Here is a 71,023-nt window from a genome sequence, read left to right on the forward strand (position 1 = left end):
ACTTTAGAAAACCCTTAAAAACTCAATCAATAGGCTACACAATTTGGGTAGGCGGTGATTGACAACAGCACGTTGTGATGAGATACTGTAAAGCTATAAATATTGTTTTCAGGCGGCGCGGCTTACAGCCGCAGTCAGTCCAGCTCAACGGACAATGGGGGTGTTGGTGTGCGTGTGTAGAATGCAGTGCAGTGCATCATCGGCCCCGGCCGTTGCCAAAAGGTCTTCGGGGATCCAAAAAAAAAAAGCACTTTCCATCCCACCCCCCAGTTTTGCTCCCTCGAGCATTCATTCACTATGATGCTTTGCGCCTAGTGGAGAGGAGGTTATCCGATGCCCGGGTCCCATCGCGTGCGCAAAACTTTCTAATGAAATCCCCAATTACTTTTTGACCAACTTAGACTTCGTTCCTGCAGGGGTAAAGCGGGCTTCAAGATTTTAATCGACGTTTTCATTGCAAAGAAAACCTCAGGTATGTTCGTTTTTGCATAATTGTAGTACTTTAATAGCTACTCAAAATAGAGTTTGGAATAGCCTATAGAGTTAATGGAGAGTAGCCTAGTTCACCCCCAAAATGACTTATGAATTACTCACCCCATGGATACTTGAATAATGGATAGTTTTTCTTTTCCTTTTCCCTGAGCCAATTATTTGATGATGATAATAATAATAAAGACCCTAATGTATCCAGTATAGGAGACACAAGAGGAGACGCTTTGTGTCTCCATAGGGAACCACTGGGGGTCATAAAATTATTGGCTTAGGAATGCGACAAAAACTAAAAATATAGACCTTAAGTCCTCCATGCATGGGGCGAGTTAATCGATAGAAGAAAAAAAAGTCATTTCGGGGGTGAACTACTCCTTTAACAACCCAAATCTCTTGCATTTGTTGTGAAATTACTTTAAAGTTTGACTGGAAAAGACACAATGCTAGGTATGTGTAGCTTAACAATTGTGCAGATGCCACCATGTGCCGCTTTAATTCGAAGGGAACGGTAGATGTGATTGGTTTAACAAGTACCTTTCCCTCTGTGAAGATTCATGGAGTCCAATGCCACGGAGGGAGGGGCAGAAGAGGCCCTTAAACCTCATCCCACACACAGAGTAAGTCCACCTCTAAAGAAGGAAACTGAAATCACATACAGTTTATGTCGATAATTGTAGAAACATTATTTGTCATAGTTTTTATTGCCTCCTAGTAATTAAAATAAGTACATTATGAATGGCTATAGTTTAACACATAACATTATGGATTCTATGACACTTTATAGGCCTACATAGTTTTCAAAGGCACAAAAACATATCTTTATCTGAATACTTTAAACGCAAAGACATCCCGAAGACACAACTTCACACAGGAACTGAAGTTGCGGTGACATTATGAAGCACCCCATGGTTCCTTGGGGATGTGTCCTGGCCTGTGAACGCAGAGTCAGTGCATGTGTAACATCTGGCTGTCAAAGTGACCCCCCAACTCTGCTGTCTGCAGCTGCTTCTCTGAGCAGGAGGGTCCAATCAGAGAGGATCATCTCTCCCAAAGAGGGCCAGAAAGGTCCCCAGCGGGGTTATAATTTGTTGAAACAGAGGACGGGACCATCAGTGCAATATTCATGAACATGCAGTGCGAATCGAGGAAAACTCTTGGTGTTGTAGTTTAGAAAAGAAAATAGATAGAATTCTTTGCAATATTTGTACCAAATCTTTTACCAAATTGGCTGTCAATATACCAAAGAAATTAGGTTGACCAAAAAAAAAAAAAAAAGAAAACGATCAAGAATGTGCGGCAGGAACTTTTTTTCAGAGTTTTTCCCATTTCTTGTGTCTCCCTCTCAGCGGCATCCCAAATCTCACGGCAGACATGGCATGGAAGAGGAGCAGGAGACACTGGCTGAACATCAGCCCCTGGAGCAGGAGGACCTGAACTTTGAAAAATGGAAGCGCAAGCCTATACCCCAGAGGACACTGTACCAGCAAATAGGTGCCGTCAAGACGTACCTGTGGAATGCAGAGACCAACGAATTCATGGGTCGCTCTGGAAAGAGCTGGGGTAAGTTGATCTGTGTGTGTGTGTGTGTGTGTGTGTGTGTGTGTGTGTGTGTGTGTGTGTGTGTGTGTGTGTGTGTGTGTGTGTGTGTGTGTGTGTGTGCGTGCGTGCGTGCGTGCGTGCGTGCGTGCGTGCGTGCGTGCGTGCGTGCGCGCGCGTGTGTGTCTGTGTCTGTTGGTTTGGGGGGTGGGAGGGGGGATTCTTTATACATAAAGAAATCTGAAAGTCAGAAACAAATATATTATATTATACTTTCAGAAATCTGCTACACTGATACTTCGTACATGTTTCTGTCATATACAGTTGAGTGTATTTCAGTTGTAATCAGCAGTTGGCAGTCTCAACTGATCGAGAACAAACATGGTGTCTTGATGGCTTATTGTTCTTAGAAGATGCACTCGGGGATGTTTGAGGGGGATTGAAATGGCTCCCCGGTCCACAGACTCGCCTCACTGTGCTGTGTGTGTGTGTGTCCTCAAGCTCAATGTTTACATAGGTGCGTGGACAAGTCAGAGCTGTCCCGACAAAAACAGACTGCCTGGGGACGCAGCCCCAGTGGGAGAGCACTGTTCTGGGCCTTGCACTGGCCAGGAACCACATTCCTCATACATCTTAGCCTGCTCTCCACTGCCTCTTTCCCAAAGCCTCAGCGACCCCATAGCTGACCTTAGCATGCTCGCAGCCCCACAGTTGCAGTCAAACACGTAGAGATGCTCCAGTGTTTTTTCTCAGAGCTCCACGGCGTGTTAAGAAACTTTCTTGGCAGAGGTGGATGCCTAGAGGGATTTGTTGAGTCACTGATGATGGAGCAGCCTTTTGGTATTCTAGGCTAGTGGCTGTGTGACGCTGTGTGACACTGTACAACACGGCGAACAATCAAAACCAACAGCACGTTGAGCATAGAGAAAACACCCCAGGCATCACTTGTTCTAATGGCATAAGCTGGGATACGTAACAAGGAAGAGTCAGGCCTAGAAGCTCATTTCAGAAGCATAACCGCTGTGCGTGCACACTCGTGAAGACGTGGGGCCCATGTGTCCGAGGAAGAAAAGGCCTGAGTTGAAGTCTGTGATGTGTATCCTGTGAGAGGAGTGTGTAAGAGGGGACACAATACCAGAGTGGGGTGATTGGGGCTCCTTGGAGCTGGCTGGGCCTCTATGACTGCAAAAGACCTTCACTACGATGGCAACCGGAGGTTCACTGTGTTCCTGAGTGAAAGGACAGCTGGGAGAATTCTCACTGAGCTTAAACAGAAAGGCCTTTGTCGCTCCGGGGACGCAAGGCTGGCTGCAACCAGTCCCCTGTGAAATTGCCCGCACAGCAAAAGCCATTTAATTTAGGGCACGTTTGGTTTGATTGGTTGCTAATGGACTGTTAATTTAAACAATGCTAGTTCTTAGGGTTTCCTCTGTATGCAGGTTTCCTCATGTGAGATGATCGCAGTGGGTTTTGATTTTAAAACACATCATTATATTTCCAGACACGGAGAGAAAGCACTTTTGTATGACTAAACAAATTAGTGGAAGGACAGTGGCTGGAGTCCAGATAGGACACACAGAACTGGACACACTTTAATTTCATATAAATCTTTTGAACACATGCTAGATATTTTTAAATCCATAACATATACTGTATTTACCAGTTAGACTCCCCCGCCCGCCCGCCCACACCCACACCCACACCCACGCACTACACACACACACACACACACACACACCCACACACACACACACACACACACACACACACACACACACCCTCTAACATCATTCTCTGTTTCTCTCTCCTTCCTCTTAGGTCTCATCCTCCTCTTCTACTCTACACTTTATATATTTCTGGCGGCCATGTTTTGTGGCTGTATGTTTTGCCTCATGTGGTCCATTAGTCCCTACCATCCAACCTATAACGACAGAGTGATGCCCCCAGGTAAATACAACCTCCACTGCCACCACACCCCTACCCACTACCTCTCACCTTCCTCTTCCTGCCTTCTACCTCCCCTGCGTGTGTCAATTCCAGTCCAGTGTTGGCACAGTTGACTGTCTGTGGGTCTCCGTTGGCAGGTATGACGATGGCCCCACACCTCGAAGGCCACGAGATCGCCTTCAACGCCTCTGAACGCAGGACCTGGAAGAAATATGCAAGGGCATTGGACGAATACCTGAAGCGTGAGTCGGACACTATATAATACAGTTGGTATAGAGGTGATAGAATTTAGTGACGGAAGAAGAAGCTACAAGGTTGTTGGGTGTGTGTTGAAATCTAGTGGCTACACAGTGAGTTAATCCTCTTGCCCCCACCTCCCCTACCTTTGTCCCTTATTCCAACTGCTTCTTGCAGGGCATTCTGGGAAGGGAAGCCTCTTTGTGGTGTTAGAGCACAGCCATTGAATGCTGCTTTTTATTTTTTCTTCCTCCACACACCCTGCTTTTGTCAGGCTGCCTTAATCAGAGGCCTGGCCCTGGCAGGGCATTGCTGCTGCTTATTTATGCCCTCTCTCTCTTTCTCCTACCCAATACCCCCCATGCCCCCCACCCCCCCCCCCCCCCCCCCACCCCACACGCGCGCACACACACACACACACACACACACACACACACACACACACACACACACGCACTGTTTCACACTTTCAGCATATAATGACGGTGCTCAGGAGCGCAAGAATATCCCCTGTGGACAGGAGAGGTACTCCATGCAGGAGGACTTGGAGGAGAGTGCAGAGCGAAAAGCATGTCAGTTCAAGAGGTCCTGGCTGGGGGACTGTTCGGGTCTCCAGGACCACAACTATGGCTATTCTCAGGGAAAGCCATGCATCCTCCTACGAATGAACAGAGTAAGACAAGTGCAATTAAATGTTATTAGTAGGCTATGTCTCGTGCTGTCATGCTGTTACAGAATATCAGAGTACATTAATACACATAACGCAAGCATCATGGAGCTATTTGTCGGCCAGTACACAGCAAAATGCTGGGTTTTCCCCATTTTTGCACTTTCAGAGTAGAGTTAACACTCAGGATTTTACTGTGTAAGACCTTCCAATTTTCACAATGTCAGTGACCTCTTGTGGACATTTTGGAGAGAGACTAAACTCCTGATGGCATAAACATATTCAGCTTCAATTCTGTCTAGTTAGCATTCTTTTAAACATCACAATAATTAATTGTATGAATGAACCTTTGAGTGGTATTTGAAATACTTAAAAATGTGTATACAGGAATTGTCTCTGCTTGATGTAAAGATTCTATATGCATAAACAAAAACATAAAACAATACCAACACATCATTAAAAGTACACATCTTGAGATGACAATTATGTGTGATTTTGTATTCTTGCAGATTCTTGGGTACCTACCTGGTCAAGGCAAGCCAATAAATGTGACTTGTGGAGTTAAGGTACAGCATTTTTGCCACTTTGACTCAACCATAAACTGGGAATAACACTATCTTTGAACTAATGATACTTTGCTACTGTAAAGCCTAATTCATCCTTCATCGTACGACTGTGACCCACGCTGAAATTGACAGATTGTCTGCAAGCGCCACAGTCATTACAGTTAAAATATGATTTAGGCTTGAGTCAAGAGAATGTGACTTTTCATTCTTTCAGAAAGGGCCACCGGAAGCCCTGGGAGAACTCCAGTTCTTTCCTAAAAGCATTTTTGACCTGAAGTACTATCCATATTATGGGAAGCTAAGGCATGTAAGTAAGGGTTTCATCCCTTCTGCATAAACTGCTTTGCGAATTCATGTCATTGTTCATCATATTTGTTTTGTTGAGATAATGCTTGTCAAGTCTTGACCTAAACCTCCCATGTCTCACCTGTCCCAGGTAAACTACTCCTCACCAGTTGTGGCTGTGCGCTTTTCCGGAGTGCAGTACGACACTCACATCCAAATACAGTGCAAACTCAATGGCAAGGGCATCATCAATGATTCTGCCACTGACCGCTACCTGGGCAGTGTTACCTTCTCATTGGATGTAGGAGCATAGGCAAAATGAGCCCATTGAGTGGGATGCTCCCATGACAACATTAGAAGAGAAAAATCTATGACAACTCTCAAGTTGAACCATTATTTGACATATATTACATAGGGTTCCCTCTTGCTCCTTTTCATTCATATGTCAATGTGCCTTCAGCTAGAAAAGCAAATTCCTCAAGAATGTCACGGGAACAAGGAGGCCATCGTCCCACCCTGTTGTACATGTAGCTTCCTTTACAACCTGAGAATGTTGCTGGAGTATGCGTTCATTGGCACGCACACACACGCACACCCACACCCGCACACGTACACGCGCGCGCGCGCACACACACACACACACACACACACACACACACACACACACACACACACACACACACACACACACACACACACACACACACACACATAAACAGTGCTGCTGAGCACCATACATGTAGAGAGAATGAATTACCATTGAATACCTGACATTTTGTAATGATTAGCACGATTAATATAACTAAATTCACAATATAGAAGGCACTGCCCAATAGTTAGTTATTCTAGATACGCAACGTAACTTAAAAAATATTAATAGACAATTACAAAAACTGTTTAAATAAGGATAGGGGGTATGGTTTTGTGACACACTTGGTGTGACATCAAAGTGTGTACTAATTTCTTTTGCATACTTTTCAAACATGTATATTTTATGGTTTCCAAGACTATCATGAAAACACTGAATGCAGGACTTATACTGTACTTACACAGTAAAACAATAATAAATGTCTGCAAATACAGTATTACCTTTTTGTTGAGTAGGTCAGTATTATTATATTACATTTATGAAATAAGCACTAGGAGTCATGTCTTGCCTTCTATTTTGTAAAAACACCTGGCTGCTTTTGAAAATGAACTTACAACAGGAGACTGTGATCAATAAAAGGAAGAGATACTGTGAACTAGTTTGTCTTGTTGTGAAACTTTTGTTTTGTGTAAGTAACACATTTGTCATATAATTCATCCTATCCACACGTTTATACCAACCTTGTTCCTGCATGCTGTATTTATTCTTATTATAGTTATTTAATAAACAGTGTACTGATCAGTGTTCCTTCCCATGGGACTGGTGTGTATTGGATAATAGTGTGTAACCAATAATAGGCCAATTTATAGTTTGACAGTGTTATGTAGGTGCTTATTAAGGATCCCCTTCACACACACACACACACACACACAATCTTTCACAGAGGTTATCAAGATCTATATGAAATATATGAAGAACGTATAAGGCATTTATAGGCTATAAAAGTCATTTGACTGACCATAGGGCCTAAATGAATCACTGCGATTCTAGGCAGTTCATAGGCAAGGATAACTGTATACAAGTCTATTGTGTCAGTGTTATAGCTGAACCATTACGGAATAGTGACTCTAGTTAAGGACACCAGTTGTACATCAAGCACAAGTCATGCCACGGTGTCATAAATGGTAATAAAAATCACGTTACTGTTCAAAGTCACAAAGACATCACATAATAATTAAAATATAGTGTACTTGTATGATGGCTTAGTCAGAGTGTAGCTGTCACAAGACACATGACGTTGTGTTTTTCTCCACAATAAAACACAAAGCTGTAGAAAAAGAAAGACAAAAGGGAGATACAAAACAAGAAAGCTTTATTTAATTCATTCCCCACATAATATGTTCAACAAGCTTATACCAGATTCTTCATCAGATGGAGATGAACGTCATGATGAGCAATTGAAAAGTGCAACAAAAAAGGCACACATCTATCTAGGGGGGGGGGGGGGGAGTGAATGTGTAATCACATGTACTGATGTGGAACCAGGGTTCAAGAAGCAAAACTAAAGCCATGACTAATAAACGGCTAGATATTAGATTTGACTTTCATATAACTGCATAACGACTCATGTTATTATTAATGGAACTGAACTAAAGCACGGAGCATGTGGACTATTTGTGTATGTTGGGCCTTTAGATACTACAGTATATCAGTCAATGGCTCCAGAGCCATGATCTGACTGCAAAAACCTAATTTGCTGCCCTCTGGCAGGTTAAAACAGGGGAGGACACAACCACAGTAAAATCACAAAATTAACGCAACCATAACTAAGAAAACACCCCATATTCCTTTCCCTGAGGGGATTTTTCGACAGTGAAAGAAATATAAACACCGAAATTACCTTTCAACTAAAAATCTTGTAATGCTGGTTAAGTGTCGTGAAAGGTTAGTGTCCTTCCACTGAGCTACCTTTATGTGAGTATGTAGCAAAAGATGCATCACTCCGATATGAACACTGGATGAGTGTGAATTAATTAAAAGGAATGGTGCATCAAGAAAACAATGGCCAACAACAATGGGTTATTGGGTTTGCAAAAAGAATGTTATGGTAAGGTTTCTATTTGCTTGCTCATACATTCATGGCGTTATATGAAATAACAAGTAATCAAAAAATCAACATCATTCATCCTATACAAGAGTAATTTACATAGATATATTGTACATCACGTTAACCAAGTGAGAATAAACAGCCTCTTGGAAGCCTTTCTGGGGAGGACGTGGATGGCTACAGGGGCCATCAATAACATGCAAACGGTGCAATATCAATCATCAATCTGTTTTGGTAATTGAGTCAGTCATTGGTGTCAAAACAGCGATGTTCGTGACAGAAATCACTGTTGGGTAGCTGCTGAGGCTAATTACAAAAAAGGGGCAAGAGCAGATATTACAGAAAATCACTGTGAGAAAGTGAAAAGGAGAAATGTGGGATGCCAGGGAAGCAACAGGAAAAGGGTGGAAGGCTGCCTCTATAGGAAGAGTTTTCTTTCAGTGTGTGTTTAAGCGGTGTGAGTTGCGAGGGTGAGAGGCAGAAGCAGCGCGAGTTGGATTATACAGACTGGTAGCCAGTGCGACTCTTCCTCCGACCAATCAGGTAAGAGATAAGTACAAGGATGATTAGGAAGCTGAGTGCCACGCCCACAGCTATGGGCACCAGAAAGCTCAAATCAGAGTCCAGGAAGCATTCCTCAGCTGACAGAGAAAAGGGGACACAGAAATATCGGGGTTAGCGTTTTAGTTGGTTGAAAATGTAGGTGAAAGACAGGGATGAAGAGATTTAATGACAGCGGGGAAGCATGAAAATGTCACTTCAGAACCTGCACATTTACAATGTCCACAGTATCAATGGGAGAGTAGTTTTTGGTTGAACAAACCCAAACTCAAAAAATCAGCAACATCCTCAATTCATTGAGGAGAAAACGAGTCATTCGATATTCCCCAAGATAAAAGTAGGTTAGTCACTCAAATTAATACTGCTGTAAGAAAAATAGTCCTGTATCAGAGTAGAATTAGTTGTGTAGACAGCCAAGATATCGTTAAAAAAACGACTACATGGAAATGTCAATACACACAGGCAGACTGATCAGACAGATATTCACAATTATCCGCAGGCAGTGAATAAAAATCGTATTGATCAATGTACTGACTCCCCTCAGTATCATGAACATCTCAGTAAGGGAGAATAAATTAGAACAGTTCTTTTTAAACTTTTTGGGCCAAGGCACACCAATGGTCAAGGTAGTATCTCAAGGCAAACCTGTATTCATTTCCCCCATGTTTGAACAGTTGTGAAATGTATAAATTTGCCTGCAACGAAATGCCAAGAATAGGGACACCAGGTTGAAATGGGATTACAGTATATAAAAATAGCACAAAAACACTTTGACAGATAGACCTCCAGGCCATAAAGGGGCCGTTCCACTAATCATATCCAAGGAACAGGCCTCAATTTTCCCATATATCAGCTGGCCAGAGTCCCTCTGTTCTTGTGGATGTTTTGCCCAGAGAGGGGAGAGGGAACTGCCCAGATCAGACTCTAACAAACCTCTGTTAGAGGGGATACTACTATGGGTTGACACAGCCTCCCAGTACCACCTGATACCATGTGCTATGTTTATATTTAACCATATACATAAATGTCGAATATGCCTTCGTATTGGTAAATGGGTGTGCATAAAGTACTGATACAAGTCAAATTAAAAAAATAATTAATAACGTTTTGTATTTTGAGTCATTATGTGAGTTTTATAAATTATAATAATAATGCGTGGTTGTCACAAAATCCCAAGGCACACCTGGACTTGTATCACTGCACACCAGCGTGCCTCTTCGGCACACTGTATTAGAAAGACTCATAGCCGGTGGCCATGTTTCTCTTTCTTCCAATGAAATAGGCCGCCAGAACTATTACAATAAGAACAAGAAGGGCCACTCCAACTGCTATTGGAACAATGAAGCTCTCCCCATCAGCCTGGCAATCCACAGCTAGACAAGAATGAAGAGAACATAAGTGAATTAATGTGTCAACGACTGGACTGGAAAAAAAAAGAAAGAAAAAAAAAGACGTCAACAAAAAAAGACGACAAAAATACATAAGATGGACAGTAATAGGATACCTGCTTAAAGTGAAATGCATCAAAGAAGGATATAATTAAACAACAATCAAATAAACATTTACTCCAGTAAAGGACCAACAAACTTTTATTTCGAATTTCTATTATTTCTATTCTGACATTTTGTCAACCCCATTTATTATAGCTAAAAAGCTGAAGAAAATGCTAATTAAATCAGCACTCTTTCATAGCAACTGAAGTGATTTTTTAGAGGATGGACTTGCAGCACAAATTCCCTTTACCAAATGTAAATACAAATATTTAAAATGATGAGACATCTTTAACTGTACAGTATTATTGAGATTACAATGAGCAAAGCATCGCTAGGTAAGGCACAAAGCCATCAGAATATTAATGATCAGTTTCTTTGAGAGCATGATCTTCCATCTACATTGGTGCTGCAGAGCCATCTTATAAAGAATCAAGGCAAAACGAATGCATATAAAAGCTGAAACTTACATAAAACCACAAGCAAATCTGATCACAAGCAAAATGTCATATTCAACATATATCTATAATCCATACACATATTACAACAATTGATAGAATAATCTGATCACACGCATCTTGAAACGGAAAGATCAGTCTCATGTCCGATGTTGAAAGCTCCTAGCCTCACTCCAGTGCAGCCTCTGCTTTAAATACCTGATTGCTTGTTAGCTTAAGCCTAAAAACTACAGATTTGGAGCTAGGCTACCAAGGCTAGCACAACCTTCTAGAATGAAAAGCAAAAATACACAGCAACTACCATATCACATTGGCGCGCGCGCACACACACACACACACACACACACACACACACACACACACACACACACACACACACACACACACACACACACACACACACACACACACACACACACACACACACACACACACACACACACACACACACACACACACACAGGTACAACTTGCACAGGTTGAATTCACTTCCGCTGTTCTACCTGCAAACCTTCATTACCTATGTGACTGAAGGATAGGTTATCCACAGGTGTGTCACTGCAGCATAGATTCAAAATATGCCAAACTTAAAGAGCTCCTTAGTGCATTTATAAATGAAACTCTTCTTCCATTGTGCAGAAAGTTAATTACTACATTAAACACCTATCCCTTTTCTAAACCTAATGCCAACGTGGATTCACAAAGGGTAACAGACTTGTGTTTTCTGGGCCATGAACACAGAACACCCTCTAATTAGTCTTTTCAAAATGTGGGACTCATGATACCACAAAATGAGTCAGACCTTTAGGCTAATTCTAATTGCACATTTTGAAAATGATTGCAGCCATTTCAGCTATTATGTCATCAAGACAGTGTCATTCCAAGGTTTTCACCTGCTCTACAGGGAAAAAACATACGTCAAAGTATTTCCTTTGGAAAACATTTACAAAATTCAACATGAGCGAAAAAAACGATGTGTGAAAGGAGACTGCAAAGCTGTAGTTCTTGAACCTTGAGTTTTGGGAACCAATATACGATTACTAATTGACCAACTTTTGATTTGGGGGGGAAATGCCATTATGCCAATGTATGGCACACTTATAGTAATTCAGGGAATGAATCAAAACCAAAAAAGAAGGGTTGGAACTAAAATGTGCACATATTAAATAAGGAAACTAAAAAAAGGAATGTCTTTGGGAAGAAGCAAGCACACCATCTGTAGCACAGAGCAGTTTTTACTGGGCGCTGAAGTGCCTCTTGCCTCTGCATACATTCTAGGACTATCTAACCAGGAATAGTCCAAATATCCTGAGATAATGATTACTGCGGATGATCTGTCTGATTCATTGAAGGAAGTTTGTTTCATCTTGAACTGTGCTATTGTATCAAAATTAGGGCTGGGGGCAGATAGTGTGCTTGCTCATAAAAACAAAACAAAAAACAGGGAAATTAAAATATACAGAAAACAATGAAAAAATTAACACACATCAGAGGTAGACAAGCTTGGTCCTTGAGAAGAGTTATCAAATTCAGTTCTGTCTTTGTAATTTTGTTTTAGCTTCTATGTTAATTTTGTAGAAAGCTCATTTCATTAAAATAAATTGAGTATAGAGTTTGTCTCACCTTTCAGTGGTTTATCACTGCATTTAACCATATCACCTATGGTTAAATGAACTATATGGCTAAGATCCAATAATTCCTGATAGAATTGTCTTAGCTCACCAACTCCTATATCAGAGTAGTTATAAGTTGGTTACAAAATAAACAATTGCACTGCCACCCCAAGGACCAGGTTTGGAAAACCCCTTACACAGAATGGGTCAAGGTGTGATCTGGATTTAAAGGGTCTGATATCCAACATAGGTCTTTCTTCGACCAATCACGTAAGCAATCACAACAATGAGAATCAAGCCAGCCAGGGCAGCGCCAACAATGATTGGGATTAAGATGCTGGTGTCATCCATTGAACATTCATGGGCTGTAGACAGAGAGAGAATAGATCAACAAGGGGGAGAAGAATGGTACGTGATCAGTTAACACACTCAGAGAAATCACAACACAACTGCAAATTCTGGGCACTGGGTACAAGGATTCACTGCGGGCCCCCCCATGAATGTTCTTCATAGGGGGAAGGCGTTTAACCCATTTAGACTGGGAACACATTATTACACGTTATTTTGTGCTTTCACTATTGAAAAATAGCAAGCTCACACGGCGAGCTTGTAGGTCTGCTATTTTTGAAAAATCGTGAAAAGTCTTTGAATATTTCAAATCCTTTTAAGGTTATTTGAAAAACCTATGTTTCTATGTCAGTGGTGCTCAAACTTTTTCATGTGAAGGACCCTAAAAAAATGATGTATTTGGCCATCTCAAAATATTTAGTTCCAGGGACCCCCGAGAAGCAATATGTTCGCTTAAAAAATAGATATATTCAAAGATGTGCACACATTTTCACGACTTTTCAAAAATATCAGATCTACAAGCTCGGTGCCGTGCTTGTATGTCTGCTATTTTTCCATTTATCCATTGTATACCGTAGCTGGAGTGACTTTTTCTGTTTACCATAGACCCTGTGAGACACTAATTTATGTTACTTAATTTCTAAAAAGCAGGAGTAAAATGGAGTTCATTACAATTTTTATGTTTTTATGAACAATGATACGTATTTGTCCCACGGTTGAAATATTGGTAACGTTATGCAAAATGATCACCCATGCATCTAATTTCATCCCACCTGTCATCATGATAATTGGTTTTTCGAGACAAAACTCTCATCGCATTGTTGTTGTATAGTTACCATACCGTACCTTGTTTTTATGGAACTAGCACCACCGATTATAAATAGACTCCTCATTGACTTACATTGTATGATGAAACAGCAACTCTTTTAGCACATAAAGAACGCAAACAAAGTCGATTTTGACAATACTGTATGTAACATGACAAAACCTAATATGGCATTTTTGATCATCATTATTCTTCTTTAAAGACATTCATTCTGTTGATTTTAATCTCTGAAGATTCGGATCTGCAGATCCAGTCTGGGTTTTCCTCCTAATAAAAAATAACTAAATCAACATGATTGACTTTTTTATTTTTTAAACGCCACACTGGGTTTTGTGATGTTCTATATAGGCAGAATCGTCGTTTTTGCCTTCATATATGTGCTTAAACTTAAATAGTATACGATTGAAGTCAATGAGGGGACTATTTTCTGATAATTCATTTCTAATCAACAGCGGAACAGAGCAACATATTTCACCACGACAAGGTAACTGCAAGAACCGGAACCTCTAATAACCTAAACCTCTCAATGTGTCCTTGTGACTTAGGGATTTTGGTCATAAATCAGTTTTCCCATTTTATTACAATATTGACACATTTGCTGTACTAAGAATAGAAATTCAGAAACTTGAAACCATTTTCCCACCCATGCCATCTTGTTAAAACCATTAAAGCCCTGGCCTTTACGCTCAATTGTACGACAAATAGGTTGTTGGCACCGACATGCCCACAGGAGACGACAGGGTTAATGTGGTTTTAAAAACTGTCAGTATAGGGGTTTTCTGAGCCCCTTCTGGGAGGATCACATTCCACTACAATAGTGCCCACTCAGTAGATAGTGACAGATCCAAATAGGGCAAGGGTTTTGCATGATGTATCAAAAAGTAACCTACCTGTGCTGAAAACACCATTGTTGACCTCAAAGGGTTGGACTCGCAGATCAAATGTGTAAAGGGTGAGCGAGTCGGTGATGTTGAAACTCTGCTCCTTGTTGCACATGTAGGAACTGCCGACAGCTGCCTCCCACAGACTCAGGTTGCTGTTTGCTCCAGAAATCACTCCTGGAAAGAACACACAGTATATCAACTGAAGGAACCAGCTAGTCAGGGCTGTGCCTTATTGACAGGGTCGAGCGTGAGGTTACTACTTACCACTGACATTCAGAGCATGTAGGTGGAACTTTTTGTTTGTCTCCTGTTAGGAATAGGAACAAATTACATGTTAATAACACAGGTTTTACATCCATGCCTGCAATTCTACCAATACTAATGCCACTGAAGACTCACCTCTTCAGACTCCACCTAAACCCATAGCACTTAATGTAACACTCCCCTTCCCTCGATGACCATACATGAAGCTACATAGCATTTTTTGGTTTTAGAAACTTTTTTTTTTTTCTTCTTTTTTTTTTTTACTGATTAGGTGCGTGGTCTAACTATGTTATTGATTTTCTAGATTGATATTCCCATGCATTTGTTGTATTGTTGTTAATTTACTGACATATTATCTTGCTTATTATATTGATGTATTACCTGTTTATTGTAAGTCGCTTTGGATTAAAAGCGTCTGCTAAATGCCTAAATTGTAACTTGCCAGAGCTTGACCTACAGCACAGTTTTAAAATATTGCTCAAGTGTACAAAGGGTTATTCTGCCAGAGTTGCTTAAAATGTTTTAATTATTTGGCATGTTCAAGGTTGAACAGATAAAAATTGATGCACTGGAGATGGCCTTGTGCTACAGTGTAATTGTAACTCAAGACAGACCACATTAGCGGAAGACAAGGTACAATCAGAATCTTGTGATGGCCACATGTGCCACTTTGAATAAGCAAGTAAGCAAGAGTAAACAAGAGACTTATACATTCTCAAAACATTATTTGCCCAAGACAAGGGAGTTTAATACAACGGCTTTCAGGCTTAGTTTAGTAAAACACGCACTGCTTCAAAAAGCAGTATGTGTGGAAAAAAATGTTTTTTTTTGTCAGACATTGGATACCAGTGCATAACTTCAAGCTCATACACAAAAAGATACAAAGCATCACACAACCTTACTGTCACAAAGCCTGAATTTAAGTCTACTTTGGGAAACGTGTTTCTTGGGGCTCAGCTCAAGGGACTTACATTGGTGAAAGTGAACATGATGGTGAGGGTGTCTGAGGTCAGCACCAGGTCACTGGTGTTTGGTCCACAGGTTCCACTTGCAACGGTCCCGTTGGGGTCCAGGTTCATCTCCTGAGGTTTCTGATTCAGTAGGAAAAAATGGAAGAACTCAACAAGGACTACGTGTCATATCACTGAACGCTACAGCTTCTGTAGGACAGGCTTTAAACACTAGATACTTTGTTGACCCGTGTCCCCTCTTTTTTCCCCCTCCACACAAAACCTCTTCAACAGTGTGTCATGAGCTTGTAGATCAGCTATGTTTACCAAATGTTTGCGTATTATGACGTGCCCAGAATAGGAACACCAGGATTTATGTGTTAAAGTATGTACTGTTTGTACACATACCTCTCCCTTGAAACTGAGTCGCAAGCCAAAGTTGGCCAACAGACAGACTGTGCCGTTCTCAGGTTTGATGACGTATTTCCCAATGACAGGTGGGGGCAGGGTAGGAGCTGGGGTGGTGGTAGGTACAGTGGTAGGGGTGGTGGTGGCAGGTGCTGCTGTGGTGACATTGCCCGCAGAGGTGGTTGGAGCGACAGTGGTGGCCGCAGTGGTGGTGGGGGCAACAGTGGTGGCCGCAGTGGTGGTGGGAGCAGTAGTGGTGGGAGCAGTGGTGGTCGTCGTAGAGTTGGTGGGAGCAGCGGTGGTGGGAGCAGCAGTGGTTGGAGCAGCGGTGGTGGGAGCAGCGGTGATAGGAGCAGTGGGTATATCGGCAACACATGCGGTAACTGTACAGAGAATAGATGGATCAGTGGTGTGTACTGTAGAGATAAAATCCCATGGAGCATGGATGGATCAGGTATGAAGCTGTGCCAAGTACTTACCAATTTCACTCTTACTCCCGTTACTCACGAACGCCTGTATAAGCACATTCCACAGTGTCTGTTTGACAGCGTCGGCTGGGAGCACAATTTGACTTTTGCAAGAGTAGCAGGTGTCCATCCCCACATTAGAAATGCCCACATTGTTTACTTTGACAGACAGCGTTTCTGGAAGATGAATAACAAAAACGGATCAGCGTCATTATACAGACTAAAACACCCCTCCCATATAAACCATTTTGTTTAACATCACTATCACAAAGTTTTCAAAGTCACCATTTGATTTGGAATTAGGAAAGCGGTCCGAGTCACTGAGGTTATATGCAAAGGTGATGGCATCTGCCTGGTATGTTGTGTCATTCTTGGAGAATGTCGCAGTCCAGGAGTGTCCTGCTCCAAAATTCAGTTTCAGAGTTGAGCTTGTGTTGTCACAAACACTGCCTTCTGTCGTCACTTTGTCAGGAAGTTCAAAGAGGATTGTTTCATTCTGAAAATAAACAAGAGAATTACTATATCTTATAGAATTATTATATCTGTAATAGGTTAGCAAAACATTGGCAAATTGTCTTATACTAACAAATAGCATTTAAGGCAAATAAAAAAACACTTTTGGATACAATGTTTAACAGTTCAAACACCTAAACACCCTGCCGTTAAGGGTCATTCTTCATCTAATTATTTTATATGGCTAAAAATGTAAATCAAAGCTAGCCGAATTCACTTTAACACAATAATAATCACTGTATTAGTTTACATTCAAGTATTTAAGTAACTGAATGCATTTTACTAGCCATAAGCGTGTCAACTCTATAAGGATGAATTAACTCAACACTGCGTGCCAACTCTATTAGGATTTGCTTGTACCAGTATGAGTGACCAAAACAAGTAAAGTGACTTCAAATGTCTTTTAGAGTAGCACCATTTGGGCAAGTCAAACATGGGAAGAGAATAGTATGACATTTTTAAGGACTAACATGTATAAAGTACAAATTTGGTGAGCTGACCACTGCAATGTGACCTGCCACTGGATAATCAGACATGGTAAGACAATCACAGGATATGACAGGAACAAATCAATAACTACAAAATGCTTAGTTGTGAGAACCTGTTTACTTTGCAGCTACTCGTGAATTTTCTCCTTCCCATGATCATATTATCTTCCACATAAGTCTCATATTCAAGGCACATAGTAGTGTAAAAAAGAATGTGTGCATATATAATCAGCAGATACTGACCTTATCTCCAACTACTTCATATGTGACTGAGAAGTTCATCATCAGATCAGCATACAGGCATAACTTGTCATCAGGGCCATTGACAGACACCACAGTAGCATGAGATAACTGGATTTCTGCAAGCAAAACAGGAAGTTTGAAATCTATTTACAGATAAGAGCATTTCAGATTAAGGCCTTAAAAGGTATTTACACTTTTAAGTACAGACTCTATGCAACAATTGTATTGCAAACGCAACTGATTTATTACAAATAATAAATAGAGATGGTGCTTGGAGAATGGTGTCAGATGGTTGGTCTCTACTTTGATATAGTTAACTTTTTCTCCTTTTGTGCCTGAGACTATTTTGGGATGTGGCAATTTCCTTTGTAGTTGTGTCTTTGAAATTTCAACATTCAATATTGTCAAAAAGCAGAATCATTTAAAGTTTTTCCATTTTATTTAGTGTTGTCCTGAATGCTTTTAATGTTAATTTGAATGAACAAAGGAGCACATGCAGACCATTTTCCACATGTAATAACGCTAACCAATCAATGCAGTCTCAGCTCTTCAGCTGCATTAAGCAGAACTGCACAGGACCTATGTCACAGATTAGAACATAGCAGGATGTTATATGGGGCAATAGCTGTTTCATGACAAACTGATTCCAGCGGACCCTGGATCACCTCAGTAGCCTGATATATATATGGCAATTGGCCTCAATGAAGACATTTATTTGAATTGGTACATATATGTCCATCTCTAGTAATCGTGGTAGCCATCGAAATATCGATACACGCCCGTGGAAGCCTACAGTGCCACCAAGAGAAGTTGAATTAGGGCTTTGACATTTCAAACGGTGTTGTGCAAGTTAATTTAGTTAGGTCTTGTGTGCTGGGCAATATAACTCCACTTAAGACTGTAAATCTCCAAGTTCAATGGTTAATAGACCTGATAACAAACAAGGTAAACACAGACAAGTAGAATAAAAAAAAAAAAAAAAAAAAAACAATTACAGTATATCTTGTCATAAGTCCAATTCCTAGGGCTAATGATTTGTAAATTAAATTTCTCAAGACTAGATAACGATTCTTACCCACTGAAAAGGACAGGTTATATTTTACACTAGAAGGGTAAAGGCCACTTCAGACGGGATTAGTTATTTTGTGACCAACCGCCTTGTGCTTTGTCATCAAGGCAAAGGCTAGTACTGGGTAGAACAGACAATCATCCCCCTGGCCCTGCCTACACAACACCACCACCAGACAGGTGATCACAGGCTTTAATGAGCTCACGACAAACCAACGCAGTCACCATTTGAAACGAGCTGTGACCTGCAAAACCATAGATCCTCCTACTTTTTAATTTTATAACTATGCATTGATCAGTGGTCTATAACCCTTTTCATATCAAGGTCCATTATTTATTTGGTATTTGAGCCAGACCACCATTTGATGAGGTTTAGCCTCTCAGACCCTAAACGTAGAATATTTTGTCTGCGTTGGATAAGCTTTTGTCCACAATTTCAAGCTGTATTGATATGGTACCATCTGAGAGATAACAGGCAAAGGTTGACCAAAATAATAATAATACAATTAATCTACATTCTCTAATTGTGTAGACTTATATTGTAAACAAAAACACAGATGTTTAACTGGTCCATTTGGTTTCATTTTACACTCTCAAAATGTAAAGATCTATAAGGGTCCATTTGGTTACCAACTGTCCATCATTTATCCGGGGACCTCTGGAACCCCCTCAAGGACCAAGGTCATAGATCATATTTTGTGTTGCTATTCAACGTAATTCTAGGTCAGTCATATCTATGTAGTAGCAGCTCTATCAACCAGCAGCACCACTCACCATTGCCACCACTCCACTGTGCTGTTAGAACAGGAAGTTGCTCTGTCGTTCGCGCAGAAAATAGCGGATCTACAAGTTCATGCGGCGTTGCTCATACGAAGCTTTGTGAGCTTGCAGATCGTCTATTTTCGGCTCAACACCACCAGGCTTTAGCAGCTACATAGCGAAAACTTAGCACAACAGCACCGACTACTGCCTGGATCACAAGCGTTATATGACTGTCTGCTGCGCAGCTCACCAAATGCATGCATGTGATGCAGTGAAGTGAGTGCAAGTCATAAACTGTTATATGAACAAGTTAAACAACATATAATAACACCATACATCAGTGGTTTTCAACCGGTGTGCCGTGGACCACCAGTGGTCCCTGAGAGGGTTCCAACCTCCAAGTGGTCCCCAGCTAAATGATGGACAGTTAACCAAATGGACCCTTATAGGCATAGCTCTTTAACTCTTGAGTGTAAAATTATTGTTAAAAATCTGCATTACTTTAATTTACAAGAAGCCTACACACAGTACACAGAGAATGTAGAAATTGTATTTTTATCAACGTTTTCCTGAGTGTAGTCTCTCCTATCCCACAAAAACACATGCACTCGCAGCATGGAGTTGTGGACAAGATCTTACCCAACCAACAATATATTCTATTGTTTTGGCGGGTCTGAGAGGCTAAATCTCATCAAATGGTGGTCCGTTGACACGAAAAGGGTTCAAAAACATGTAGGCTACTGCCAGTGCCATGCCACATTGATTGACTCGCTGTTGTTTACGCAATTTCAATTTCAGAGCATAGACGGAGCCCTAGGAACCGCGGGCCTGTAGTGTCAACTGTCAATACAGTACAGCAGTGTTTCTCAAAGTTTCAAATTTCAATGTCTCCCCTTAACTCTGACAGTGTACAAATGGAACCAAATGGACCCCATTGTTACAATACAGACATGTATCATGTATGGGTCAATTTAGACCCCCATAAAAGGAACCTAGAGAGTCTCTAAAATCCACTTTGTATCCGCACAAGTTTCATCACGTCACAATTCTTATCTCCGTTAAAAATGACTCATTAATTTAGACGTCTAGATCGCGACCAAAACTCAGTGGTGGGAAAGGTACTTTTTTACTTATGTAAAAGTATAAATACTACAATATAGAAGTCCAGAAATTCAAAATGTACTTGACTAAAAGTAAAAAAGTGTTGGCATCAATGTACTCCAAGTACCAAAAGTAAAAATACTCATTATGCAGAATGTCCCATTTCAGGTGTTCTACAAAATCTACAAAGTAAATATTAATTAAGTGTTCAAATAAATGTAGTGGAGTAAAAGTACAATATTTGCCTCTGAGATGTAGTGGAGTAGAAGTACAAGTACTGAAAATTGGAAATACTCTAGTAAAGTAAAAAAAATAAAAAAATGGTACAGTAGGCCTACTTGAGTAAATGTACTCAGTTACTTTACACTGGAAAACAAGTAATTTCTGCCGGACGAGCCATACAGTACTTCGTACGGCGCAGTCTAAACGCGTCAACATTGACATTATTAACAACAATAACACAATAAAAACACGTTCTATCGTTACGTACCAGTGCCGAGCGTCAGGAACAACACGAGAAGTGCCCAAGGAACCATGTTGGACGGTTGTTTTTGATGAAACTTGTGTCAACAACACCGACGACAACAAGGAGCTTCAGGGACAGTCAGTCAGCTCCTCTCTCTGACGGTAAACCCAGCGCGTCACCAGGCTTATCGCAGTACCTGCGGAAAGCCTGGCCTCTGTTCCCAATTAACCAGCCTGATCCGCCTCAAAGCCCGCCTACCGTATCCAGGGAATCAGCCAAGATCATTTGGATGAAGGCACCGTTTCCGTATCCGCTCTAGACCGGGACCGGATGTGCAGCCTGCAGAGCAAATTCACCCCAGTGTAAAAAACGACGCCACCGACAGGAAATGGAAGTCATATGACTGTGTTGTCAAAGGCAGCAAGAGGCGTGTCAATGTTCTTCATCATATTTGTGGTAATAATATACATACCACATAAACATAAGGTATGAAAAAGTTTCAATAAATTGTTTTAAACCATTTAACCAGAAATACATTTAAACCACTTAAATGTACCTGACTATTATATATTTTTAAAATAAAATAGCAGCTCTACCATGCAAAATGATAGGGGAAATTAAAAAGGAATTGAACAACCTTAAATATAGGCCTAGCATTATTGTCTTGGACATATAATAGGCTAAATAAATTCAAATAATTTGCGCACAAGCCCACAGCACGTCATAATGTACAATTTCCCCCCGTCAAACGATGAATTGATGAAATATAAATCAGGCTTCAGGGGTTAACCTGTTTGAAAGGACAAAACAAAACATTATTGAAACACTTGACAGTTTGTTTTAATCTGAAGCAATAAACCTAACAGACTCATACAGACACAGGGCATTTAAAGTCTAGTCAAGCATGATTTCTCAATCAGCAGTCATCTGTTGAGACAATCGACTCCCATTCATCCCACTTAAGCAAGGCCTGCAAGCTCCACGGGGGGAGACTTACAATGAATATAATGTTTGGAAGTGATTTATGCCCAGGTCAGGAACATGGGGGGCTGACAGTGTCTGAAAATGTTGTGCTTTCTGTATACTATACTCTCTAGGGGTTAACAAAAACAACTAAAAATACATGTGCCTATCAAATGGAGCATGTAAAATGTCACTGTTAAGTATGTACAAAAATGTATGGTAAGAGCAAAGGGAAACCAAATGCATACACATGTACAATTGTTTAGCAGCACGAACAAATCCTATACAGAAGTGCTCTTTTTTTGGCACATGCTGTCATTCTGGCATAATTGACCTAAATAGTATATCCCACAGATTGTTTGTTCATGACATACAAACAGCTATCACAGATAGCTACGTTGCCTTCTTGAAAATTGTTAAACATAGCTGCAAGTGCACGCATTTGACACAGAATCCACCCAAACATAAAATCCTAGTGTGAATGTTAATCAATTGGTCTCGCATTTGACATCGATTGAAGAAACAAGCATCATTTTTATTATAGTTTCTACTTTTTCTTCTTTTCTCACAGTTAAAGCAGTGTTAGGTGTGTGAGTGTTTCCTTAGGATACAGATTGAACTAAAAGGGAAACTAAATGACGTAATAACTAGGAACAGGATGCCTCAAATAAATGACAAGATAAAGACGACTAAGTTTGAAAATAAATATTTCTCTCTCCCCTTTCCATAAAAAAATGAGCAAACGGGGGTGGGGGGGACATTTGTTTTTTTGTCCAAGGTAGTCCAATTCTCAGTTGCTCTGAGAAACATGGACAATATTCTCTTTTTAATGGGCATGCAGGCCACAGGATCACAAGACCCCTGACAAAGTCCCGTGGAGCAGTATCCATTCACTAGTCGGTCGCTGGGTTGAAGAGGATAATGGTAACATCCACTGGAGCCAATGATTCGAGACAGAGCACTCAAGAGAAGCCTTGAGCTTGACTGGACTGCCTGCCTCTTTTGCTGTATCTGTCTCTTTCTAAGCCACGTAGTTGTATTGGTTGGGGTTCTCCTTGTCTCGCTCCATATAGTCCCTGTCGATGAGAGACTCTATTCTCTTCTTCAAATCAGCAGGCTGAAAGGGGCAGAATGGGTTAACATCGGAACATATAAAACTCTCCTAATATTATGCATTTACATTTCCTCAAAGCCTCTATTTACAAAAGACAATACATGTTTCACATTTGTAGCCCTCACAGCATTGTTAGTAGTATTTTTTTAAGTGAGCCATATCAATTAGAATGAACAATCTATTCAGTATAACTTAATATGGAAAATGAAATTATTGGTATAAGACTACATACATATTGTAATTTAATCTGTAATAACTATCAAAGAACTGGGTTCTGGAGGGTAGGGATGTTTTAGTCACCTTGACAGGGAATTTGAGCTGGTTGTACACTTCAGACACCAGGAGATTATGACTCAGAGTCTTCCTCATTTTCATGATCCGAACAATGGCTGCATCAATCTGATACTGCCGATCCTGAAAGACCCTCTCTGTGGTGCTGGCTTGCTCCTCCACCTGGAAAACAATGATTAATGCAAAGAAATCCATACACCTCAAATACCTTACAGCGAACCTCGCGTCACCAAGCTTTCTCCGTGGAAAACCTGGTATTCGTTTACAACAGGCCGTCTGATCCGGTTTAGACCAGATGGCATCCCAGACCGGATGACAAAAGTAGTAGTCTCGCGTAGCCTGACAACTTTCCACAGTCAACAGTCTGGCTACGCGAGACTACAGAAGCGTGCCATCAGGCCTAACATCCGGCCAAAGTGTAGTCCGTTTTGACTACAAAATGACGTAGGACGCCATCCGCTCCAGACCGGATCAGAAGCCCGAAATTGGAAGCGATCCCAGGCTACCTTACAGCAAGCAGAGTAGCAGACCCATTTAAATGCGAGACATACCGTTTCCTTCATCTGGATTTGGTTGATTTTTATCCTGAAGAGCTTGTGTTTGAAGTCATCATTACAGGAGAACTTGTCACCATCCTCCACATCTTTGCTCTTTGGGACTTTGGTGAGGACGCGGGCCTTCCCACATGCCAGTGACTGCAACGTCCGTCGCAGCTCACTGTCCTCTGCCATGCAACAGAAAATTAACATCATTTTAGCTCAAGGAATGCCCACAGTAGCTGGAAATGGCTGTGCTAGTTTCTAACAGTAAAACATATATTGTTGAGGATCTATCCTTTCCTGTGATCACACTAACCGATTCCTGTCGCTAGTTTGATCTCCTCCAAGGTGAACTCCTCTCCTTCGTTAAACATCAGTAGCACTAGTGTCTGGAACAGGGAAACCTGCAGTTCTTTTCTTCCCTGTTGAAAATAAAGAAAAATGATCTAGATTTCATGGCAGGGAGAGTACAAACAATATCATCCTGTTAAGAAAAATCAACTGTGTACCTCTTTGAATTCAGCTTTTAAGACACAATGGCCTAGAGTCGATTGCCACTGCAGCTTCCTGCCACTGTGTTTGCCCAAGTAGAAAGTCTTGAAAATCTCTTGCAGTTTGACCATCTGTACATTGATAACACCAGGTGTTACAAAGAAATGGCAATATTTATGTGGCTACATCAGGGTGTGAAAGTGTAAATATTTGCTCAGCATTAACCTCAGGTGGCAGGTGTACTTCCATGGGGACATAGGTTGGCCAGTATCCCATGGTAAGGATGTTGACCGTCAGCTCAATGTTGCCAGGCATGTTTTGGCACTGCATATACTGTCACAGGGACAAATGAGACATGGCAAGTCCAACAGTTCTGTTCATCAAACCTCACCCCCCTGTCAAATGCAAAACATTTAATTCCAAGAGGGCATTCTGCCAGGAAATACAGCCGTAACTACCTGTTTGAACTGTATCATGATGTCTTTAGAAAGCTCCATGTCCTTGAACATCCCTTCTAGCTTACTGGTAAATGCTGCACCACATTCTGAAACAAATAAAGTTTGAAAGTCAATATATGGATGTCAAAAAGGGATAGATTTGCTATTGGTTAGCCAACATCATTATTCAGTTAGTTAACGCGTATCTGTATTCCTAGCTTGGGTGTAGCTTAAGCCCGGAATTTAGTTATGATGACCCACACCCCCAACCCGAAATAAAAATAAAGTTCCAAACTGAGCTACACTTTCTGCGTTTCATTTTCTTTTGCTCTCACTCTGTCTTTTAACTAGTAGACCTCCAGGTACAGAAATGTGTGTTTATTATTATGCAACTTGGCCAATAAGCTGATCAGCATATTCAGCCTTTTTTTGTTTTTGTAATAAATGTCTAACCAATTAACTGTTGAGATTAGTGACCGACCGATAGACTTTTTTGTGATCCGATCCGATACCGATTCTAGAGAGGGGAGCCATCACCGATACCGATACGATACCGATAAATACATATATATATAAAACAGGCCTTTTAGTCTTTAAAGAGCCACAGACCTCCAATCTGCTGTGCTCTAACTGGACTGGAATCTCATTTCTCTCCTAAAGCCATTGAATATGATGGAATATGATTAAGGATTACTGTAATTATCACATTTCACATCGCACAAACCATACTTGTAACTTTCATTAGCCCCTAAAAAAAAGTTATATCGGTCGCATATCGGTTATATCGGTCATATCGGTTATATCGGTCATATCGGTGCATATTGTCTCATATCGGTGCATACCGATATGGCCAAAAAGGTCATATCGGTGGCCGATATATCGGTAACCGATATATCGTTCGGTCACTAGTTGAGATCCCTAATGTTAAGTTTGTGAACGTATGAATCGTCTCTTACTGGCCTATAACTCTTGGGGTTAATAAAGGTGAAGTTGTGTTTGTGTGTGAGTGATGGATTTTTATACTAACCATGTTTCAGTTTTGACAACATAGATTTTTCTGCATCCACAGAGGCACTCTTTCCCACCAGCAATCTCTTGGCCAGGTCCTTCTTGTAAAAGGCCTCAAAAACATCTTTACCTAGAAGATTTATATGAGAATTAAGGTCGATCAAAATATATATTTGTGTGTCAGAAAAAATAAAACAAAAAGTAAAAATAATTGTAATAGGAAACAATACCATAAATAAATCTGAAGATAATCATGATCTTATCCAACATTTTCTCCAGTTCTTCATCTGTTGCTTCCTTGTTTCCTGCCCTTAATTTCGAATCCACATGCTTTGCTGTAAAGTCAAGCAAACACAACATTTGAATTTAGAACACATTTATAGTTTATTTGAATACAATTATTATATTAATTGTTTATTGTTTGAATGGGGGGGAAAAACTAGTTTGCCAACCTATGAGCTCTGCAGGCTTATTTGGCCTTTTGTTGATGAAAGTTTCAAAGGCCTCTTTCATGGCATTGACAAACTTCTCATTCTTCATGAAGCACACATCGATGACGTGATCCACCTTGTCTTTGAAGTCCAGCAACTCCTGCACCATGGTCTTGTCCTTCTCTGGGTTTATCACAATTGTGCTGCCAAAGGCCTAAAATGATTGAGTCGAGAATTGGAAAATAATGAATCCAAAGTCCAAACTTGAAATGTATTTTGTCACCGTCGACTTATCAGGGATTTCCATTTCTGTTCAATCACACGTTCACATAAAATGTGACTGGTGTGCAAAATGTTAACTGGCCACCTTCAATGTGCAATTGGTCGGTCATCATATTGGTATCGGACGATGTGACCTTAAAATGTTATCAAACCGAAATTGGTTTTAGACAATATTTTATTTTATAATTGTTATGTTTTTAAAGCATGAAAAAGCAGATGATGAAGGCTGCAGATTCTATCAGTATTTTCTAGGGAAGCTTTCAAAAGGAATTTTAATTTTTCACCCAAAATCATCACAAAGCAGAGAAAAATGAACCCATAGCCACGAAAACGAAAGTAAACAATCTGTGTGTAGTTCATTACACAACATGACTTCAGGCTGCATGCACAGTCACTGCTGGTGGATGCACATATCAGGATTTGACGAACGCTTGTCGTGGAAGACTGTGCCGCTGCGTCAAATGGCTAATGCACTCAGAGTAATTATTATATTGGATATCGATGGTGTAAATCCCTAGCTACAACTTTCATCATAACTATCCAGGATTAGCTTACCTTAATGTACCATATCCAGTGTTGCAAGAGGACTTGAACACCACCTCGCACTCGACTAAAGAGCTGATAGAGAAGAGATAGGTCCTGGATTCTGTTCTCGTCTAATAGGTGATTCAATCCTAGGAGTTTCAAAATGCCAGAGATAAGAGATGTGCACAACTTGACATAAGAGTATCTCCAACCTTATTATGACAGCTCATGATACATCAAAGGAACGTCCAGCACTTACTTTATCATAAACATACATATATTACTACCACTACTAATAACTTCTTCACAAAATGTAAAGGAGCATGGTAACAGAAGGGTAACAGATAAAAAGAGATAAAGCATATAATGACAAATGTAAAACAAGAGAGATTCACTTGGCTGTTAACATGCTGTCATAATCCCATAGATTTTACCTTTTTGGAGAGTTGCAGTGAGATGTTCACCCAGTAACTGCTTCTCCACGGTAGCAATAAGTGGTTTTCTGCAAGAAAATAAGACAAACGTGTATTGTCCTCAGTCTTTAATTATAAATGAAGTCTTTAATTGTCAAATAAAGACCATGTGACCAAGGCCACTACTCACTGCGTGCTCTGGTCTAGATATGTGATGACCCTGTCTGCCTCCTCCTCCAAGCGTTTGTTAACATGATGGAGATAATCCGGCACCTAACAGAAATGTATGATATTACAATGCATCTTCAATTCAATGGGAGTTAGTGAATACCGTATATTGTTCAAAGTCACTTAAATTCTACCACATTCTGACGTTAGAACTTCAGCAGATCGTATTGACCATGTGTGCATGCCTAAATACATTGAGCTGCTGCCATGCAATTGGCTGATCAGGAATTTGTATGTATTCTATAACATTTTTACTTTTAACTATAAATTACCTGTAACAAAAACAATTGCAACATTAAACCACATGTGTAAATAGTAGTGGTAATTAGTGGTGTGTACATACATACGTAGTACATATATTCAAGTCCTATCGAAAGCTCAGACACTACATTACAAAAAGTCAGTAGTATACACAACACAGTGAACAGGGAACAAATAACGGACACAATAAATCACCTCTCTCTCCTGCATCAGCCTCTGTCCCTCTGCGGCATACAGTCGATTCGTTTCCTCCAAAAATCGCTGTTCAAAGGAGTCTTGATAAATCTGTCAGGGTTGGAGAGAACACCGTCATTAAAGCCATTTTTCAAGGGTGCATTGACAGCACATCAAAGACCAGTGCAAGCGCTTATCACAAATAACACAGATGCCAAACAAACACCTGCGTTCTATAGATCTTGGAACTGGGCAAGGGACATGCCAACAAGATGACCATCTCCAGCTTTTATTACACATGACATATTCAGCAAAGCACAGGATAGCAGGACAGCACAGGGTAAGACTGGACAATATGACTTCAAATGAATATCATGATTATTTCAAACTTATGCCTAATAACGATGAACTCATTCACTGCCAAGAATATTTAACCAAACCACTAACCACTGCCAGCTATCTTTTGTTTTTCCTTACCTTTTCAAGTAGTCACAGAATATCTTTATAATTCTCGATCGATCCCTGAATGGACACGGACACGCTGTGCTTCAGTGGGAATTTCTTTTAAACGCATCTCGTTTGGGCTATACAATCCATAGCTATTGCCGACTGAAAGTGCACCGTTTTCATGAACATATAGCGGAACATAGAAGCAAGAAAAAGACGATTCTGTGAAATTAAACAAGAAGCGAATGGAGATCCGTTTTTTCGATGGCGGCGTCGCTCACTGAAAAATAACAGATTTTCAAACTAACAATGTGCCGCATCATGGTTCCAGCCCATAGACCCCGCCCACTCTCAGAGTAGACTGTTTCTCTGGTCTGGTGTCGAGTAAATTAAACAGCAGTTTCCCATTCCGAAATTGTGGCTTCTGCCGCTTCTCCAATGAGCGCAGGGGGTGGGGGTGGGTGTGGGTCTAACGAATATCCAATCCGCGCAGCAGTTGAAACAATTACATTTCAGGAAGTTCACACACCAGGCTGTTAATGTTGATTACATGTTTCTGGTCGCAGTTCTGTGTGGAAGCAGTCACGACACACACACACACACACACACACCGCGACCGTGCGTCACGATCACGGTGCGTCGCGATTACTCACGCACGGCCACGCTCGTGCACGCTCGCACAAAAGTCCCTCAAAAGTCCCCCCAGAAATCATTCAGACGGGGCACAATGTCAGACTTAAGCGTCATCTGAGTCTGAAATCAGGCTAGCATCATGACATATGCGATGGAGTATAAATTAGGCTTTAAGGTCGGTTGAATGGCACCTGAGGTGTAACTTATTTAGGGAGAAAGGGTACTACAAGTCCTTTTACCTGTAGGTCACTGAGCATGCTCAGTAGACTCCTCAGGAGGCTGCGGTCGATGGCCTCCCCACTACGCTCCCTCTCAATGAGCAGCAGGATCCCATCAATGGTCTTACTTTGCACCTTCAGATCACTGATGATATAGAACCTGAAGAGTTCTAGGCCCATGTCCCTGCAGACCAGAGTGGCTTCATTCAACACTCATTTAAATAAAACATCATCACACAACATCACACATTGCTAATCCAAGTGACATACTCACCAGATGGATGGCAGCATAGAATTTTGTAAAACATAGGTGCGGTCCAAGAACAAAAATATACTCCTAATCATGATCTGTGGAAGAATACGAATAACCGAACATGTTAGCCAATGTTACGATAATGTATTTGAGGGCTATCAGACTTTGTACACGACAAAATAAAGACATAACATACCATTTGTCTGCAGTGATCTTGCCAACACTTGTCTATTTTCTTAAGAAAAAGTACGCTGTCCAGAGCATCTGTAAGAATTGTTAAGGTAGTACAGGGCTTTGACATTTTTTGCATCTCTCTTTATAACAAACAATAAAGACTCATAATCCATATAGTAGGCTATAAAAATCGAATTAAAGTTCAATTGAGTCAGCGAGAGAGAACAAGGAGAAACACAAACAGGAAAGGATATTCTCTGAACTGGTCGATTTGTGCCTTGATGTGATCTTCACACACCAGCCTCAGCTGTTTGTAGAGTTTGGCAGATATCTTGTGGGAACAGAGATTCTCCACCGCCTAATTAGAATAAAATAAATAAATGGGTCAACAGTGCTGAAAACACAATGCTTGTTTCTGCAGATGTCACATAACATGTTCAGATCAAATTGAGGTCACGAGAGCTTTTTGGCAGCATCTTCTATCCATCATGTCACTGATGACCATCATGCCTTGTTCAGCAAGGCATGAGCCTTGTTCAGGAAGAGCAAAGGTCTGAGACCAGCCTGACAACACCGCCTGTCATCAGGCTGGTCCCTACATCCTTGGACCTACATGTGGATAGGGATAAGTAGGGCCGTCACAATTATTACATAATTGTCTAATCGCAATTATTTGACATAATTGCGATTATTTTTCAGAATCGTTTCCATGTTGAACATTTTTCATATATTTTTTTTAAGTAAGTAAAACAAAGTGGAAATAGCAGATCTACAAGCTCACAACATGTCACATCGCGACGCGTTGTGAGCTTGTAGATCGGCTATTTCCACTATCAATGTTTTAAGTATTAAGTTGTCAAATATGTCAGTAATTTCTTTGTATATTTTATTTAGCTTATGTGTCATATCTACCAGGTGCAACTTCAAAGCCTAAAAGCCAAACAGAAATGTAATTGTCAACGACAAAAACACAATTAAATTATTTGAGTGACAATTAATCGTCATGTAAAATGGCATAATCGTGACAGCCCTAGGGATAAGTGGACCTACTTGTGGATTATATTATCATTATATTATCCAATGTACAAGGCACTGACTTTTGTATTTTTTTTTAGTTTTTCTAACACCTTAACTAACGTCTAGCCGCAAATTTCAACACTAGATTTTTTGTATGTGTTGAATCAGGGTTGCAAAACCTCCCATTGGCAGCAAATGCATCGAAACAGTTTTTTTGCTATCTTGATTGTATTAAAAATCAGTTAAAAGTGTTTGTTTCATATAAATCCACAGTAGACATGTTATGAGCTCCCTACTTTCTGTCAATAAATCCTAGCAAACAGGTTTTTTTAAGTGTTGAACTTTGGAAGCGCTCGTCTTCAATAACACAACGTCGGTCCCGCTGACTACTGCATTATGTGCAATTTAGAACCAGGTGGTACACAGGACTGTTGAGTGATTTCCCACAAGAGCTTCCAAACTCCAACACTTAAAACTTTCCCACTGGGCGTGATAACGATAAAGATAACAACTAAGAAATATCGTTTTCAATTGAAGTGGATGGCAGCGTCCACACCACAACGATAAATCTGTCATAATTGTTGTGAACACCGACATATCGTTATCTTTATCGTGTCCGGTGGGACACGATGTCCGGTGGGAATGAACCTTTAGAAAAAATAATCACCTGAACGGAATTTCTCGACAGAATGTAGCTCATAACATGTCTACGGTGGGTTTTAATGAAACAAACATTTTGCAGATAGAAAGAGGAAAATTCAAGCTTTCCATACAGCTGCAATTATGGTGAGTTTAACATTGTTTAATACAATCAGCAAAAAACTGGGTGCATTGGCTGCCAATGGGAAGTATTGCCAGTTTGCAGCTCCTAGATTCAACATATTAAGAAATCTGGTGCAATTTGCAGCTAATAACTAACGTCCATAGGATCATGCACAGTATACAATCTACTGCTATGCTCACACACCGGTATATCTTATCTCAGGTACTATGTGTAAATATGTGATAAATATGTTTGTTTTCTTTGATCCATTTCCCCCTTGACCCCCCCCCCCCTCTTATTCCCTTTCTTTTTTTGCATGAAAATATCATAATAGAACTTGCACAAAAACGAATTTCACCCTCTTTTTTTGTTTTTGTTGTACTTCTGTAAGCCTGTGATGGGACAACTCTGATACTGTAGGTTTGCTGAAGAAGCCACTGGCCCCCTGTTTGTGGCAGACTGTACCTGGTAGAGTTCCTCTAGATTGTACTTGATAGAAGTGCTGTTCTGTATGGCCTCTACTGCCTCCTTGAGCTTCTGCCAGGTCTCTTGTGTGTAGTTCTCAGGCAATTTGGGCTTTTCTGTGGTACAAAAGGTGTGCAAACTGATATAAAAACATAACTGGGCAAAATGCATGACAGCTATCTTACAGTTTCACAGACTTGTCACTGGCAGTTATATACAGTATGTCAAACTATTCTGTTTTGTTGTGACCATTTGAAATATAATGCTATAATAACAATTAGGTATATGTCAGCACCAGGTGAGAAATCAATGCTTATAAGAAGTTGCTTGCTTAACAATGAGATCACATCATCATGCAGACTACCTTTGAAGTTTTTGATGACTAGCTTCTTTGCAGCACCGGGTTTACTGTTGGAAAATGTGGTTGATCCTGCATTTTTCGTCAGTCCGTTTGCATGGTGCCCAACTCCACCAGGTAGGAACACATTCTTGATCTTATTCGAGCAAGACGCAGCCTCCTCAGCCATCTTCACATCCAGTCCAATGAAATCCACAGAGTCTTCGAACCTCAACTTCTTCTGGATGTGTTGCGAAGTGCTGGAAGAGCAGGACGACGAGGAAGAAGAGGAATTCAGGGTTTTGGGAGGAGACGAAGAAATTGTATCAATGTCTTCCCTCTCACTGTTTATTTTCCTCTTCTTCGAACTAGACGTGATGCCGCCGTCTGTGTGCTTGACATCAGAAGCTGCTGGTGGTCTACTGGCCTCCTGGGTCGGCGGTGGTGGGGGGTTAGGGGAAGGTAAACCTGTTGGAAACATGAACAAATGGAATACTAATTCTAATAGCCAGTCCTGTAATACCAAACCTCCAGGTTTGCAGGGTTACTAAGATGATATCCGCGTCCACAGGCTTCTTCTGTCTTGTCTGCCGAGGCTTTCAAAGGGCCGTGCAGTTCTTTTTCCTCATGTGTGGAACAGATAATAAAATGTGAAACTCCTCAGGTCTTTCTCTCTTGTTATTGCTGCCTGGCATCAGAAGAAAGATGGTTGTCTTCTGCTTCCTCCTCTGGCCTCTCTGGTCGGACCACGTTGTGTGTCGCTGTTCGCTGTTCGCTGGAGCCTCCGATAAAACTAAACGGTGTTCGGATAAAAAAGGCTCGGTGTGTGGAGGTTTTGATGATAGCGGGATATTCGTCGGTTAACTCGGGATATATTCACTCAAAAGCAATTCGATCATGACCCCACCGGAAGTACTTTGTATAAAAGTACTTTTTTGCCTGCACACACGAGCTCCTTCGTTCAGATCAGTTTTGGTCGCTAGATGGCGCCACGACAAAACAATCATGATGCAGGGCAGTGCTTCTCAAACTTTTTCATGTCGAGGACCACCGACGTTGACACTTATTAGCCCGCGGACCCCCGTTTGAAAAGATATGCCAGGCCAGGGACCCACGTATAAGAGAAGATTCAGAAGAACAAAGCTAGCAGTGATTTTTCAACCATTTAATTTCAAATTTGCATTAGGGGCACGGTAATAGTATCTGATAAATCCGACAGTATAAATGAACATTTTCATGGTTTTGTAAGCTAGTCTTACAATTTGGCAAAGTCTGTTTACACAATTTAATCTCTTTTAATTTAATTTAATTGAGAGAGAGAGAGAGAGAGAGAGAGAGAGTGTGTGTGTGTGTGTGTGTGTGTGTGTGTTTGTGTGTGTGTGTGTGTGTGTGTGTGTGTGTGTGCGTGCGTGCGCGCGTGTGTGTGTGTGCGCGCGCGCGTGCGTGCGAGAGAGGATAAATATTAAAACAACCCCCTACCCCTACAACCTTTACTTTACACATTGCATTACATAGACTCGCACATCTTTTGCTATTCTCAGATGAAATTCATGCACAAAATAGGGTTATTGAACAAAACTAGCGATCATCAATTTAAGTGCAAAGTAGTAGCCTAGTTCCACAGATCGGCTATTTTGTACTACTTCTTAAATATTTGTTTTCTAATTTATGGAATTTCTTAGAGCTTTCATTTATTTATGAATTTAGCTTTTTTTAAATAAATGTTTTGACAAAATGTAGGAAACAAAAAATTAAGGGACCCATAAAAATGTGTCCTCGACCCACAAATGGGCCCCGACCATAGAGTTGGCCCCGACCATAGGGGGCCCCGACCCACTGTTTGGGAACCATTGCACGTTGGTGGACGGATATGCCGTAGGATGCAAGAAACTGTCGTAAAATGACGTTACCGTGGCCCTCAACTACAAGCGTGGATTTGCACTAGATAGATGTTTGTGACCAAATAGTTGTTCTCCTCGCAGTCAGTGTAACTTCAGAAGTTTGGACGAACCTTGGTGGAATTAATTAAACACGTTACACACGACCAACGAGAATGTTTAAAAAGTACGTAACATTAAAACGTCTCTCTCTCTTATCTTAGCATTAGCTTTGATAGCTAACTGCATGACATCGTTCTTCGTTAGCTGGCTAGATTCAACATTAATTTCAAAACATGTATTGTTTTATAGTCATGTACATTTTTACTGGAAGCTTTTCAGTGTTTATGTTGATGTACTAAAGGAAACTGACAGACATTGGCTTAAAGATTTAAGAAAGGCTCGACAACTTGCAAGTCTGTGGTGTACTGTAACGTGACCAGGAATGAAGAAGTAAATTGTAATTTGATCTTTGCTCAAAAGTAACTGTTGCATAAACAAATCCAGAATTTGTGTCATTCACAAACACCTGTGATCTTAAGGCGAAATAGTATAGAATTATGGGTTGTGGTCATCATGTACAGTCATCTGCAATGTCATCAAGATATTACAGTCAAATCCACTGTGGTATTGATCTAACTTTTGAGTTGAGAGTGGTCCAGTTGGTTCCTTTTGTACACTCTTTTGGTTACAAAAGGTTTAGATTAACACTGAGGATTTTCCACGACTTGGAAACTAGGACCATATCAAGGAGAACATTACTCCCATGCACTGTCATCATGGGTGCAGCTCCATTATTTGTCTGTTGATGACATTGTGGTTAGAATTGAATCCTACCATTTGCTTTCTTGCTATTGGAATATGAAATCTATTCTTCCTTTATACCACAATTTGCTTGCATCAGTCTTGTTGTCATGTCATATTTGTGTGGGTCTCACCTAGCTGCAAATTGAAACTCTAAATAAAAATAAGTCTGGAGTGCTTTCCATACAGCTGTAAGGTTGATGACGACGAGTTTAACGTTGTTTAATACAATGAGATAGCAGTTTTCTGTTTGGGTGCATGGGCTGCCAGTGGTTGGTGTTGCAATTCTAGATTCAACATTTTAAAAGAAATCTAGAGTTGCAATTTGCAGCTAGGTCACAACTAGACTTTTAATTTATTATTTAATGCAAAGTACAATCTGCTTCCTTTTCTGTCATAAATGGGCATCTAATTATAGCAGTCTCTGTGCTTTCCTTTGTCTCACTTCAGATTTGATGAGAAGGAAAATGTTTCCAACTGTATTCAGCTGAAGACATCGGTTATCAAAGGGATCAAGAACCAGCTGTTGGACCAGTTTCCTGACATTGAGGCATGGCTCAACCACATAATGCCAAAAAAGGACCCTGTCAAAATAGTGAGATGGTATAATTGGACATTTTATTCCTCTTACACGCATTGACATTTGTTTTTTGTATTATCTTGTATATGAGTGCATCTCTCCACTCCGACATGTCTCCTTTCCGACATGTCTCCATTCCGACACTAACCCTATCTCTAACCCTAAACCTTAGGCCCATGGGAGTGTCGCCACTCCGACAATAAGAAGTCAATTTCGGAGTGGCGACATGTCGGAATGGAGAGAGCCTCCCCTTGTATATGTTTGTGATTTCTTTCTGTTTTAACTCTGGCAGCCATGAACACATCGAAATCCTGACAGTGAATGGAGAGCTGCTTTTCTTCAGACAGAGGGAAGGACCATTCTACCCAACTCTCAGACTGCTGCATAAATGTAAGATCTTGTAGTCACTGATAGCTGGTTGAGGTCTCTTTACTGGCCCTCTCTATGTGCCACATTCATTCGGAGGGTGCATATTTATGTGCTGTGTCACTGTCAACAATCACAAATAAGTTTAGCTGGGCTCACTATAGCCCCATATAGAATCTCACCCTCCGCTGCATACTGTTGTGCTCCGAGATGAGATCCTACAGCGATATCACTGGGCTGGGGTAGAATTCCTACAGTAAAGGTAGTTCCACGCTCCCAGAGTATGATTTTCCAGACGTTACATGAAAAATGCACGTTGGTGTGAAATAACCGCTTAAATCGTTGTTTTGTCAACCTGTCTCATGTTTTCCCATTCAACCCGGAACTCCACTGGTGCCTGCTGCCGGGTGCTTTTCCGGGTTGAATGAGACTAAATAAGCGATTTAAACCGCTTTCCCAAAGTCGACGTGCATTTTTTATGTACTGACGTCTGGAAAATCATACTGTGAGCGTGGAACTACATTAGCTTTTTGGATACGATGTCGGGAAAAGGGTGATCTACCTCGGCGCGGAGGAATTCTACCCCAGCCCGGTGATATCGCGATAGGACCTCATCTCGGAGCACAACAGTTAGCAGCGGAGGCTGAGGTTCTATATGGGGCTAGGCTCACTACAGAGTTTTGGGCCAATTTATCCCTGATTCTGTTGAACTTGTGCAGCGCTTATGTCTGCCTTAGCCTACCGCAGTTTTCAGTTGATTTAGCTGTTTGTGTATTACGAATCAAAAATGATTGATAATTGAAAATGTTTGTGGTTGGTTAAAACACGAAACAAAATGTGATAAACATTTAAATGACACATGTGATTAGTTTAACCCCCGCAGGCTGGTCCAACTGGAACATTCCAGGACTGAATTAGCCAAACTGTTTGTGTATGTCACTGTCCTCAAAGAGTCTGTATCATTATCAAAAGGCCATGAAACCTTATATATTATACTACATCAATAACTCAATATTCGTCCAATATTGCCCTTGGTTTTGAAGTGTAACATCTGTCTAAATGATTGTATTAATGCACACTGATAAAGTTCTTATTCATTTGTTCCAGATCCGTTCATACTGCCACACCAGCAAGTAGACAAAGGGGCCATTAAATTTGTCTTAAGTGGAGCCAATATCATGTGCCCTGGACTCACGTCACCAGGGGCTAAACTCTACCCAGCTGCCGCAGAGACAGTAGTTGTATCCTTTTAAACATGTTTTGTGTTGAAGATATCATAGGAATACAATTATTGTCGGTACGTGTTTGTACATAATGTTCACAACTTGTCAGATATTATCTTTAATGACAGACTGCAGGCCATAATGGCGGAGGGAAAACAGCTTGCACTTTGTGTTGGTGTTATGAAGCTGTCTGCAGAAAGCATGTAAGTCAATAAAGTCACATTTTAGTAAACTGCACAGGTTTCCGACGGTCCTGAAATTCCTGGAAATATTTTGAAATGAGGGAAGAAGAAAAAAATCCAGCCCTGGAAAAGGGTTGGAATTAATCAAATGCTTTGGAAAATGTTTGGATGTACATTGGTTTTGGCTATTGATTTTGTTCATAAAAAAAACCTCACAAAATATGTCTAACATTATGTGAAATGTATGTATGTATAGGATGTGGCTTGAAATTAAAAAAAAAGGATTTACAAGCTGACATGCTGCATTGTGATACGTTATTAGCTTGGAGATCTGTTCTTTTTTGGTCATTGATAGCACTCATTGTGTAAGAGCCTCATTATTGCACCATATGGATTTGTGAATTATATACTCTATATGCCTGGAAATGGGGTAATGTACTTTGGTAAAGTTCTGGAAGTTTTTAAAATTGTTACAAATGTGATGGAACCAACTGACTGCAGTAATGAAGTTGATGCGTCCATGAGTTAATACACATTTCTTCTTTTTTTATAGAGAGAAAGTCAACAAGGGAATCGGAATCGAGAATGTTCACTATCTTAATGATGGGTTGTGGCACATGAAGACGTATAAGTGATGCAGACACCACCCACACACATCCCTGGAAAGCGTGGAGCTCTTGACAGCGAGGCATGAACTGCCAGTCAATTGTTTACACCAATGGACTTAGCTGTGTAACTTGCTGGAGGCTTTGAATCAATCACCATGATGCACAAATAAAAATAAATCTGGCTTTAAGTTCCATTCTTAATTTGTGTTTGGCAGTGCTACAGATTAAAAATGAGCGCTTGACACAAGAGTGATGTGGAATATGAACACTGAGCTGTCCTGTCGAGAAGTTGCTGCAATACCCGTGATTTAATTCATGGAATATAAATCAATAAATTATTTTTGGGTAATATACTTCAATCCTACTATTGGATCATATAAGTATTGACAGTATTGGTCTATATATACTGTAGTACAATGAATTAATCACTTTAACCCTGGCATCTGTATTTTGGGTATGTCATCCTAAAAAAAAGATTTTCCACAAAAGTATATTTGTGAGCTTGTAGATGGTCTTTTTGTAAATGGGGCTTAACCACTTAAAAACCTATACTAGGTTGTACACCAAACTTTCAGCAAATCTCTTGCTGAAAATGGCCATGATCTACGTCGGTGTCAAAGGTACCTAGAGACGCTAGGGTTCATGTGGTTAAGTTATTGTTTCAAAGGGAATCCATTTAAATGTCAGAAATTTATTTCAGGCAAAATCATTTTTTAATCTCAGGCTGTTGGTGTTCTCACAGTAGTATATAGTTCACAAGAGAGAAAGTATCTGTTGTAGCACATAGTTCTCAGCATTTGGGTGAGGGCAGACTGAGGCAGCACAGGTACTAATTCAGCAGTAATCTATCAGGATATAAATGTTAAATTTATCACCTGCTGGGTAAAAACCATAACACTGAAAATGTGTTTATAGAGACAATGTTTACTGATTAAATATTTTTAAGATCCGTGTGCTCCAGTGCCTTTCTCCGGGTTAGTCCTTTAAACTGAAAATGTGTTTCCTTCATGGTTAGCCCATGAGCTCCAGGAACTGAAGCTATTGGGAACATCAAGCATTCTTTTCTTAGTTCCTGATAAACACGCTTTTATACACAAATGGTTTTTAGCTGTCAGAAGAAAGGGCAAGTTGCTTGAGGCATTTATCTCATTTCAAACAATTTTCAATACATAAACAAATGTTTGAGATGAAAATGTCAGAATTGCAACTGATAATCTAGATCGAATATCACATCGTAGTAATATGGCAGAGTCAATCTAATCGTATACATTCATGATTGCTTTCATAACATTCCCTTTAAGAAATTAATATGCAACGGTATTTTATCTACCATTTACAGTTGCCAAAGCTTGCCAACACGTCCATAATATAAAAATCATGCCTTTGCTCAGTAAACTATTCCTCATTTCACAACCTTTTAACATATTTGGTGGCAAGCAAGTGTAACATGCAGTTGATATTGGCAAATGATTGAAAAAGTTTATTTGAAAACCTTTCCAGACTGCATTTGATGAAACAACCACAGAAACTAAATATGAAACTCCTCTGAATATATCGCTCAGATGAAATGTCTCGTAGTAGTATCAAAAGACCGTTGGTATTTTCATGGTGACTGCCATGCAATTCTGAAATTATATATACATTTTGGAAAGATTTTCATGGAATCACGGTCATAATTATTAAAATGTTTTTTGTTTTTTTCTTTTCTAAAAACCATACTGGCAGCACACCACTACCTCCAAACCGAGGTATATACTGTAATCTTAAATTTTTGTATACAGACCTAATCTATAGAAATTTGTCCCAGAGATTTGCCCAAACACAATAATGCAGTTCATTAGAACCACTGCATTATCTGCAAACTCAGTTTAATGTACCCACAGCCACAAGAAAATGTGGCATTAAGTGTGCTAAGTGCAAAAGGTACAAAACACAAAAAAATAGCATCCCCACCCACCATCTATTTTTACAAACGGAATATGAAAACCTCCATTAGTCACTTTTCGCTGGCACAGAAGCAGTCTCTACGGTGCCCTCCATGTTAAGCCACAGGAATGTGCTTTTTTTAGTCATTGTCTGAATTTTCTGGGGGGTAGAATACCAGAGAGTCTTTGAAATTGTGCCCATAAGGACGAAGTCTGTAAACGCCAAACATCATAACCTGCATCTGTGTGGGTGACATCCCACTGAATGTAATTGCCAAATCAGAGCAGCATCCCTCCACTACATTGTTGGGGTTATTGTTCAAGCTGTCAGATATAAGGCTTCCTACACTCTTGCTGTTGAATAGGCCCTTTCCTTCAACATCCTCTCCATTTTCTGCAAACACTCCAGTATATTTAAGGCATACGGCTAACTGCTTCTCCTCGCTCAGCTTCCAGAGGGCCCGTCCTCGCTCCGGACACTTGTCCTCGTCCTGGAACACCTGCACTAGCCTTTTCAGAGCTTCATAGCTCAAAACGATTCCACTTTCATACTGAACAAATTCAAGCTCTCCGGACTTCATGGAATTGCCAATGTAGAATGGTTCGCTGGGGTCCTTTGCCAGCACCAGGTACTTGAGGTTCTCAATAATGGCAAAGGTGGTGGGCCGCGCCAAAAAGAACCAGCGCAGGTCGCCAGCGTTGTCGTAAGCATGTTTCAGGGCTTTGCGTAACCTAGCCCACTCATCACCTTCTTTGAGATCCACTGCATCGAGGGCCTTGGATGACTCTGACGTGTAGAACACTGCCTGGTCACAGTGTTTGCTCCACGTGTCCTTGGCAGTCGCCCAATACACCAGAACCTTGGGCTGGACCATAATGATGCAGTAGACTCGTACTTGCTCTTTCAGCTGTTCCATCTGAGACTCAGTAAGGCGCTTGAGTTCATCTTTGCTGGGGGCCTTCACGTGGTGATGGTGGTGGTCCTCTGGACCACTGGGCTGGGCACTGAAGCTGCTGAAGCTGCCCAGCAGCGACAGCACCAGGCAGAACAGGCCGCCCAGCAGCATTCCCTTCATAAAGGAGCTCCCGTCTGCCAACATGTTTGGCAGCCGTCACTGGACTCTAAAAATAGAATACACGTTTAAATGTTTTTAATTCAGGATGTCATGCAGTGATTGCTGAAAGAAAGCATAATAGAGTAACATTAAATCGAACTAACGATTAAATGACCCGTATATCAACCAGCAAAGTAACATGTTAATATTGAAACAAATTTACTAAAAGACAATCACAGGACAAAGTTAAACGAACGTTGATAACAAAGACTAAAAATACACACGATTAATAATTGTTTCGTCATTTGCAACGTTAGATCAAACACTTACACTGCACACACTGTACACATCCGGATATTTAACGTGACACATGCACCACCAGGATGTATATTATTTACGACGTACACGAAGAGGAAAGTCAACGTAAGCTATTAAATACCACAATTTGTCAAACTGTACCTATATTTCAGCAACGTCAGTCCTATTCCCACAGCCAACGCGTCTTTCTTCTACGGTGTCCAGGTTAATGTAACTTTTCCAGTCGGGTTAGATTCCAAGTGCCAACTGATGACTGGCGCTGCTATGCTGCTAGGTAAACATAAGACACTTCCTGCTTCCATGTCACGTGACGATCACTGGGCCTCTAATGGCCATTCAGAGCTGAAGCTGAAATAATCAAAATCTACAAAGTAACTAGTAACTTATATTGTCAAATAATTGTGTTGGAGTAGAAGTACAATATTTGCCTCTGAGATGTAGTGGAATAGAAGTCAAAGTATTGGAAATTGATAATACTCAAGTAAAGTACAAATACCTAAAAATTAAAATACAGTATAAGTAAATGTAGGCTGCACTCTGGCCAGTGGTGACATTATTAGAGGCGGCTTGTTTTCAATTAATGATAGCCTATATGTCACTTGTGACAAATTATGTAGGGGATAAATTATTTATTATTTATTTATTCTTCTTTGTGATCAATATTTGTTGAGCCAGTGCATTCCATTGATCTATTCTAGTGCTTCTGATTAAGACAGACAGGCTGAGGCCTATCAAGTAGGCCTACTGTAGTACTTAACAAACAGCCATATTGAGCAAAATTCTCACATTACTCTGATAAGATAATCTCTAAAAGTACATACAATACAACAACATGAATAAATGGCATACTGGCCTTCTTATTTCATGGTAATTAATGTATCATGAACCTTTCATGCCATTTCTCAATCAGTCAGCACAACTAACAGAATGAGTAGGCCTACCCTTTAGAAACTGATCAAACAAACATATCAATTCAGTCCTGCAGATGGTGTCAGGTAGATTCGCCTTAAATGTATCCGCCTAAACACATTTGGTCCTTTCACCTGGCACTTTCGCCGTGGAGGTCATCCGGACTGAAAATGTTCTTTTTATCTTCGTCTCCATTTTTGGACCACATTCACTCACCAATATCATGGCATCAACAGCTCCAACACTGTGAAAATGTAACTTTATCCGTGGAAAGACAAGAAGTCAAACCAACTCTTGGTTTCAGAGGTAAGAAGTATATAGCTGGAGTGGATTCCCATTCCTCCAATGCATTTCAATGAGAATGGAGCGTTTTTTTGCAAAAATCCTCTACTAGCATGAAACCGCCCCCTTCCCATTGAAATGCATTGGCAGAATGGGGAACCCACTCCCATAGGTAGGCCTATTTTTTTGTGGCTTCAGCCTTACAAGTAAAAGTCCAATATAAAACATTTACTTCAGTAAAAGTGCAAAAGTATTGACATTAAATTAAAGTATTTTTGGGTGCTCAGAATGTCCCATTTCACAAATATGTATGTATACCAATCTTTTGAAAATAGCCTAGCAGAGGGCTGGTTAAAGTACTTTTTAGTAACTAGGTACTTCAAAGTAACTAACTCGAGTACAAGAAAAAATATAAAAAATTGGAAACAAGTAGAGGAAAAAAATGCCTCAAAATTATATTTGAGTAAGTAGGCTACTAGTTACTTTCCACCACTGCTTGGTTTGTCAGCTGAAATGACTTAAAGTAACTTGTACCAGGACTGGAGGACTGGTTTACTGCTTCCTCAACAGTTAAACAAGTAACAACAAGGTTAGGCATGATGACTATCAAGCTTGACTTCAACAGCATTCAATGACACCTTTAAGTTTACAGTGTTATGCTCTATTGTAATTATCACTTCTGTTGTATTGAGTGGTTAAGTTGTTTTTAATCAGACATTAATGATCAGTTACACCTGGTTTATAAAAATACACCTTGCTTCTTAGAACTTAGAATATGTCTTGAATAGAAATTCCACTCTATTTTAACAATAGCAGCCTAGTGGATTGACTTGATGGTTGCTGGCAACCCATTCCACATGACTGCAGTGCTGCAGAGTATACGAAAGTCCCTTTCCATTAGCATACAGCCTTTAAAATGACATGGTAGGAACGGAACTGAAGTCTGAGAACTACCTCTGGAGTTATGGACATCACTAACCCTGGAAAAGTAATTACACAAATATTTGGGAGCAAAATTGTTACAACCCTGTGAATAATACCGATTTTGATTTGAGAACCTCCTCCACTCTGTCTCTGAGCCACCCAAGGCTGAGATGAGTTCTGGGATGGAGTTTAACCATTAACCAAACTAATTTATTTTAGGATATGCAATTTCTTTTTTAGGATCTGTCGGGATGTTGTTGACCCTGGACGTGCAGGCATAATCAAAATGACATTTCCTCCCACCAACTATGCTGAAAATCAAGCAAACCCAGCCTGACAAGCTTGCCCAGCCTAGTAATATGCAGCTAAACGAGACTAACAGAACACTAGACGTGGGTGGGTGGACTGGCTGCCACAGGCACAACGTTCCTCCGATCCATAACAAACTTGGCACAAACACTGTCCAGGGGCCCCTGCCTTGGCCTGTCTGCCTGCCACAGGTACACCGTCGCTCCAATCCGCACCAGTTTACAGACAGACCCTGAACAGTGTTTGTGGCAAGTTTGGTGTGGATCTGTGCACCCTTAAGACATTATTGAATCTGGAGTGTTGAAGGTTTTCTGCTTTGTTGCAGTTATTTCTCCCAACCCTAAATGACCATACATGTAATTTAGATAGCAGTTTTTAGTAGTTTTTTGATTTTATAAAGTTTTGACTTAATTTGTGCTTGGTCTACTTAAGTTTTTCTTAGACTACTATTTCTATGCATTCTATGCATTACTATTTTATGATGATGCATCTATTCATGTTGATGTATTGATTATTGTAAGTCACTCTGGAGTGTCTGCTTAATGCCTAAATTGTAAATTCACAGGATTATTGTGAAAAACATTTCTCTGAAATTATGTTTTTTTTGTTTTTTTGTTCCATTTTTCATTTAAGTGCTTGTTCATATTTGGTAGCCAGGCTGCCTCTTGTTTGACAGTTTGGTTGAACGGGAGCGTGTCGCTGTTACTACATCTTTTCGACACCCGACTCTAACCCTCACCCTAACCCTAACCTCCGTGGAGTGAGTCGCTAACCCTCCGGTCGAAATGATGGTCGTTCGAAAGAGCACGATTTCCCCTGGTTGAACTTCCTATAAACCAGATTATTAAGAAGTTTCCTCTTTTGTTTTTATTGATGTAATTCAATTAATTCATATACTGACAGATGGATATGGACAGGTATTTGCTAGAGAAAAATAAAGCTATCAGTATGCTATTTATCATTCAGGGTTAATGATGTTCCCAACTACCCCACAAGATAGTTACACATACTTTGTGCCATGTAGGTTTAAAAGTTGTTTAGGACAAATTAAATTTTATACTCTGCAGCAGCTACTATGTGGAATGGTTTGCCTGCAGGCATCAAGTCATGGCTGCTGAATACCAGTTGATACTGATTATACATGTTTTGTATGTACTCTATGTCTGTTTTGCTTTACTCTGTACCTGGCTACTCTGTTGGGATGGGATTGTGGAATTTGGATTAAGTGATATTATTCTTTTCATAATGCTTTCATATAGCATTAGAAAATCAGATCCGTTTCGTTTAATGGCTAGAGATACTGTGTACCAATCTGCATGATTTTTGGACAAAATCTGTAGCAGGGCCAGACACCCCCCCCCCCCCCCCCCTCCCGCCTGCGCGCACACACACACACACACACACACACACACACACACACACACACACACACACACACACACACACACACACACACACAGCTGGTTGAACATGTTGCCTCATGCTAGATGCAGAATAGATAAGCCTCATGCTAGATGCAGAATAGATAGTAGATACACCATAAAAATGCTAATATACAGCATACGATTTGTGAAAGTGACAAACGGGCTTCACAGTTATGTCAGGGGTGTTCATATGCTAATGGTGAAGCAATTTCAGATCAATTGCTCCAGCCACTGAGGAGAAATGCTGTGACAGACACTCAGACAGACACTCAGACAGACAGACAGACAGACAGACAGACAGACAGACAGACAGACAGACAGACATTTGGAAAATTATAAGTTTGATGTAGGCCATTGGCCTACATTTTATAAATAAATAAATAAATATGCATGTTTGTTTAGGTTTTCATGTTTTTTGGTAACACATTTTTTATATCTTATTTAAGAGCTTAGGTTGTATTATTTGAATATAAAAATGTTTCAATAAATCTCATTGGACACTGTGCCAATTCTATTTAGTCTTGCTTTTTTGTTTTGTCATATAGTAGATCTTCTCTTTTCATTTTGAACATTTGTTTAACTTAAGTTTTCTTTAACCCCAGATGACCTTTTCTCGTTGTCTTGCTGGTAACATTTCTAACTTTGGTCAGGTGATGACGGCCAGCTGCATCAGATGTTGTTTGCTACAGAGATTTCAGGATGATAAATCACCTGACATGGTGTAAGAGATCTTACACTCACCTCCAGGATATTAGCTACCTTCAGTTTGACAAAGAGTCCTGAAGTGAAAAGCCCTTCCGAGGACCAGAAAAAAACATAACTTTTTTTCTCATCTATTGTGTTTTGATATTTTTGTATTCCGCACTAGAGTTATGTTCCCTTGTTGTCCCTTGAGGTAAACTATTGATCAAGTTATATATTCTTATTGAAATATCCTTTAAATTGAATAAATAGAAAAGAAGTAGCTATCAGTCTACAATGTGATCGTATTCCATATGATAAACAATTGAGCAGCAAAAGAGCAATACAATTGCTGTTCAATGTCACTAATTGACCTGATGTAACACTTCACTTCTGACTAACCACGTGATTTTGAATGTCAGAGAAATGCCAATAGATTCTCCTCATGAGACAGTCCCTTTACTAATTGTTTGTTTAATGCTTGTTGTTAAACACCAAATGACGTAGAACCCAATGTAGCAGTGCCATATGTCCTCAAACTCTTTGTACCCCAGAACAGGATATCATCAATGATGACATGTTCCTCCACCGGGTGTGGATGAACAGCCAATCACACAAAAAATAGTGTTAGACATATAAAGCATCTTACCTTGTTCGACAGCCCACTGATTGCTCTTGGAGAGTAAACATTTGTTAGGGCCCTCTGTACAAGCAGAGATATGCTCTGTCTGAATTGACAGGGTCTCCAGAAATGCGTCCATGACGACTGGGCCATCACGTCAAAACCATTATGGACAAGACTGGCAGTGATGATAATGTATTGATCACACTGTGATGGATGGGTAAGGACCATATAAAAGAGAGGTTCCTTGCTGTGGCTGAGGCAGTCCAGATCTGGTCCTCCTAAAATATTGTCACCATGTTCTCTATAGCACTGTTCTACCTTTTAGCAATGATTTGCTCTGCAAGGCCACGTGCTATACCGCTATACCCAGACTCCAACTTACCCCAGACAGGTAGGAGGAAATCATTTTGCATTTTTTTATTATATTAATTTCAAATTTTAATTTTATTGTCAGTACTGGTTTAGGTCAAATCTTATGGCCTGTTCCTTAGAAAGCTACATTTCCTTATGTCAGGAGGTATAGAGATATTGGTATAAACTGTGGTTCAGCAGCAGTTCTAGTTTATTGAGTACAATATTCCTTTAATTATTATTTGTGGCAGTTTTTCCTGTAAGATAAGGGCCTCCGGAGACCCTTGGTGCACTATGTTGGTAGCTGACAGCAATAGTATTACAGCAGTCACAGGTCTGATGAGGCTGATGTTTTCTCTCAGCAGACTTCATGCAGAAATTAGTGGCAGAGGTGGAGGATGGAGAGACGTCAGAGAACACAGCACAGGGGGACCGGAGAGAGTGGAATAACCTATATCCTCTGTTGATACAGCCTGAAAGGGATACTTGGAACAAAGGTGAAGAGCAGGGCAGGCCGGGTATGGTACACACTAAGGTTATTGCCATTTGAATGGTCACTTGTGATATTCAACTTCACCTAATTGTTTTTAAGGGACTAAAGATTCAGTGCCACAGGATAGATATCCCGACAGGGTAAGTCTGCTAATCATTGACTGTAAAACATGTTTTTAATAGTATCTGAAAAGCATCAATTAGACAAATGTTTACCTTGTGTGCGTATTTCAGATTGATGACCTGAAAGAAGTGGTCTTAAAGTTGGCAGCAGCTGACAGGCTCCGCTCTCAGGGTTTCCTTAGATCAGAGCAGACCTTGCCCAAAACCAACAAGAGAGGTAAGCTATTTTGGCTGCAGCCAGCCATGTGCCACACCTTCAATTTAGACATAAAAGTAAGTTCAAACAAAAGCAGCATCCTATATCAACATCAAGTCAACAATGTCCAAGCCCTGCAAGATGATATCCCAGCATTTATTATTAGTATTATTATTATTATTATTACCCTTATTAGTTATTATTGCTATGTAGAGTATCTGTTAAGTAACAGGGGCCATCTCATCTCTCCAGCTCTTTAGTGCAGAGGAACTACATTTTCAGGTTGGGATACCAATTTCAAACAACTCATACAGGATACAGGTGAAAGTGAAATGAAAAATTATGAAAAAAGAAATTAGACAAAATTGGTAACCAACCTGAAAATATATTTTCTGTTTACTAAATCAGACCACCACTGGTCATCAAATTATTGGCTTAGGAATGTGAATGCGACAAAAACAAATTCAAGGCTTCACAGGGTGTGTAATGGATAGAAAATACGTTTTAACCAAAAGAATACCACTATCCGCACATTTAATACAGGTTGCTTACGGTTGAATCAGTGCTTGGATGTATTGTATAGAATATACATTTATCGAAATTCTATGTATTGTCTTATCTATATGCTGCTGCTGCTGCTGTGTGTGTGTGTGTGTGTGTGTGTGTGTGTGTGTGTGTGTGTGTGTGTGTGTGTGTGTGTGTGTGTGTGTGTGTGTGTGTGTGTGTGTGTGTGTGTGTGTGTAGGTGTGTGTGTTTCTGTAAATATTACAAACACACTCTGTGTGTGTTTCTATGCCGTATACAGGCTGTGAAAACAAATCACCCCATAGGACAATGCAGTTTAATCTAATCTAACATCCGTTGGAAGAAATGCACATAGAATATATTGATGTAAAGCATTCAGCATTCTTGGCACAATATATTTTCTATATATTTTCTTTCTTTCTGACTGATGCCTTTTCTTTTATCTCCTTGGCAGCCTGTTTCTGGAAATACTGTGTGACAAACTAAGAACTACGAAGGACGATTAGAGGCATTTCTGGTTGCGTTAACTGGTTGCAAACATCTTCACTCTCCACGATCATCGTTGTGTTTCAAATTTGAATATCCATCTTATACTGTGTAGATTAAACCTTGTTTTATACATATTACCCAGAATTATTATTATTATTATGAATAGAAAATATATTTTTCTGTGCATTGAAATAAAGATGGATATCAATATCACACATTATGATCCGATGATACTGAGTTATTGATTTACACTGACTTATGACAATACATTATTTTAAGGCAATTATGGAGAAAGAGAGTGAGAGAGAAAGAGATCATGCTTACAAGAGACATTTTATTATGCAATATTGTGAATAAAACTATACAGTTGATGTAGTACTGTATTAGTCATACAGGGTACAATACAGAGTTTTATTGTCAGTTTTACATTAAAAAAAGACCATGAACTGTTCTGAAGGTTGCTGCAGCTGGTGGTTTGAATCACAATGGCATAATCATATACTATTTTAATAAGGGTGTTTTGATGTAAAAATATATATATTTACACTATAGACAAAAAGATTATAATTGCACACATGGCATAAAAACATAAATTTTCTTTTTTCAAAGGAAGCCATTTTAATAAATAGTCTATACTTGCATTCATCCTGCTCTATTCTATTTCATCCTTCCCGCTATTAAAGGTTGAGTTTGGGTGTAAAGACAACTGATTTTTAAGGTGTTCTCCTTGGTATTTTGTCTTGTAGATTTCAGCACTTTGCTCAGATTGCAATGTGCCAGACACTTGGGGAACACATGAAATGACATTGGTTTATTATCTCTTGTTGGTCACACTGAGGTAAGCCTTCTCAATCTCTATGTTGGCTGGACATGTCTGGTTGAACTCCTCTCTCTCGTAGGCATTCTGTAGGTACCGCCACACACCTGTGAACTGGACTGGAATGTCAAAGTCACAATACTTCTTGGCAGCAATCTAGAAAGTAGGGGGGAAATAAATTGTGATATTATTTCAGAGTGCATTAGATCACAAGAAATAGGGTGTTTGGGTACAGTTTCATCTGACACTGTGACACACTAACCCTGACAGTAATTAACTGATAAAAACAATGACATGCCTGAATGGCTTGCTGCCTTATTTATGCACATCCAATCCATTGAGGATAGTTGAAAATATGTATTTTTTGTTTAGCATTTTCCAGCTATTACAGAACAGTGTCTTATGTCCTTGTTTAAAGGGACATTCCTCTTTAAAAAAAAAACATGTTTGGTCATTTTATTGTCTAATCAAGCTTTTGTGAACAACCTGGACAGATTTCTATTTGCTTCATTCAGTATTTAGATATTTGATATTCATTTTATCAGTATGTCCGGGCCCCTCCCATACACACCCATTGTAACTTCAAACTCCAATTTAACCATGATAAAGTCATCAAAAACACCCATTATTCTTTCTGGTGACTCATACTACCCTCCTAACACGTGAAAAAATCTGTCCAGGTTGTTCACAAAAGCCTGATTAGACGATAAAATAAAAACAAAAGTATATATTTTTTTTAGTGGAAATTCCCTTGGCTTTAACTATATGTTGCACTACATCTGGTATATGTCCTCAATAATTCACAGCAGCAGCTTACTCACAACTAGGCCTATACCCGAGTAAAAGGCATCTCCAAGGAGCATACCGGCTCACCTTGATGACATGTAGTTTGGGTAGGAGGTTGCAGTCAGCTAAGGTTAGGCGGTTGCCATCAAGAAACTTCCTCTTGGAGACGGTGATATTTTCTCTGGAGTTGTGGTCGATCTCCTCGGGCAGGGGTGCGTTCAAGTAGACATCCAGACGCTTAAACTCCCGAAGCAGGTTTTTCTCATGGACTGGTAAGTCAGCAACACATTGGCATATGAGTTGATAGGCTTTCATTTTTTAATTCAATGTTGACATTCATAGCAGGGATGGTAGGTCTATATTTTGGGAATTTTGTTTTAAAATGTTCAAAAAACGTTCCATTATCTTGCATCCAATTGAGATGATCAGAGGTTAATGCATTAAGTGCAATAATGTCGGTGGATTGTGCCAAACTGAACTTACCACTGTTATTTGGACTGTTCTTGATGAAAGCAGAGAACTTGGCAAAAATGTCAGCACCCACATCAAAGGATTCTTTGTTAAGCGGGCTTAGATGAGGATACCTGTGGATGAGATGGGAGGTGATGGGAGTAAACAGGAAAAAGCTGGTCCTGATTCAAAAATCAGCTTTTACCTGGAGGCCAATACTGTTGAACAAAGAACTATAACAAAACAATAACAATAAAAAAAAAAGTAAAAATAGATTCAGAGACATTCAGAGACAAAAATAGACATTCAGAGTTTTTATCTTATTTTGTATTTCTTAAAGGAAGTTTTTTTTTAATACAGAACTATACAACATCATTTTGTTCTCTAATGAATTACATCTCTGGTGTAAAGTTTGTGAATGACAATAAAAAAGTCACCTGAACTGAATGAAAACAAGGAAACAATTCACATGAGTTTCAGGACAACGGATAAAGCCATCAATACCTGGGAGGTGCAAGTGTTTGCTCTAGAAACTCCTCGATCTTAATGAAGTCTGTTTTGAGGGTGCCATTGTAGAGGAGGAAAGGAGGGTTGGCTCCAGGTGCCAGATCCTTAAGTTCTGCTGGTTTCCTGGAGAACACAGACAGTCCAGTGAATGGAAGGTGGTGAAAGGGAGGTACCGTATAAAGCATTGGCATGTATGAATACGTAACCATTCAGTTCCATCTAGCATATCAATGTCAAGATTGTCAACATCAGCAATGTCCTTATGGATTTAGTGAAGAATGCAATTGCTATCTACAGTAAGTTGTCAAAATGAAATGTGGCATTTTGGATTAATGAATTTAACATTGCCTGTTGATTCTGTTAATAAAACACACTAAGGTGGGAGTGGCTGCTGGTTTGAAGGGCTCCATATGTTTGTAATCACTGAATTATCGGCATCCTTTCAATGTTTTCTGATCTTATTTGCTTGCAGGTAATGGCCATGAGAATTCACACAATAAAAGAAAGGTGTTTGTTCAATAGCAACACAGAGCTCTTTGTAAAGTTTCCAAATGCTTTGGGTTTACCCTCCTCCCCCTGTTACGCCCAGTGAGTAATACTACCATTAACAAGTAGAAATGTGTTGGTTCTTCATAAAAAACTCCCTATTAGTCCAGTCACTTCATAATAGGGCACTTTGTGAAACTGCCTTCAGCCAGATGCTCAGGATGTTTTCTTAGAGAAGAAGTGTACTTACTTCCTCATGTCAACTGTGGTCACCGTGAACTTGACTCCTTTGAGCCAGAGCACCATGAAGAGCCTTTGGCAGAAGGGGCAGTTCCCCACATTCTCACCATCATGTCCGGCCTACAGAATAAAAACAAAAATCAACACAAGAGAGCCAGGCTTCAGATGACATGGTGACTATTGCCATTAGAACACATTTAGCCCATATTCATATGAAAATGTTTCTTCTACATATGGCCTGTTTCATCCAACAAAGCTATCCTACAAAAAGATATTGAAGGACTGATTGATTGATTGAAGACTTTATTAGAAGTTTGCATAGGAAAAGGCACAGTTTCATGACGGTACAGTTCACTGGTACAAGGTCTACTAAAAGGAGATCCTAGAAAAGACTAAGTCTAAACAAACAGTAAGTATATACAAAGAAGGGGCAGGGGAGGGTATAGGGCTGGGCTAGGTCTTTTTTTTTTTTACCAGTTGCGAACGGCTGCTGCCTGTAAGTGGTTTTTCAGGGCAATTTTAAAGGATGCTAGGGATCCACACTCCTTTATGGCCTTCGGTAAGGCTTTCCACATTTTGGTGGTATAGCAGAAGAATGAGTTTGACCCTTTGTTGGTTTTGACCCTGGGTTGAAAGTGATCTGTGGCGCTGCCTCTGGTGTTGTAATTATGGACATCCTTAACGTTTATAAAGTATTTTGACAGGTACTTCACTTGGGTATCATAGTGGTGTAGTGTATCTTGTACACCAGGCCCATTGCAAGTTGGACCTGTTTGGGAAGATATTTTAAGGACTTTTCCAAGGAAATGAAAAGAGGGCATTGTGTTTGAGAGGAAGCTAGCTAACAGAAACATTCCCTCTGCCAAAACGCATCACATGACACATATTAACTCCTGTACCACCATAACATTGACATGACCTGATATATGGTATAATTTTGTTGTATATTAGTTTAGGTCTATAGTCTAATGGTTATTGGATGTCAGGTTTAATCATGTATGTTCATTGTACATAGAGAATAATCTGTATTCAAGTGATATTATATGTTTGCAGGTTGTAATAAGCATCTGATATTTTCTATTTACAAGGCACACTGCACTGTGGAATTATTTCTGTGAAATTTTTTATCACAGTCATCTAATAAACAATCCACAATTTTGCATGTGAACAATTAACCACTCCACGTTGTGTATTTGTTTATGTGTTTTTGTGATGAATGACTATTTTTGTGCATGTGTCTGATGTGTGTGTGTGTGTGTGTGTGGGTGTGCCTGTTCCAGACTGGAGGCCATGGGGGCTGTGTGTGTGTTCCGTTCTCCTTCTGTACATGTGAAGATAAGGTGGCCTCCAGTGTCTGTTGTGTCAGAGTTCACAGATAAAAAGCCACTCTGACCCTCACTAGGGATACACACACACTCAGGAGTTTACTGTGCATACTCCTCGTGTGTTGTATTCGGTATCAGTGGATGATACCCACCCATGAAAAGCAATGTTATTCCCTGACTGATGGTTGCCCACAGAGAAATGCCAGAGCTCTGCCCTTTTACAATACTAAGTCCTGATAAGTGAGTCACAAATCTGATTGTCAGTGTTTGTCAAGGGCTACTCTCGTTGATAGCGAGTGAGTGAGCAATACACAAATAGGCAACATCATCTGCATATTTCACTTTCAGTCATATTTCTTTTGTTAAGTTGTACTGCATTTCATTGCAAATTAATTAATTTGAAGGATACTTTTTTCTCCCACTATGTTTTCTTTGTTATAGCAGGCTATTTTTCACCACCCTTCCTCACTGTTTATCCAGATCTTGTAAAAAAAAGGGATTCATCTGGCCTGGGCGGCTATAGCGGTCTGTGACGCGGGTTCGACTCCCGATCCCGACGACCTTTGCTGCGTGTCACTCCCCTCTCTCTCTCCCCATTTCCTGTCATTTTACTGTTCCCTATCAATAAAGACGGAAAAAGAAAAAATATGAGGGATAATTGTACTCACCTTTATGAAAAGCTCAATGCTCGGGTCTTTGTCAGAGTTCTGTCGGAGTGCCATGGTGTCCCAAAAACAAGCCGAAATATCCTGTCACCTCAATTGTCCAAAACTTCCACACAGGACTGGAATAGAATGTAATAGATTGTTATATGTGACTGACTGCTGTGGACTGAAAACCAGGGTTCTCAGGAGATGGCCTTACTGCCAGTGTGTTTTGTCTGGCTTCTCTGAGCCTATCGCTCTGAGCACACTTCACAAGCCAGAGGAGAGGGAGGGCCTCCTAGAGAATGGGCGGGGTGCGCACTTTTATATATACCCTGTGCCAAAATGTATGAAGAGAGCTTAAAATAGGTCCTGCTGCAACACATTGTTAGTTAAACAATATTGCCGCTATCACCATGTGACTCAAACGACACATCATCCATTTTGAGTCATCCCATTCAAATATTAAATATGGAGTTTTACATATTGAAGGTGCAGATTATTCTCATCCGCAATTTACTTAATATAAAACATCTACAGTGGTTGAAAGAACACTCTGAACCAACGTATAGAGATACCTAATTCAAATTTCAGGGCAGAAGAAATAAGCAGCAAAGTGAATTTGCTCACTCAACTCACTTTGAATTCACTGGTTATGGTAGACAGTGGTGTAAAACGTAGACTGGCTACGCAGAGGAGTTTTTCTCGTTAAACACTGATCAATAGTTACATATTTGTCATTTATTTGATCACACGCCCCCCTCTTAAGCCCATTCAACTTCTATTCAGACCCCATGTCAGGATGTTAGACTCATTGAAATCACACGTTGCTGCTTCTGGTGTCTGATATTGACCTTCTAAATTAATTATTATTATTATTTTCATTAAAAAAGAAAGAAAAAAATATGTATTGCTATATAATATGTTTATATGATGATGTATGAATTAGCCTTTAGTTTAGTTAAGTGTATTTGAAAAGTAATAACAATAAAGTCCAGGTATAAAGTATCTGTGTTAGAAAATCTGGTCAGCTATAAATGACCAGGTTGTTCTGCCCTATTCTTTGAAATCATGTGATTATTTGTGGGTCAGTGGGTGTTTTATTAACACATCTGGTGCCAACCCCGAGTTTCCCGAGTTTGAAAAGGTACTACCGCTAATGTATTAGGCATGATCGCGAAATTGCATGTTTAACCCCCATACCAACCCATTCTTTCAAACATGGCAGCCATGTTTGTTTACATCTGAAGAAAACATAATGGCTGATAAATCATGAATGCCTGAACGGATTTCCAAGTGGATTTTTTTGTTTGAAAGCTGTGAACAGTGTGCACACACGTGGTGCATCATCTAGGCATGGGCGTGCACTTTTTACACAATTGCGCAATTACATGGAAGTCTATGGTAACCATGGCAACGTGGGACATTGAAGAGAAAAAATCATAGCAACATAATATTAAGTTGTGACTGATCGTTGCATCATTGGGTGGGAAGCCCCCTAACTGCTGGTCCTTTGGGTATAAAGAGGAAATAGTTGTTCGAGGGTTCTTCCCTCACTCAGGAACACTTTTAAGAAAATAAAAGGTTGTTACTCAAACTGTTTGAATTGCAAAAGATTTATAGTGTTTTGTCTTTATGGCTGACTGATTATTGAATGATTAGGCAATCCATTTCAAGTGAATAATTTAAAGCTGCTATTTTTCAATTTTTTTAATCTTGAAAATGTGAGAAGAACTACTGATTTAGAGGCATTTGTAGAATCGGCCTCAAGTCTTAATGGGTTAAATCTGTATGTGGTAATTGCGACCTACTATCAGAACCGTCACAGCTTGTCGTATATGTCCGGACGGGTTACGCCTGACACTGTGTTTCCCCTGACACATCACTGTGACATCACAGGTGACATCACAGTGATGTCAGATACTAAGAGCAGGGATCTCCATATATGGGCATAAAAGGGATTCTGTTAGGGATCTTCATATATGGGCATACAAGGGATTGTATCCCAGATGATGCCCTGTTAGGAGAACCACACTAACAGAATCCATATATGGCCAAGACAGATGGCCAAGACAGATGGTGTGACCTCGCCCTTTAGGGCGAGGTTGCTTTTCACCCTTAGGCGTCTTACTGGTACAATATAACTAGAGAAGTATGCTCCTTGGAGGTTGGAGCTCAGTTCTCCGCCAGACAGGTTCCCTATACCCAGGGTAGTGTCAGCCATGAGGTGCAGCCATCAGTATATGAGGAAGCTGCGGGGAGAGCCAGTTGTGAAAGCCAGATGTGTATATTGCAATAATAAGGGGGACTTTCGTTTCCTTCTGCTGTGGTTTTCTTTGATAGACTGTGTAATTCCAGTAAATGGCAGGGGGGAAGGTCATTGTTATGCCACAGTGTGGACACGGTTCAAGAAACACTCACCTTCCAAACAGGCCAAGATAAGACACTTATACCCTGAGGACCACAGTGGAGACTTGCTGAAGGACAGAAGAGTCTGCTTTGAATTATCAGCCCAAGTGGATGATGGGAATTTCCATCACAGAAATGGAGAATGAAATCAAAAGAATTTACTGAAACATGCAACAAATCTTGGAAATTAAATGACGAACAGAAGTCGAGCCAGAAGGAAACCCAGCTCAGACAGTCCTGCTAAAGCATCCTCCTCTTCAATCTCACATGTCTGCAAAACTGGGAGGTTATGAGCTGAACATGTGCAATTATCAAATACCTCCTCCCTCTTCCCCCTTCACTCTACTCCCCTCTCCAAGCCAATCATATCGGGGAGCTTTGTGGAAGTATTAGTCATTATGTACAATGCCTTTAGTAAGTGAATGGAATTTTAATGGACAAGTTGTGGGAGTGTCATGCTGTTACGCACAAGATGAAAATGTGTCATACCTTTTCTTTTATCGGGTCAGATGTGTACAGAACATTCTGATCAGGACTGTTTACCATATCAACCTAAAGTAGGGGACATCTTGGAGTTGTTGTTTGATTTCTTTGATGCAATTTGTATTTATATTGTTTATTTATACTGTGCCATTCAGATAGGTATAAAATTATCTTTAATGGCCTTTTCATATCATCATTGATAACATCCGCACCCTACACGGAGCTCTGCACTCACTCAGCAGTGCATGTTAGCTTCCAGTGTTTGGTTGTTATGACGACCAGGATTGAGAAAGACAGCGCATGTAAAGGGGAAATGAATGATCAAATCATAGAATTCTTTGGTTACATTGAAAACATTGTTAGGATGTCATGAAAGTGAAATTCTCTCAGTGTTCCCGGAAAAGACAAACATCAGCAATGGAAAAGTGTGACTTGCCACTGACCTATGTCTTCCCTCTTTCCCTTCCACAGAGGAAAAGGAAAGCCCTATCTCATGGAGATAAATGGTCATATCTCCGCGGGACACACAGCAACTGGAAGTCACTCCCTGAAAAAAGGTACCTTATCTTCACGAACAGGGCCTTTGGTTTTGACATTTAGGCCCATAAGAATAATGACAGTGTCTTGATTTTGCCAATACATACAGAGAGGGCCAAGATTTCACCCCAGAGGAAAATGAGAACATATTTAGTAAACTCCTCTCAGCTGTTCACAGGAGTTGATCAACTACAATTTAATATGTATTTTTCTTTTTATTCTTACATGCTAATACAACATAAAGGTAAACAAATGTCTGTGTGAGCTCTGCTCAAGGCAGTCAGCTGCTTTTGTGGTCACTGGGGGGCTGTTCTTTGGCGAACACAATGGCATCATTGACCCCACAAGACACTCGCACACAGTGGGTCATTAACGCAAGTCATTGCGATTAAACTCTCTGGCGTTATGCAAGGTATGTGCGATGATGGTTCCATGGAGTTTCAACAGGTGCTGCTGTTTTCTGTCTCTTCTCTTGGCTCTAAACATACACACTACACTGTCTGCTCCCGACTTCTCTGGTGAGTGAATTTTGACTTTCAGAATTTCTTAGAAGTATATGAGGCAAAGTCAGGAGGTTGATATGTTCAACTTGGCAGTGCAAATGGTGCAAAGGAAGCTCCTGAAAGACATCAAGCATCCCCTCATTTATCTTCTGCATATCCGGTGCTACAAACAGCTGCGATGGCTCATGCTGAGCCACCAGAACCAGAGGTTAGGAGACTGTTGCTCATGTAAACGTAAATCACCCAGAGCAGGATCAGAATGAGCTATCTCGACATATTGAAGCCAAGTCTTCCCAGGGGTACTTTCAAAGCAATTAACAAAATACACCTGAGATGAATGCATAGGTTTGCATTGTACCGAAGTGCATAACCCTAACCCTAACCCGCTACCCGTGACTTGTAAATAGACTAAGCCCCCATGCTCCCCCCCCCCCCCCCCCCCCCCCTTTTTCTTTTTTCTGCCTTTGTATTTGATGTTATGCTTTTGAAATTGATATTATCCTAGATAAAGTACTATGTTCTATCCGTCTGTCTTTCAATGTTATATGAGATACTTAAAGTGTGGTTCCTGTGGAAATAAGCCTCGGCTTTCTAGGATGTCATTTTAGTTGACCTTGTACCAGTGATTTGTACTGTCATGAAACTGTACTTTTTTCTATTGCAAACTTCTAATAAATTCTTCAATCAATCAATCAATCAATCAATAGTACCAACATATAGCCTACTAGAAAGCTTTTGGTGGATGTATTGTGGACACAGTTTGCTGACATTTTTATGATAATGCTGATTTGTTCCCACAGGACAGAGAACCATGCCGTCTCTGCGAGTATGACAATGCGTTAGCCATTATCAATGATACCTCTATTGTCAACAATGCAGCCCAGATGTCTATTCGACCCTGATAAAGATCTGCATCTGTGTATGTCTTAGAGTTCTAATAATAGTTCATTGTGAGTGAGTGCCTGGTACCCTGGTGCACCCTGAAGCTGCCACTGAGCCAGGAAGACGTGTACACACAAACACACGTAGGGGACAGGAACGACAGGAAGTGCAATGGGAGGGGAGGCTTAGATGACCGTTCACTGTCTATATTTACTTGGCCCAATGCGTTTGTAATCCATGAGGACAAAATTGTCTTGGAGAACTGCGCCCAGTGCTTGGGACACCACCCACTTGTCAACCAGAGCAGGGAGGGGGAAAATAAGCTTCTAATAAATGCTCAAAAGTGTGCCTTATTAAGAACAGAGTCAGTCAATTATTCCCGGTTTAGTTAACATGTCAGTAAGTAGGTTTAATTGTAATACATTAAAACATAAGATCACGCTTTTAGTTATGGATTATGTCACGGTGCACTTCTGCTTCTATAGATATGATTCAAACACAACTGATATGATGAATAGGGCCTACAGTATATTCTGATCTTGAGTTAAATGACACATTAAACCACTCCCATTCAGATTAGATAAGAATGTGTTGGTTTTATCAGTGCCATATTATGCTCTTATCATTTGGATTACATGCACGCTGCCTTTGCATCAGAGAGGACATTATATTACAATGCTGAATCTGTTAGTGATTTCCCTCCTCTTTCAGTCTTTGATTCATAAAATGTAAAACACACTGAAATCCTACCATTACACCACCAAAAACACAATCACACCTATGATCGGTATTACATTTGCACCAACTTGTGTTATCTTCCAGTATACCTCCACAGAATTCTGAAGAACCACACCACCCATGCCTGTGATGGGGCCACACTCCTCATCAAGTGTCCCTCAAGGACATCTATAGCCGTCCTATCAGCATTCTATGGACGACGTGTGCCAAGTCAACATTTATGCCCCTCCGCTAACACAACCACACCTGGGGAGGACGACACTGAGTGTACGTCTTCCATTGCTATGGAGGTAACCATCATCTGATGATCTGATGTCTGCATGTTATGAAAACGAAGCGCTTCATCTATCTACCTCACAATTACGGCTGCATCTATTGATTATTTAAAATGTTGATATTTTTGAAGCGTTGAAAGCCGCTTCCAATGAGTGGCTTTGTCTGTCCCGTACATGTTTTTTTGAGGATTCCCATAGATTCTCAAGGAGTGGCAATGTCTGTCCCGTACCGTACATGTCCCGTACATGTTTTTTTGAGGATTCCCATAGATTCTCAAGGAGTGGCAATGTCTGTCCCGTACATGTCCCGTGCATGCAGAATTGAGGATTGGTCAAGCTTCACATGACAATTTGGCCCTCCTGACAAAATCATTCATTCATTCAGAATTCATAAAAATATAGAACTAAAGCACATAGAAAGTATAGATCTAGAACACAGAATGTATAGATCTAGAACACATAGCTCTAGAAGACATAGAATAAAAATTCACTGCTTCACTTCGAACCGAGGTTTGATTTTTTAATCATTGTCGAAAATCTATAAAAGAAAAATGATAATCGATTGAAACGATTAGTTTGATTAAATGTTGAACTCTTACAGTAACAAAATGCTTTCAAGGGCGAGTAGTGGACGAGATAAATCAAAACTGCGTGACAGCTAGTGGTTATGTTTTCTTGTCCTTGCAGAAAGTAGTTTCAGAATGTCAGGATCGGCGCTCCTGTTATATCCCTGTCATTAGTCCAGTGTTTGGACAAGACCCCTGCCCACTCACCAGCAAATATCTCCTGGTTTCCTACAAGTGCCGTCCAGGTATATTCATTATGGTTAAAATCATATAACCAGGAAGCTGTTTATAATAGAGGGTATGCGCATGACATCATCATCATACCTGGAAGTTAAGCGGGAACGCCTACTGGGTGGCAAAAACTACTTTCTGGCCTTGACAGCCCATACATCCAAACAGAAAAGTCCTATCTGATTGCATTAAACGAGGTTAAACGATGTTAAATTCACTTTGCCACTCGATTTGCCATTCACTTTATGCATGCGCAAACCCTCTATAATGACTTCAATTATTTTATATGCCCATGTGATATTTTAGATTATTTTTATTATTTAATTTTCAGAGCACCATCGTACACGTTTGGTGTGTGAAAATGAGCGCCTGAGGCTGGCATGCAAGAATGACACTGTCTTGGCTATCTACTCTGCCACCTTTGGACACCTACTACATGGAAGTCCCAACTGCCCTCAGGAAACTGCCCCACATGTTGACATGGGTCTGAAACTCTAATACATGGCGCTTAAGTGCCATCTAGTGGTCAAAGTACCAATTTAATTTAATACCTGTTCTAATGTTGGATATCAGTGCTTTGTATGAGATTAACAACTTCAAATCATTTATCTTCTTCAGAGTGTCTGTCCCCATCAGCCATGAGGAAGGTCTCACGAAAGTGCCATGGCAGAACTAACTGTTCAGTGTTGGCAGACACTCTAACCTTCGGGGACCCCTGCTTCCCTGGCACCAGGAAACACCTGCGAGTGTCCTTCACTTGTGGTAATTGACACACACGGCACAGGGGGGGTGTTACTGTTTGTGAGCAGTGGTGGACAGAAACAAAGTACATTTACTTCAGCATTTGTACTTTACTGGGATTTTTATACAGCAATGCATTGATATCAAACAGGGGTGTCGCACCAAATTCTGGGCTCTGGGTACAAGTATTCACTGCGGGCCCCCCATGCATGTTCTTCATAGGGGGAGAGGGTTTAACCCATTTAGACTGGGAACGCATTATTGTGTGCTTTAACTATTGAAAAATAGCAGATATACAAGCTCACAGCGCGGCAACGAGTACCGAGCTTGTAGATCTGCTATTTTTGAAAAATCGTGAAAAGTCTTTGAATATTTCAAATCTTTTTTGTGAAAACCTATGTTTCTATGTCAGTGGTGCTCACACTTTTTCATGTCAAGGACCCCCAAAATGATATGTATTTGGCCACAGACCCACATCTCAAAATATTTAGTTCCAGGGACTCCCCAGAAGCAAAATTTGAGTTACAAATGTTTGCCTAAAAAATACATACATTCAAAGATTTGCACACATTTTCATGACTTTAAAAAAAATAGCAGAATAAGATATACAAGCTCGCAGCGAGGCACTATTTTTCAATAGCTAAAGTATATAAAATAATTAGGGCCCCTCCACCTTGGGCCCTAGTGACTCAGTCCCACTCCCCCCCCCCCCCCTTGTGATGCCCCTGATATCAAAAATATGTACATACTGTTCTTTAGAATTCTTAAGTATTTTTAAAATCAATACTGCAGTATCACTCACTCAAGTACAAATTTGGCATTGCAGCTTTCACTGTTTGTGAAGCAGCATGGTTTGTTGCATCAGGTCTTATCATGTGCAAATCTTACATTATTTCCTTCAGTGCCTCGATACCTTCTCGAGGATGTGGGTCGTGGGTCCACGGATCCCTTCCTGATCTCTGACTACACGCATGGTAAGAACAAGACAGAGTATCCACCATTTAGTAGCGTGTAGACATTCACCGGCTTCTGAGCCCAGCCCCCTCTCACCTGCAGGCGGATGGTACACTGGCCCCAACTCCAGGCCTCAAAACGTGCTCTTGACCAACTCTCTGGAGGTCTTTGAAAAAATTATGGGTATGTGTACGCAACTACGCACTGACTCCTGCAGATGTCTTGTGGCTCCCCCTATTCAACAGAAAACATGGGTCTTACATGTCCTATGAGCCAACCCATGAGCAGGGGTCATCAATATGTCCATACACAAATGTGTGCATGGCAAAGACTTTGCCTTGTCCGTGGCAAATCTTTGATTTTCTGTTTTACACACCATGTTCTTATTTTAATCATATTACCTAATTACTGCAGTCTCCAGGTTTTCTTTACAATATGTATGACACTGATTTACTATGACATTATGGCACATTATGAGTCCACTAGTACTAGTGGTTCTCAGACATTTTATTTTCAAGGACCACCATAATTGCCAGACCCATGAAATGGGTAGGCCTACATAAGCAAATGTCGGTCTGTCTGTCCGGGTTTTCTATACAAAGGGTATATATGATGATGACATGATGATGACATGCCTACAAAAGGCATGATGTCATAAATGATGATGACAGACAGGGGGTCTGGCACAACCAGGTTGACCTGGTCTAGTTGTACACATGGAACCAAATGGACCTGTAACACTCTCAGAACTGCAGACCTGTTATGGTCATTCAGGGCTTTCTCTATATGTGTTTATGGTAATATTATTGTCCGCAAATTTTTGTATGTGTTAAAAAAAAGAAAGAAAAAGAAAAATGTCCACCACAAGCCAACATGGCAATGACCCCTGCTTATGAGAGTTGGGTCTCAAGCCTGTGATCAGGCCGGAATGATTACCTGCATAATTTTTTAGTTTGACCTGTGACCTGCATAAACATATTTCCCTTACAGGTCTCCCAGAGAGAGTGGCTCTGTACTTTGTCTCTGGTATCTGTGGCGGTCTAGTGTTCTTGCTCTGTCTGTTTGGCCTGCGCTCCACAATAGTGAGGGACGTAAAGGGCTTGGCCTCTGACCTGAAGGACGAGTTCAACGCGTCTCGCAGAGGACGCCGGGAGCTCATGGAGGATCTCTACGACGACGACGTCTCAGACACCTCCTCCTTCTGCCGCTTGACCCAGTCCTACCGCATGGCGGACAGCTTCAGTCCATCTGTGACCACCGTGGAGATGGTGGAGCGTGAGTGGGAAGAGCCAAGGAACCTGCCCAATGGAGATATCTGGCCGCATCGAGACTCAAGCCCTTACGCTATTCACAAGATTAAGGCCTTCAGTACCTGAGGGGTTAAAACACCTTAGTGAAGGAAAATCCAAACATTTAGGTTACTGTTAAACTGTAATTGCTTGAACACTGTCTTGTCTTGTCTTGTCTTGTCTTGTCTTGTTTAGTATAGTTGGGCTGTTTTTAAATCCGACTCAGAGTCGTGCCTGTTGTGTGCTAGCCCTAGAATGTCTGTGATCTTACTTAAATTTCATGTATTCAAAATACATTTGGAATTTGTATTTGGAATACATGAAATGTATGTAAGATCACAGACATTCTAGGGCTAGTTGTGCAAGCATGTGTCATCCCCCTCTCTGCTAAGTCTTTTCAGTATTTATACACTACACTACGCTATCCAACAAAAGGCCAAAATAATGTTGACAAACTATTCTTGACATTACATTCAATGGTTTCTCTGTTTGCATAATACATTATTAACTACCAGGTACCCCTAACAGTTAATAGTTGTAAAAGTCACATGGAAGCCTTAACTCCTGCCAGTAGATGGCACTATAACATCATTTATACAGGAATGGAAGGTCCAGTAGTTTTTGGTCTCAGCATCCCTTGAGGTATGGATCATGTCATGTCGTAGGAGTAGCTCACATAGTCACATTTGTACAAAAAAACTCAGTGTAATTTGTCATTGTTAAATAAAGATGAAACTACAGTAGAATCAGAATGACTTTTATGTGTGTCACTCACTTCAATGATTAGGTGGAGCCTGGAGGAGGATGTTGAAATTGAAGCAAATTAAAAGAGTGGTCTTCAAGTTGTTCAGACAGTAGCCTCCAACTACAATGTAGAGATACAGAAAAAAGAAAGAAAATCGCCCTCAACGCCTAGTTGAACTGGCAGCGAGGAGAGCTACAGCCAATTCGGAGTAGGACTGTCCTCTCCTCCACCACAACAGAACAGCGGCATACTTTGTTCTTCGTACTACGGTCGCACACCAAAAGTAGTAAACGAAAACCATGTGGGGACGCCAGCCCTAGGGGCCCGACTAGCTCTTCCCGGTGACGCGATGGACCAGAGCTAGGGCCCGACCACCAGGTTGAGAACCAATGGTCTACTATTGGTCTAAAACTGAAGAGGGAGTGGCGCTGCTGCTGCTGCTGTTGTTGTGCTGACCAAAGTCATGCAAACCTCAGGGAATTCTTTTTGGAGATGATGCCCGGGCTAAAGGCCCATTCCCACTGGGCCAGATAACAGATAAAAAAATGTCTTTCTCCAGATATGTTTCCATTCAAAGTGGATGGTAGATATAGATACAGATAAAAAAAATATTTGCCACAGATAAAAGTATCTGTGGCAAATATCTGTGGTAGATATTTTTTTTTATCTGTATCTACCATCCACTTTGAATGGAAAAAGGGTTAAATTAAGTTTTCAGTAGGCTACTCGCAACACTTTTAAAAACACGCAGCAGAAGAAGGAAATTTTACATAGGATATTATGAAAGTGACACTCAAAAGTGTGAACTTGCTACTGTAGGTTCTTTTAACAGATTAAACTATTAAAATGATTAGGGCTTATCTGTGGATCACAATCATTCATTTTCATATTTCATGATTTTTATTGAGCCAGGGCCAAGAGGTGTCCCTGATTTTCATCTTCAGGAGTTTCGGCATGACTTCAAGCCACTTTCACCCCTGGTTTTGGGCGGCCACCAAAAGAAATCTAGGCCACCAGAATCCTAGAACCGGCCCTGGAGAATGAGATCCCCATCAAGGGGCTGTTAAGTATGACATCATTTTGTAGGCAGAGGAGAATTTCTGCCCCCAGTTTCCGTGAATCTTTTTACTATTTTTACTATTTACACATTTTTCTTTCTCTTTGTTATTGAAAGGAAAGTGTTAGAATGATACTTTAGTCGTTATTTTTATTATTTTATTTTTTAGTCGTTTTTTGAAATAGCGAGGGACAGAAAATGCTCTGGGGGCAGATTCCCCTCTGCCTACAAAATGATGTCACGGCTTAAAAGCCCCATAGGCCTTCAGAGTGAAAATAAATAAACATAGCCTTCATAAACGGCTAGTGACGTTTAGTATTTCATAATATGGTAAACTATCCAGAATCCAATATGCGAGTGTAGAGTGTAGAGTCTCACGTGCATAAAGGATAGTTTACCTTATGAAATACTACTTTATAACTAAATAACTATAAATACACTTATAACTAATAACTAAACGTTATTAACAAGTTAACAACCGTCTAACGTTGTTATTAACGAGACTTGAGTCATGGGCACGCGAGATTCAGCCCAGCTCTGACAGACAGCTGTGTCACCTACAATAAAGATAACAAGGACAGCCAGACGACGTCACGAACAATCGAAGTCGGTTAGCGCGAATCACTTCCGCATGACGGACGGTGACAGCACCGTTGAATCCTTGGTATTTCTACTGTGACCCGGAAGGAAGGCCGGCTGCTGTGCTGGTGGTTGTTGTTGCTGGGGTGGGGATTTTAACTTTCTCCCTGGATGGTAAAGCATAGTGAAAACCCGCTAATGACAAAACTACTATTTATGTCATATTGATAATGATGGAGTCGTCGTTGAGCTTTGGAATAAGTGACGAAACATGTTTGGCAATATCCTTTTTTTGAGCGCTCCATTGTTGTGTCACGTTCTGGTGTTTTGTTTTTTTATGTGCTTTTTGCTTGCCGTTCGCTAACGTTAGCTTTTAGCTTCCCGTACACGGTTACTAAGGTAGGTAACGTTGTTGACGTCATTCAGCCGTGGCAACTTAAAAAACGTTATTGTATTTAAATACGTTATGTCCTTTAGTAAATATGCCTTTGATGAAACTCAAATAGACTATTCGTGGTTGTGTTGGAGTCGGAGACTGGTTCTTGAATAACTGTGGTTGCACCGTGATGTAGCTGTACTAACATTACTAACCATGTCATAATTATACAGTGATTGTCAACCTTTTCAATTTAAGGACCACTACTTTGATATGCATTACTAGGCCACGGACCCTCATTTGATAAGATCATTGTATCTATAAGACTCCAATCTATACAGTAAAATCCTCAGAGTTAATGTAACACAGAGTGTACAAATGGGACGGAATGGACATTTGGTTCCTAATGAAAGTGTCAGTCATTTAGCTGCTGGGGACCCTGTGGAAAGTCTGGAAACCCCAAGGGCCTGTTGGGGGGTACCCAGACCCCATATTGAGAACCACTTGTTATATTGTGTAGGCATGTTGTGACTGGCCACAGTGTTTCTTTAACATGCCATCTATGGAGGTTGTTCTCAAAGTGGGGTCTGGGGACACCCAAGGGTCCTTGAGGGGGGTTCCAGCCCACGGGTCCTTGAGGGGGGTTCCAGCGTCCCCGGCAAAATAGCATAAAAATGAATTAGCTCTCAATGTGCCACAATGCAACACATTGTGAGCTTGCAGTCTGAAGGAAGCCAAACCAAAATAAGTTTTACTCTTATGTACCTGTACAAAAATATGTAACAATAAAGTACAACCTTGAACCTTGTAAATCTTGAATAAACATGTTAAATATATATCACACATCTTGTATGGGGGTCCCTGCTCCCTGGCACAAAATAATTTAAGAAGGTAGTCCGTGGCAAAATACATACCGGTATTCATTTTGGGGTCCTTGGGGAAAAGCTTGAGAACCATTGAGATCCATGTGACTTTCCAGTGCCACAGTGATGCTGTAAGTCTGTAACATGCCATTAGCATGGCTTGTTGCTCCTTTCAGAAACCTCTCCCTCCGCTATACAGCATAGCGGAGGTAGAGGTTCCGAAAGGAGCTAGGCTTGTTTATAAACTGTTACCACTTCAGGGTTTCTTCACCACCCAGCCAACCCATTTACTACTTATACAATATATGCAGTGTTTTGGTTTGGTTCATTCATGGTTCTTTGCTTCTGACGATGAATCCTTGATTGTGATGATGTTGATTGATGCACACTGTAAGAGGCGAGGAGCTGAGGTCAGGCCACAAGGAGCCCAGACTACTGTCGCTGATTGAGCGCAGCGGAGAGTTTATGTAAGTATTAGGCAAAATGGGTGGTTGGATTTTAAAGGAGTAGTTGACCTAAAGAAATGACTTGTTTTCTTGTAAATTACACCTGTGGTTCTCAAACGTTAACATTTCAACAACCCAATTTAACTCTGGCAGTATACAAATGGAACTGTGGAAGTATACTATCAGAGTGACTTGCAAGGGTCAATTTAGAGCCCACTCGAGGAACCCTGAGTCCCCTCATGGAGTCCCTGGACCCCACTTTGAGAACCACGGAATTACACACCGAAGAAGCCCTGAATTCATGGTGATTTGTTTTGTAATTTGATGTCTGGCAGAGAGGTCCGAAAGAGTGTCCTACAGAGTCTCCTACTGAACGATAACCCAGTCATCAAAGTATTGCCTTAGGAATGCCACAAAAACAAAAGAATCTCAGTGAATTCAAGGCTTCATGGGGTGTTTAATTGATAGAAAATAATACCGTAAGTATTTTTTTGGGTCAACTACTCCTTTAATCTGCTTTGCTTCATGTGGTGATGGTGGTACTGTAGATGGAACTTGTGAACTCTCCTTGGTCATGCCTGCATAGAGTTTGGTTAATGCAGAGTTGCAGACCCTCCTCCTGCTTATCACTTCTGTACTTTGCTTCTATTTTGCACTGTCATAGTTTGTTATATTTCAAACAAGTAGGTCTTTGTGTTTTCCTTTCTGGTTTTGGTGTTCACCCTGGCTTTCTGCTACTTGATATGTTGTCGTCATCTGTGTTAATGTGGTATCGGTGCTGAGGAGGGGTAGGGTAAGAATGCCGGTTTCCCACAAAACCGTGCACAATTGCAAGGTTGTATCGAAGCATGGGCTTTCATTGTACAGCTACTATTGTGCTTGCTGTTAAGCTGTCCTGTCTGTAGTACTATCAGATGAAGAAGTATTGCATTTTAGAAGGCACAGTGCCCTGGGTCCTGTCTGAAATGCAAGTTGCATAGTTGGGCAGCTTTGCCCAAATATGGAAATGACTGATATCATAGATGACTGATGTCATAGACTGGGCACATGACGTCTGAGAGCCTCATGAAAGCCTCCCTCTTTTCTTGTTACAGCTCATATCAGTCAGGAATTGACTGCAGACAGGTGCTATATGTCTGAGGTTTTTCTACTTTCTAATCCTCCAGGGCATGATTTCCGTTTTGTTGTGATGAGAGTAATGGTTAAAGCTCACTTGCCAGTAGGTGCAACGAACCATTAGTGCTGTTTGCATTTGTAGCAGCCTGTGCCAAAGCTGGGTAGAGAAAGAGCGATTAGCCTCAGTGCCAGCCAGCATGCTGCCCATTATGCAGAATTCCACCTCTCTGTCCTAGAGTGTAATGAGACTCACATGAGCGCACAAGCTCCCTGCTCAGCTAAGCTAACTGCATTAAAACCGTACACACCAAGCTGTGCTCCACTTGGGATGAACGGAAAACGGGACATAAGTCTCACACAAGCAAGAATATGTCAAGGTTTGAGCGGGGCGGGCGCTGGATTGTGAGCAAAGCAACTCACCTTGGGGAGGGGAGGTAGACTTCTGTTGCACTCGTAAAGGCTGACTTATAATGTACATAGTGGTTCGCTGACTTCACACACCGAAAATTGATCTACAAGCTCGCAATGCTTCGTGCTGCAACACGTGAGCTTGTAGATCGTCTGTTTTTGGTGCGCCACACTGTGCACAACTGAGTAGTACACTTCAGGCAGGCTTGAGTCAAAGTAAAAGTAAATTAAATTACATTGCTGAATAGACTATGTATTTCATAGCTCAATTTCATAACCATTGGTCCTTTGGCACCCTCAGTTACCCTTGAAAAACTGTAGATAAAGAGGAATACACACCTGTGTCGGGACAGGTGCTGCTGCTGATTATGGCTGCATGCATACTAACATAAACTAGCTGCTTGCTCCAGTCTTGATGAAAAGTGTTGAATTATGCCAACGTTTCAATTTCTGTCATCATCAGGTCAATCGGCACTTGGCAGAAGTCAAAACGTTTTCATAAGAAACGAGAGGCTGGGAGTAATGCATCTGTTTTATTTTTCTTTCTATGATAAGTTGACCAGACACATTTGGTCAAGCACAGCTGAATCATTTTCCACTCAACTCAACACAAGACCTCCTGCGAAGCAGGAGGGAAGTGTGATAGTGTTGCGCAAAAACTGACGCTGTGGCCCTGGCTCCTACTTGGTCATTGTTAGAGAGTGAAATATGACCTGTCCTACATCAATCGGTGTCACAGATTTGAAGCTGTTAATTGTGATAACGCTTGGGCCAAGTTAATGACCCAAAGCCAAGGTCCACCTAACATGGCCGTGATGGCCCATGGGGCAGCAGTTTGGTGTTTAATTGGGTTTAATTTTCTGCATGGAAGTCTGCAACTAAATTGCGAATTCGAGTATACAGATTCAGAATGTCTTTGGATAGTCGGTTGTTATTGTGCATGCAGTTTTTCATAAGCCTTCAACAACAACAGCAGTATTAGGGAGAACAGCGTACCTCTTAAAGCTCACATAAATGCTATTAATTATAGAGGGAACATAACCTGAATGTTGGACTAATATTGATCCATGTTACATCTCTAAGGTTGTTGTTCTAATGCACTAATATTGACCGGTTTGCATGAAATCTCCATCATTAAAATTGTATTAGATGGGCTGTTATAATAAAATACTCTACTCTTTGCTTTATGTTTTAGATCAATTGATTGATTTGCCTAAATGCTGTAGAAGAAAAATATTTTCTTGGAGTTTAAAGCTGTAATGTTAAATGGTACTCTGTTCTCTTCTCATTCAGACTGGGTGTTTTGGCCAGCCCAGAAGCTGTTGTGTCGTGTCCAGTACCTCAGTTGTCTATACCCATCAATAGCAATTTCCTAATTGTTCGGGGTAAGTACATGAATCTTGAAAATACATTTCAGGAAGAACTGTATAGTTGTAGCTTCTGGTTAAAAAAAGGTCAAACTAATCAAATGATAATCATAATAATAATATTCTGACTAGTAGAG

The 71,023-nt window shown here is 40.6% G+C and overlaps 8 protein-coding genes across 9 annotated transcripts in view; 4 read left to right on the forward strand and 4 right to left on the reverse strand.

The window, feature by feature from the left end:
- Positions 1–1,011: 1,011 nt before the first annotated feature.
- On the forward strand, positions 1,012–6,040 carry atp1b4 (ATPase Na+/K+ transporting subunit beta 4; the record flags this gene model as incomplete). Its single annotated transcript, XM_080745467.1, has 8 exons — positions 1,012–1,106; positions 1,836–2,049; positions 3,844–3,972; positions 4,110–4,214; positions 4,683–4,882; positions 5,386–5,442; positions 5,657–5,749; positions 5,879–6,040. The coding sequence occupies exons 1-8, from the start codon at positions 1,044–1,046 to the stop codon at positions 6,038–6,040; spliced, it is 1,023 nt and encodes a 340-aa protein (XP_080601593.1). The 5' UTR covers positions 1,012–1,043.
- A 1,631-nt stretch (positions 6,041–7,671) lies between these two features.
- lamp2 (lysosomal-associated membrane protein 2) lies at positions 7,672–21,493 on the reverse strand. Of its 2 annotated transcripts, none has more exons than XM_080746444.1 (9): positions 21,358–21,493; positions 17,937–18,052; positions 16,978–17,188; positions 16,705–16,869; positions 16,226–16,608; positions 15,839–15,958; positions 14,868–14,910; positions 14,610–14,777; positions 7,672–10,357 (listed from the first exon to the last, which is right to left on the reverse strand). In XM_080746444.1, exons 1-9 carry the CDS (start codon positions 21,401–21,403, stop codon positions 10,215–10,217), a joined length of 1,395 nt encoding a protein of 464 aa, XP_080602570.1. In that variant the 5' UTR covers positions 21,404–21,493; the 3' UTR covers positions 7,672–10,214. The 2 variants fall into 2 exon arrangements, with proteins under 2 accessions (XP_080602570.1, XP_080602571.1); XM_080746445.1 differs by lacking the exon at positions 7,672–10,357 and adding an exon at positions 10,556–12,910.
- Positions 21,494–22,282: 789 nt separating this feature from the next.
- Positions 22,283–33,560, reverse strand: cul4b (cullin 4B). Its single transcript, XM_080745717.1, has 20 exons — positions 32,826–33,560; positions 32,462–32,577; positions 30,469–30,574; positions 30,239–30,306; positions 30,064–30,137; positions 29,811–29,973; positions 28,513–28,602; positions 28,019–28,101; positions 27,850–27,917; positions 27,446–27,564; positions 26,630–26,822; positions 26,408–26,512; positions 26,197–26,307; positions 25,191–25,276; positions 24,958–25,065; positions 24,750–24,863; positions 24,557–24,662; positions 24,253–24,425; positions 23,711–23,863; positions 22,283–23,413 (listed from the first exon to the last, which is right to left on the reverse strand). Exons 1-20 carry the CDS (start codon positions 33,277–33,279, stop codon positions 23,318–23,320), a joined length of 2,586 nt encoding a protein of 861 aa, XP_080601843.1. The 5' UTR covers positions 33,280–33,560; the 3' UTR covers positions 22,283–23,317.
- A 1,131-nt stretch (positions 33,561–34,691) lies between these two features.
- Positions 34,692–38,626, forward strand: mcts1 (MCTS1 re-initiation and release factor). The gene is made up of 6 exons (XM_080745914.1): positions 34,692–34,862; positions 35,930–36,082; positions 36,352–36,449; positions 37,533–37,666; positions 37,784–37,851; positions 38,384–38,626. The coding sequence occupies exons 1-6, from the start codon at positions 34,852–34,854 to the stop codon at positions 38,463–38,465; spliced, it is 546 nt and encodes a 181-aa protein (XP_080602040.1). The 5' UTR covers positions 34,692–34,851; the 3' UTR covers positions 38,466–38,626.
- A 56-nt stretch (positions 38,627–38,682) lies between these two features.
- c1galt1c1 (C1GALT1-specific chaperone 1) lies at positions 38,683–41,981 on the reverse strand. Its single transcript, XM_080745913.1, has 2 exons — positions 41,878–41,981; positions 38,683–41,485 (listed from the first exon to the last, which is right to left on the reverse strand). The coding sequence occupies exon 2, from the start codon at positions 41,461–41,463 to the stop codon at positions 40,504–40,506; it is 960 nt and encodes a 319-aa protein (XP_080602039.1). The 5' UTR covers positions 41,464–41,485; positions 41,878–41,981; the 3' UTR covers positions 38,683–40,503.
- Positions 41,982–49,380: 7,399 nt separating this feature from the next.
- Positions 49,381–54,548, reverse strand: clic2 (chloride intracellular channel 2). Its single transcript, XM_080745702.1, has 6 exons — positions 54,346–54,548; positions 52,363–52,472; positions 51,624–51,749; positions 51,153–51,253; positions 50,757–50,938; positions 49,381–50,039 (listed from the first exon to the last, which is right to left on the reverse strand). The coding sequence occupies exons 1-6, from the start codon at positions 54,397–54,399 to the stop codon at positions 49,881–49,883; spliced, it is 732 nt and encodes a 243-aa protein (XP_080601828.1). The 5' UTR covers positions 54,400–54,548; the 3' UTR covers positions 49,381–49,880.
- Positions 54,549–58,171: 3,623 nt separating this feature from the next.
- LOC308302517 (protein eva-1 homolog C) lies at positions 58,172–64,016 on the forward strand (the record flags this gene model as incomplete). Its single annotated transcript, XM_080746773.1, has 8 exons — positions 58,172–58,268; positions 59,958–60,163; positions 60,836–60,959; positions 61,277–61,429; positions 61,564–61,707; positions 62,589–62,660; positions 62,743–62,823; positions 63,631–64,016. 8 exons carry the CDS (start codon positions 58,172–58,174, stop codon positions 64,014–64,016), a joined length of 1,263 nt encoding a protein of 420 aa, XP_080602899.1.
- A 2,449-nt stretch (positions 64,017–66,465) lies between these two features.
- Positions 66,466–71,023, forward strand: part of ocrl (OCRL inositol polyphosphate-5-phosphatase) — a 24,317-nt gene continuing 19,759 nt past the window's right edge. Inside the window, exons 1-2 of the mRNA XM_080746231.1 lie at positions 66,466–68,016; positions 70,813–70,904. Of these exons, the coding sequence (XP_080602357.1) occupies positions 67,931–68,016; positions 70,813–70,904 (178 nt within the window). The 5' untranslated portion in view covers positions 66,466–67,930. The remainder of the gene's footprint in view (positions 68,017–70,812; positions 70,905–71,023) is intronic.

Source organism: Nannobrachium achirus, assembly GCF_963921795.1.
Source record: "Nannobrachium achirus genome assembly, chromosome: 17".
Taxonomy (NCBI): Eukaryota; Metazoa; Chordata; class Actinopteri; order Myctophiformes; family Myctophidae; genus Nannobrachium; species Nannobrachium achirus.

Excerpts from the sequence above, each read along its gene's own strand:
- lamp2 (XM_080746444.1), bottom strand. The coding sequence starts at position 21,403 with ATGGTTCCTTGGGCACTTCTCGTGTTGTTCCTGACGCTCGGCACTG. Across the intron at positions 17,189-17,936 it reads ATGAAGTAGTTGGAGATAAG|AATGAAACAATCCTCTTTGA; the intron begins GTCAGTATCTGC and ends GTTTATTTTCAG. Across the intron at positions 14,911-15,838 it reads TCATGTTCACTTTCACCAAT|GAGACAAACAAAAAGTTCCA; the intron begins GTAAGTCCCTTG and ends TATTCCTAACAG.
- cul4b (XM_080745717.1), bottom strand. The coding sequence starts at position 33,279 with ATGTTTCCAACAGGTTTACCTTCCCCTAACCCCCCACCACCGCCGACC. Across the intron at positions 30,575-32,461 it reads ATCTAGAGGAACTCTACCAG|GCGGTGGAGAATCTCTGTTC; the intron begins GTACAGTCTGCC and ends TATTCTAATTAG. Across the intron at positions 24,663-24,749 it reads TAAAAGCTGAATTCAAAGAG|GGAAGAAAAGAACTGCAGGT; the intron begins GTACACAGTTGA and ends TATTTTCAACAG.
- mcts1 (XM_080745914.1), top strand. Across the intron at positions 37,667-37,783 it reads CTGCCGCAGAGACAGTAGTT|GCCATAATGGCGGAGGGAAA; the intron begins GTATCCTTTTAA and ends GACAGACTGCAG. Across the intron at positions 37,852-38,383 it reads AAGCTGTCTGCAGAAAGCAT|AGAGAAAGTCAACAAGGGAA; the intron begins GTAAGTCAATAA and ends CTTTTTTTATAG.
- c1galt1c1 (XM_080745913.1), bottom strand. The coding sequence starts at position 41,463 with ATGTTGGCAGACGGGAGCTCCTTTATGAAGGGAATGCTGCTGGGCGGC.
- clic2 (XM_080745702.1), bottom strand. The coding sequence starts at position 54,399 with ATGGCACTCCGACAGAACTCTGACAAAGACCCGAGCATTGAGCTTTTC. Across the intron at positions 52,473-54,345 it reads GCATTGAGCTTTTCATAAAG|GCCGGACATGATGGTGAGAA; the intron begins GTGAGTACAATT and ends TTTATTCTGTAG. Across the intron at positions 51,750-52,362 it reads ACCACAGTTGACATGAGGAA|GAAACCAGCAGAACTTAAGG; the intron begins GTAAGTACACTT and ends TGTGTTCTCCAG.